This window comes from Rhea pennata, unplaced genomic scaffold (genome assembly GCF_028389875.1).
Source record: "Rhea pennata isolate bPtePen1 unplaced genomic scaffold, bPtePen1.pri scaffold_31, whole genome shotgun sequence".
In the NCBI taxonomy this organism is placed as follows: Eukaryota; Metazoa; Chordata; class Aves; order Rheiformes; family Rheidae; genus Rhea; species Rhea pennata.
In genome coordinates, this window is record NW_026907678.1 from 1,233,986 (window position 1) to 1,304,810 (window position 70,825).

Below are 70,825 nucleotides of genomic sequence, written 5' to 3' on the forward strand. Positions count from 1 at the left end.
CCAATGCAGGTGTGCAGATCTTCCTTGTTTTGTACTTCCAGAGGGTGTTGCTGGCAAGCGCCTCCTTTCCCGAGGATGTGTTCAGGCAAAACTGATCTGTGAGATGGAGTCGATGGGAGAGGAGAGGAGAAAGGTCCAGGCTGGAGTGCCTGGAATGAAGGGAGACTCCTGGAGAACTGGCTTTGTGTAACTCTGTGCTCCAGGATGAGTGTGAGGCAGCCATTTCCCTTGGCAGTGTTGTGTGTCCTTCCTGAGGGATCCATCCTCGGGAGGCAATTGCGAAGAGCTTCCTGAGAGATTATGCTCATGTGCCCCCTGGGCATAAGTCTTCTGACTCGGTGGGAAGAGTGTAGCAGCTTGTGGTGAGTGTGCCACCTAACATCTCCTTCTGGTTGCCAAGCTTTTAAATGAGCAAGACCTGGGCAAAGCCGCAAAGGAAGCTGTCCCCAAATCAGAAGAGCTTGCACAGCAAAAGAAGGGAGAAGGCAGCTCTGAGGGGCTGAAGAATATGAGAGGATGTATAAGGTGACTCTGCCTTTGAGACTTGTGAAGCAGGGGAAAAGTATGACAAGAAGTGCCGCGGGAGGAAGGTGGTGCTGTAGAAGGGGAGGGTTGGACAAGCTCTGTGAGCGGTGTGTTTGCATTGAGCATGGTTTTGTAAATCTAGGCTTTAATCTGAAGGATTCGGATTGACTCCTAAGCACACTGGTGTAAAAAATGAAGAAAGGAGGAAGTCTCTTGGCTCCTTTGGCAAAGGAATTGACCCATTGATATGGACTTGTTTGGAAAAAGCAGGCCTTGGAGTTGAATGTCATGTGATTGGCTGTCCAATCAGGAGATGCCTCCTGGTCTGCTGAGCAGTGTTTCCTCTGATCTCCGGTCCATCTGAAATGCCTCCTCCCTGTTTGCCTTGCAGCATGGTTGCTCCTTGAGGCAGAAGAGCATCAGAGAAAAATGGTGGCTTCTGCCCAGAGAAGCTCAAAACAAAGAGAAGAAAGATTTAAGAGCTGTCGGCCAAAACTACAGCTTCCTCTCCCTGCCTCGAGCAGAGAAGCAGAAAGAAGTGACCCAAGGGCTGGAGATGCCACAACAAGAGTAAGTTTATGCCACCTCCTTTTAAGGCCCAGGGGAGTGTAGCAGCATGTAGCACTGTGCTACAGGGTCACAGATTCTGAGCCCTGGGGTGGATGCAGCAGCCACTGCTTTCCCCTGTTTTGGGGGGTGCCCTGGGTCAGCCCCCAATGCTCTGTGTCTCTGTGCAGCCCCAGGGAGGGCCTGATGCTGGTGCTGCATTGGAGGGGGTGGAGATCTGCAGTGGCAGCATCTGTGCAGGATCTGGGGGCAGGCAGGGACAGGAAGGGATGCAGTCAGTGTGCGAGAGGGAATCTGTCCTTTGCACTGCAGCATCCTGCACAGGGTGAGTTAGCTGGCGTCTGCAAAGGCTGGAGGCATCTGAAGCCTGCCTGGCAGAATGGAGGAGGTTGGAGGCCAATGGAGAGTGGAGAATGGGCCAGAGCCTTTGCTCTGGTAAAGGTCTCCAAATTTGGGTGGCGTTTCCTCTCTGGTGAGCAGCAGGACCAGAGTGGGGCTGGGCTGCTGCCAGCAGCTGGGCCAGGCTGGGCGGTGGCAGCCCCACAGCATGGCCCAGCCCCTAGGCCCAAGATACCTTGGGGTTTGCACAGAGTCCCATCCACACTGGACCTGCCCTGGTCTTGGGGACCCTGTTGCACCCTGGGGTGCTGGTATTTCCTGCTGTGACATTGCCCTGGGCGTGACTTGCAGCACACAGCCAGAGGCATGGATGGAGCCCCCAGACTGTTAGAGCTTGGCAAGTGCCTGCCCCTGCGCAAGCTGGGGCTGGGTAGAGCCCTGCTCCACGATCCACCACAGGACACACAAAGCCTACATCTCTCATGCCGTGACTGTTTTGTAAGTGACACCCACCACACACCCCGAACAGCCCTCACAAGTGAAGAAACACACAGCTTGCGCCTCTTTGGCAGCTGCAGCCTGCTGTTTTGGAAAGAGCAAGCAAATACGGACTTCCAGAGATGTTTAACACCTCAGAGAAGGCTCTAGTGCTGCGTTTGCTCATGAGATAGTGGGTGGCCTAAACAGAGCAGCCTGCAGTGATTCACCCCCACCAACGGCGGCACCAGGAAAAAGGTTCCCCTTGCTCAGCGGACAGGAACAAGGCTTTGTTTTGCTTATGGGTATGTGGTCGTGTGAAATGACAGCTTCTCTACGGCCACCTGAAAGCAAGCCAAACCTTTGCGCTGTGTAGGGCAGTCCAAACTTCCAGAGCAAGTTGTGGGCTGCAGTGAACTGTGAGCAAGTGGGAAGGAAGTGTTTTCCTTGAAGTAGTATGCAGCTACTGAAGGTCGAAGTAGCTCCTGTTGCTTCCAAGTGTTACAGGAGGCTCCAATTCTGAAAATGAACGGCATTTGGGACTTGGGCTAAGGCCAGTGGGGCTGTGACAGGGCAGAGCCCCAGGCCACATGGAGCCCAAGGCCCCTGGAGCCAAAGGGAGCTGGGGACAAAGCCCCCTGGGGCTGTAGTAGTAAATACATATCCTGTGTGACAAGGGAGTCGATGTGCTTTGGCATATAGTTTGGTGTTCCCAGGGAGGGGAGGGAGGGGAGGGAAGGCCCACAGGATGTGAGGGATCCCTGGGCATTTGGTGCTGTCCCAGGGTGTCCCAGAAGACATGGCAGGAGAGGGACCCCAGGGGACATGGGGCTCCCAGAGGTGTCCCGGGGGGATATAAGGTTCCCATGGTGTCCTGGAGGAGATGGGAGAGAAGGGGAGTGTAGGGGTTTCCCGGGGTGCCCTGAGAGACACAGGGAGTCCCAGAGGGCTCCTGTGAGGGAGTCCCAGGTCTGGGGACAGAGATCAGAGGACATGTGTGGGCAGCAGAGGTGCCCCAGAGAATATTGTGGGAGTCCCAGGGCTGTCCCAGGGCACATGGGACTGGGTCCCAGAGAGGACAGCAGTGTCCAAGGCCTTTATTGGACTTGGCTCTAGGGGCACTCAAGGCTTTCCTTGCCCAGAGGGAGGCCTCAGGCACCCCAAGTCGGATCCTCAGCCCCGTGGCCTCTCCAGGGAGCCCAGGGAAGCCTCCAGCTGGTCTTGACCATGCTGAATGCCTGTGTGTCCCACCTGGCACAGCCCCTGAACCACCTGGGCCAACTCAGCTGCCGCTGCCTCCTGCAGTGGGGAGCCTGGGGACAAGGGGACACAGGTTACACCAAGAGAGCAGGGAGGAGGGGGACGAGGGAAAGGGGGAGACAAGGTTCAGGGCCTGGCACCAAGGAGACAGGGGCCATAAGGTGCTGACTGGGGCCAAGGAGGGCGTATGAGGGAACAGAGCTCAGGGCCTGGAGCTGGAGACATACAGGGGATACAGGGCGACAGAAGTCAGGGGTTAGGGCTTGTCTCCAGGGCTGGGGAGATGCTGGGCACACAGGGAGATGCGAGAGGTAGAGCAGAGCCCTGGCACAGGGGACAGGAGGGACACAGTACACAAAGGGAGGGGTCAGGGCCTGGCGCAAGGGACACAGTGGAGCCTGGGGATTTCCAGGGCCACCCACAGTCCCAGTCCCCCGATCCGAGGTTGACCACAGCCCTCCTCTAGGATGCGAGGCTGCCCTCCAGAGCCCTTGCAACATCTCATGACACCAAGGGCCCCCTTTGATGCCACCAGACCACAAAGCATTCCCTATGACCCTCCCCACAATGCCAAGGTTCCCCTTGGACAGCATTAGACCCCTGTGTGCCCAAATGAAACCTGGGTGCCTCCCATCAGCCTCCCCATCACCCTCCAGCCCTCCAAGATCCCAGGATGCCCCCAGGACCCCGTAGTCCCCCATGACTCCATGTTCCCCTCAGCCCCCTAAGGTACCAGGCCATCCCCCATGACCCTAAGCTGGGAGAGTCCACCTGTGTTGGGCTTCCCGGGGGTTTCCCCTCCTTCCTCCTGGGTGAAGGCAGGCTCAGGGCCTCCTAGGTAGACCAGGTTCAGGTCAAGGCAGACTTGCTGACAAGGACGTAAGCCGATGGGGACAGGGGCATGCTAAAATTCACATCACACATCTCACCGCACACCTACCTCTGACAGTGCCAAGGTCACCTGGGGCGCAAGGGCGTACACATAGAGCTTTGCATGTTGAAGGACCGTGTTCAGGATGTAGGCTGGCAGAGGGACCACCTGCTTTGGCCCAAACATGGCCACACTGGCTGGGGGGCACTGCAGAGATGGCATCAGAGGCAGGGGAAAGCAAAGGATGGGCAGGGGCTGGGCAGGCTGCAGGCAGTGTGCAAGGGGAGGGGAGCATACAAGGAGCCTGCAGGCATAGGGCAGAAGGAGAGCAGCATGCTGGTAGCGTGGAGGAAAGAGTCCAAGGAGTATGTGAGCAGTGTTTGGGTTCTGGTAAGTCTGTCGCAGGTAGGCAGAGAGTGTGCGGGAGCATAGAGCTGCATGGGGATAGTCCCAGGACCATGCAGGCAGTGATAAAGCATGCAGGGATTGCTGAGGCACTAAGCATGTGGGCTGCGTGCAAAGAGCACATGGGCCCCCTCTAAGTGTGCGGGGAGCATGTGAGGACCACGAACCCTGTGACAGTAAACCTCCAACAGGCATGCAAGCACTCATGCACAGTGTGGCACAGCAGCAGCTGACTGAAGCAGCTGTAGCACTCATCCTGGTCAGGCAGAGGGGTCTCTGAGGTCCCTGGAGGACCAACAGAGAGCACAGCTCTGTGCCAGCATTTCTCCTGCCCTTCTCCAGCCCTGCACTCACCTGCGTGTGTGGCAACGGTGTGATGTATGATGCACAGCAAGGCCGACAGCAGCCCTGGGGTGAGGCCCAGCTCTTGGCTCAGCTCTCAGCCCAGCTCCAGAGCCCCCTCATAAGCATCCAGGGGGATAAGGACAGGGGACCCTGGCAGAACCTCTGCCAGCACCCTGTAGGAAGAAGGACACCCTGGGAGGACATGACAGGGACACTGGGGCACAGGGACAGCCTGGGAGACATGATGGGACACCCTGGGGAGACACAAGGAGGACCCTGTGTGGAGGGGTGTATCCGTACTAGGTGATACTTGCTGGGAATGCTCTGTGTTGTAACTTTTTGGTGTCTGGAACAATACAGCTGTGTCAAGTGGAATACAAATAAGTAACCAACAAAGTCTTGGAAAACTGTGAGAAAAAACAGCAGGTGGTCACATATAGATTCTGTGGCTGGACCATGAGAAGCAGTCAACATGAAGGTCAGAAGTTGAAGACTAATGAAATAGCGACTCCCAAAGTCAATCTGGCCCCCAAAATAAGTCTGTATGCATGCGCAGTATCATAGGCCGGTTATGCAACCAAGGCAGAGTTGGGCTAGAATCCCTGCACTTGCTGGCCCCAGGTGCCGGGACTCACACCTTCCACAAATAACCATAAATACCGGAATTTTTCCGAAGGAGAGGGAGGCTGCTACACAACAGAGGACCACGTTGCCTACTTGGGTTCGCCTGAAAGGAATGTGCCTGCTGACTCTCTCTCATCATGCAGACGATCGGGATAAGCATTGGAGTGGTCCTTCTCGAGATTACCATTGGGTCGGTCTGTTTGTAAGTATCTACCAATAAACTGCTTGCTACTGAAGAGTGTTTGTCTGTGTGTGTGTGTTTGTGAGTTTGTGCTGACTTGCCATACTGGACGTTTGGCCCCTGGGAGTCTAAGTGGAACAAGCCTTTCCTCTTGTGCTAGGTTATAAGCATTTGGAAAAGGGACTGGTTTTGTTTGCGGACTTCTCTGTCCTGACCTTACTAGCCAGGCCCTGGAGCCTATGACTACGGTCTGCAAGGTTAGACAGAGATGAGAATTGACAAGAAATGTCCAGCTGTTCAGCTCATTTCCATTGTTTCGGAGGAGGCTTTTGACCAGAACACAGAAAATAATTTGGAAAGCCAGAACTATTCTGCAGTGCCACCTTGAGTGTTAGGGATTTCTTCATCAGTTCTTTACGTTTCTTTCTTGTTCTTTTCTCCTGGGGAGTATTCATGCAGGTTCTCCTAATGACAAGAAACATGAAGGATCAGTCACGAACAGGAAGACAATCTGACATGTGCACACTTGGTGCCTACACAGTAACTTTATGAAGGCTCCGCATATACACAAAAGATTAGCACACAGTTCCATTAGGCACAAAGCAAGCAAGGATCCCTGGATTCCTATCATCTAGCTTTACTTACTGTCATAAGAGACACATTCTACTTTAGGCCTGTACCTGTCAGTCTAACAGAGATGTGAAAAATGGATGCATGGATACAGAAAGCCTGTCCTTTGAAATTTAGCTCATGGCCTGCATTGCGTTAACATGCTGATTACGTGTTCAAACGCCTAGGACATGTTTAAAAAAAAGACACAAGACGTCCACAGAGATTCACAAAATCATACAATGGTTGAGCTTGGAAGGGATCTCTGCAGATCATCTAGTCCAACCCCCTGCTCAAGCAGGGTCACTTAGCACATGTTGCCCAGGAACTTGTCCAGATGGTTGTGACTCTCTCCAAGGAAGCAGACTCCACAGCCTCTCTGGGAAATCTGATCCACCGCTCAGTCACCTTCACAGCAAACAAATTTTCCCTCAAGTTCAGGTGGAACTTCTGGGTTGCTGTTTGTGCCCGTTGCCTCTTGTCTTATCACTGGACACCACTAGAAAGAGTCTGGCCCCATTCTCTCTACGACCTCCCTTCGGATACTTATACACAGTGATAAGATCCCCCACCAGCCTCCTCTTCTCCACGCTGAAGAGTCCCAGCTCGCTCATCCTTTCCTCACATGAGACATGCTCCAGTCCCTTCAGCATCTTAGAAGGCTTTGCATGGACTTCATCCAGTAACTCCCTGTCTCTCTTGTACCAGGAAGCCCAGAACTGCACACACTACTCCAGATGTGGCCTCAAACAACACAGCAACAGTACCTGCAAGGAGCAACCAGGAACAGAACAGCAACTTCATTCTGGCATGCAGGATTAACCACAAGAATTTCTGCTCTAAACCAGAGGTCAGGAAATGTGGAGGCTGCTGCAAATTCTTATCCAGATAACAAACAGAGTGCAACAGCTAATATGATCCCCAAGTAGAATCATGAAGAAAGGAATATTCTCCCTGCAGACACAGAAGTATTCCTACTGGCACTTGAGACATATCACATGAAATGCTATGGGTAATTGTGATCTCCTTTGAAGAAAAAAAAAAGTGAAATTGCAGCAAAAAAGGAACAAAGGCAGGCTAGGAAGATGCTCCAGAAATGAAGTGCCAATCATCCAAAAGCACACTAGGATAATTCCATCTGACAGAGCCAGACTAAGACAGAGGAAATAGGATTGTTCCATACAGGCAAAGTTCCTCTAGGGACACAGAACCAGTTATCCTCACAAACAGTGCTGCCACAAGAACAAATACCCATAAAGTTGCCAGCAGGAAATGCCATCGGGATTTGAAAAGGCTTCACATCCTTGAAAAGGAAATTCTGCATGTGGATTTCAATCAAGAAAATACTTCACAAGGGAACTTAAGTCTATTTATAAAATCAATGCTAGGATACCTTTGCCTGTGACAGCTGACTAAACTACAGCACCCAGGAGATTCTCTGGGAGGTGATGAGATGTCAAAGAAAAACAGGCAAACAGGAACCCAAACCTGAGTCACTGGGACAGGCACAGGAAGCTACGCAGTGCCCTGTTAGCCTCTAGTCTAACCCCACTGCCCAAGCACACATCATTCTTTTGTGCATGAGGACCCACAAGATTTAGTAACTGAGGAGCAAACCACAACAAATTAAAAGCTGCTTCTGCCTCTGCAATGGAAGGCATCAGGCAGTCTTCTTGCCTCTTTCAACCCCAGCCATCATTTGGATAAGTTCCAGAGTGAAAAATGAAGCCCCGAAACAGCTGTTTGTTTTTCACATTTTCCATACCTCTAGTACAGTCATACTTATCAGTTTGCAAGATATAATTAGACAGGAAATATAAAAGTTCTCTCAGACTGTGACACTCTTTGGAAGAAGACCTTACAGTGAAATTAGCACTCCTCTTTTGCTGTGTAAAACATATTACTTACAGAAAAAGAGTAAGAGAAATAAGTACTTACTCTCTCTGCATCACTGAACAGCCCAAGATCTTTCACCATCTTCATGTCATGCACTGGTTTGCATCAGAGCCCAAACACAGATACTTCCAAGAGCTGTGGTGGAGGGTCAGCAAAGACCTTGGAAAAGAAAACTCATAGACATAGTCAAGGGAGACTTTTCAATATACACTGCAGGAGAACAGCACTGCACTGCAGCAAACGTTACCTCATCCCTGAACCAGCAAAGGTTGCTTACTGTGTGCATGTCCTCAGGGGTGCCAGTGAGGCTGAAAGCACTGCTCATGATCTCCTCTGGCCTGCCTTCCTCCAATGTGCAGCAATCCCTCTGACCATGGCCTGAAAAAACACAGTTACAGCAGAAAGGGCTTACGAGGGAAAATACTGAGCACAGGAACCTTTGCACAGCAGTCAGCTGAAACAAGGCCCATTAAAAGCCTGACAAATTAGACCTTGGAAACAGCAACAGTGTTTCAGAGCAAAGGATCAGGGTCTTCCTCAGCTTGCTGCTCAAGTAGCAACAGTGGCCTGGTTCTCTGTTTCAGGAGGGCAAGGGTGTTTCAGACCACGCACACTTCAGCAGTAACAGAGGAAAGAGAGGAAGCTGACAGAAAACAGGAGGACTAGTAAGCATAAGCAAGCAGCTCAGGAATGAACACAAGAACAGCAAACGCCTCTTCTGCTACATTACACTGCAGCCTGCACAACCCTGAGGTTTCAGCCAACCACAGCAGGCATTCCCCACACCAAAGAACCTGAGACAGGAACCCAGAAGAACTTGAGGCTGATGAGCTTCAAGGGGAGCTGAGCTGACAACACAAGGCGGAACAGAGGACAACACTGGAGTCAGGCAATCGGAACACCGTGGCGTGCATTAGACTGGTTGCAGTACGGCTTTTGGCATCCAAGTGTGCTTAAGGCAGGCAAAGAGCCCATGGGCCTGTTAGGATAAAATAATACTCAGATCTGCAATAGCATCTCCCTCCTGGCTGAGGCTGGGTTCACAAAATACAATAAACAAACAAACAAACCCCTTTTCCTCAGACTGTAGCATGACCCTGCAGGCTTTAGTAAACCCTTGATTTCCTAGCCCTTTCCAAGCCAAGTGCTAGCAAGCAAGGTCAGACTGTCTGACTAGCAGACAGTGTGAAAAGTCTTCCTCCTGCATCAAAGTGCAAGAAGGATATTTTGTACATACAATTTGCCAAACAGCACATTCCTCCCTTTCCAAGCTTCCAAGGTCCTTTTTAGAGATGGCCCCTTTCAAACTGGGCCCCCATGTCCTACGGTTTCCACAGTTAAATAGAGGCCAGAGAAGTCCTAAGTTGGATGGATTTCAACAAGCATGCAGAAGCTCTGCAAAACCTCCCTGTATTGGTATTAAGCCGAGACTGAGATCCCTATTTCTCCCTTCCGTGGCTGAGCTGCTATTTTGAATGTCATCCTGATCAGAGATGAAAGTCTAAGAGATGTACCACGCATCTCACAACAAAAGTCAGAGAAGACAAAATACATGTTGCTGAGAGTCAGTAAGCCTGTGCAATGCACACCTTATGCTCTGGCTTTAAAATGTAGGTTTAACCAAGGGCCTGGGAGAAAGGAATAAGGACACAGGTGTCAAGGAACTGTAGAAACTAACAGAAGAAAATGGGCCCTCGCCTGGAAGTTGCCTGAAAAAGCTCTCCAGGCAAGGGTGCGTTCACATCCTTCTCCTTGGTCTAGGAAGGACAGTGCCCGTTTGGGGCCATCTTTTTCCTTTCCTCCTTAGCAACTGCAGGAAGAGAAGAAGCTACCAAAAGAGTGCTAGAGCTCTACATCTACATACCTCAGGGCTCAGGCCCTGCTCCTCTCACAGCCTTCTTCTTTCCTCATTATCACAGAGGAAAGACTGCTAAGGTTTTAAGTCAAAGCTGAAAATAAATCACAGGTGAACAATGAAAATTGAATGCTGCGCTGCCCCAGCACAGTACAACAGCAGCTCCTGCCCATCTGCTTTCCCCAACAGCTTCCCAAACACACACCCAGGGCGTTACAGCTTTCCACAAGGGGAGAACATCCCGGGGCAGAAGCAGCACAGGAAGCGGCTGCTCTGTTCCTCTCCCTCCTGCCCTGCTGCCTGGGGGTCACCAGTGCTGCAGCTCTCACAGCTCAGGGCTTCTCGGCACCCGTCAGGCCACAGTGCGGGCTGAAAACCCCTGCTGTGTCCCCGGGATGGTCACGGGCAGCAGCTGCCCCCAGCGCAGCACACAGATTTCTCTCCCATCCCATCCCTCCCCTCCCCTCCCCTCCCGCAGACTCGCCCAGGCCCCAGAGCAGAGCGGGGCCCTGCGGCAGCAGCGCCCGGCAGCAGCGTTTCACCACGCACCAGCACCGGCAGCCAGCGACACACAGGCCCCGCCCCCAGGGCCGGAAGTGACGCCTCCAACACCGCAGACCCTCCCAGCCCGCGCTCTCCCATTGGCTCCCGTGGGGCGTTGCCTCCCCAGGGCGGGACACCAGGGAGGGTCGGGAGGGAGGCGGCAGTGCGCGTGCGCGGTGCAGGGGCCAGGTGGGGAGGGGCGGGCAGGGCTGTGCGGCAGCAGCGGCTGCGGAAGGCCTGGCCCAGCCTGGGCCATGTCTGGTCCCCGGCATCCCCCGGCTCTTGCGCCCCTTCTGCTGGCGGAGCTGTGGCTGTTGTCTCTGCCTCCGAGGCCTAGCAGCAGACACCAGGGCCTCCTGGTCTGTCCCTTGCGCCCCGGGGACTCTGAGAGGTGTCACCCCGTGGTCCTGCACTCAGCATTGCGCACCCCCACCTGCACGCTGGCACCAGGAGGAGCCCTGGGCAACACAGGAGGGAAAGGCTCTCCCTTCCCAGGGACTCCATGGCCATGCCTGGCTTTTTTACTTGAAAAAACACAGGAAGGGTTTATATGGCACCAGAGCCCCCTGTACATTTCCTTTGCCTACCTGTACTCAGTGATCACAATTCTCTGCTCTAATCATCCCTCGGTGAGTCGTTGTTGCTAAAATGGCCCTCAGAGGGATCCACTCTATGAAATTTTGGGATCTGCTGCTGACTTGAATGTTTTGTTCACTCTCCACTCAATAGGTGCGATTCATGGACTCAGCACCAAGAACACCAAGAGGGTCAGCGAAATGCAAAAAGCCCTGGTGAACCACACCTCCCTATCATTTTCTTTGAGTCTTGTATGGCTAATTTAGGAGATTTCTGTTGTGTAGATGCAAGGTGGAGTCTTCAATAATATACAAATATTTCTGATTTTGAAAATTTTATTTTTATTATTGTTATTTCATCTTTCAGAATAAGCAACAGCAACATTCTCCAACGGATATTGATCCAGAGCGTCTCCTAATGAAGTCTGGACATACAGGAAAAGCAGTGTCCCAGAGGTCAGACACTGTATGGACAGTCTTCCATTTCATCTCCTCAACTCTGCCATTTCTCCCATCAAGTACCTGGGACTCAGGTCACTCCTGTTTCAAGCTACCTTTATTCCACTGGAATCTCCAACTGAATGTTACAGCTCATACGCTCCAATTCCCATCTGCTTTCCTTAATAGACACAGAAGGATGGCTCTTCTTAATTACAATGGGCTGACCCAGGGCACTCCCAAAACAGGGGAAAGCAGTGGCTGCTGCATCCACCCCAGGGCTCAGAATCTGTGACCCTGCAGCACAGTGCTACATGCTGCTACACTCCCCTGGGCCTTAAAAGGAGGTGGCATAAACTTACTCTTGTTGTGGCATCTCCAGCCCTTGGGTCACTTCTTTCTGCTTCTCTGCTCGAGGCAGGGAGAGGAAGCTGTAGTTTTGGCCGACAGCTCTTAAATCTTTCTTCTCTTTGTTTTGAGCTTCTCTGGGCAGAAGCCACCATTTTTCTCTGATGCTCTTCTGCCTCAAGGAGCAACCATGCTGCAAGGCAAACAGGGAGGAGGCATTTCAGATGGACCGCAGATCAGAGGAAACACCGCTCAGCAGACCAGGAGGCATCTCCTGATTGGACAGCCAATCACATGACATTCAACTCCAAGGCCTGCTTTTTCCAAACAAGTCCACATCAATGGCGCCATACCTCTGCCAATGGAGCCAAGAGACTTCTTCCTTTCTTCATTTTTTACACCAGTGTGCTTAGGAGTCAATCCGAATCCTTCAGATTAAAGCCTAGACTTACAAAACCATGTTCAATGCAAATACATCACCCACGGAGCTTGTCCAACCCTCCCCTTCTACAGCACCACCTTCCTCCCGTGGCACTTCTTGTCATACTTTCTCCCTGCTTCACAAGTCTCAAAGGCAGAGTCACCTTATACATCCTCTCTTACATCCCTCAGCCCCTCAGACCTGCCTTCTCCCTTCTTTTGCTGTGCAAGCTCTTCTGATTTGGGGACACCCTCCTTTGCGGCTTTGCCCAGGCCTTGCTCATTTAAAAGCTTGGCAACCAGGAGGAGATGTTAGGTGGCACACTCACCACAAGCTGCTACACACTTCCCACCGAGTCAGAAGACTTATGCCCAGGGAGCACATGAGCATAATCTCTCAGGAAGCTCTTCACAATTGCCTCCCGAGGATGGATCCCTCAGGAAGGACACGCAACACTGCCAAGGAAAATGGCTGCCTCACACTCATCCTGGAGCACAGAGTTACACAAAGCCAGTTCTCCAGGAGTCTCCCTTCATTCCAGGCACTCCAGCCTGGACCTTTCTCCTCTCCTCTCCCATCGACTCCATCTCACAGATCAGTTTTGCCAGAACATGTCCTCAGGAAAGGAGGCGCTTGCCAGCAACACCCTCTGGAAGTACAAAACAAGGAAGATCTGCACACCTTCATTGGTGGGACGGTTGCCACAAGGAACACGTGCTGTCCTGCTGATGCATTGGCTACTGCAGACTGAGCACAGACTCCTCCAACCTTGGAGTCCCCTTTTCCATGTGCTCCTTGGCCCTCGCACAGTCCTCACTGTGTCCAGCACTGTGCTTTCTTCTCCCTTCTTTCTCTGTGTCAGCTCTACCGATTTGGCAGCTCACTGTGCCTCAGCCTTGCCCACGCACTGCTCATCTGCGATCCTGAAAACCAAGACACAGAAATGAAACCTCCCACAGGAGTCTCTCCAAAAACTGACACATGCTGCCAATCCAGCCAGGAGACCTTGAGTCCTTGGCCACCTGATCACAACCTCTCAGCACTACTACAGGCAACAGGGCAAAAGGAAACAGCTCCCTCACACACATGCAAGAACACAGGGTGCACCCAAAGCCACTTCCAAGAGTCTCATCTCACTCCATGCACTCCAGCACACACCTTCATTCTCTTCTCTCCTGTTACCTCCCCCTCACTTGTTTGGAGTGGACAAGAGAGCCTCAGCAGAGGACCCACTCACCAGCAAGACCTTCTGGAAGTACAGGACAAGGAAGATCTTCTCAATCGCCTCTCTCAGATGGAGACCACAGGAAGGACAGGCAACCCTATCCATTCCTGGGTGACTGTAACCTGAGCTCACACTTCCAAGGAGGCCCTTGGACCTTTCCGATTCCCCATTTTGCTCCCCACCCCCCATCCCTTTCCTAAATCGACACATTGCACAAGGGCATTGCCTTGTCCCACTGCTTACCCAGGGCCACATTCTCAAAAGCATGACAGCTGTTACCTTACCTCTTTGGCCCCTCTGCTCCTCTGAGCTGCCTTCTCTTGCCTTCTTTTTCTGGGCAGGTACAACGGATTGGCTGGCAGCCTCTTGCTTGGCTTTGCTCAGGCACTGCTCATCTGCAAACCTGCAAATTAAAAGGACACAGAAATAAAGCCTCATGGGAGAGTCTTACCAAAAACTGCTGCACACTTCCCGGCACACCAAAGACGACTCACATCCTTGGAGCATGTGCTCATAACCTCCCAGCATTGATACAGACAACATCACCAGTGAAAGGGCTGCCTTGAACATGCCCAGGTGACACAAAGCCATGCCCACAAGAGTCTCACCTCACTCATAGAATCATAGAATCAGTAAGGTTGGAAGGGACCTCTGGAGATCATCTAGTCCAACCTCCCCACTCAGCGGGGTCACCAGAACATGCTAGACAGGGTTAAATCCAGGTGGGCCTTGAATATCTGCAGAGAAGGAGACTCCACAACCTCTCTGGGCAACCTGTTCCAGTGCTCTGTCATTCTCACAGGGAAGAAATTCCCCCTCACCTTCAGGTGGAACTTCCTGTGCTTCAATTTCTGCCCATTGCCTCTTGTCCCATCACACGGGGCAACTGAAAAGAGTTTGTCCCCATCCCCTTGACATCCTCCCTTCACGTACTTATACACATTGATAAGTTCTCCCCTCAGTCTTCTCTTCCCCAGGCTGAAGAGGCCCAGCTCTCACAGCCTTTACTCGTAGGGCAGGTGCTCCAGCCCTCTGATCATCTTCATAGTCCTACACTGGTCTCTGTCCAGCGTAGCTCCATGTGTCTCCTGTACTGGGGAGCCCACAACTGGACACAGTCCTCCAGATGAGGCCTCCCCAGGGCTGAGTAGAGGGGCAGGATCACCTCCCTCGACCTGCTGGCAACACTCTTCCTAATGCACCCCAGGAGACCATTGGCCTTCTTGGCCACAAGGGCGCATTGCTGGGTCATGGTCAACCTGTCATCCACCAGCTCTCCCAGGTTTTCTCTGCAGAGCTGCTCTCCAGAAGGTCAGCCCCCACCTTCTACTGGTGCCCATGGTTATTCCTCCCTAGGTGCAGGACTCCTTACTTGCCCTTGTTGAACTTCAGGAGGTTCCTCTCCGCCCAGCTCTCCAGCCTGTCCAGGTCTCTCTGAATGGCAGCACAGCCCTCTGCTGTGTCAGCCACTCCTCCCAGCTTGGTGTCATCAGGAAACTTGTTGAGGCGGCACTCTGTCCCCTCATCCAGGTCATTGATGAAAAAGTTGAACAGGATGGGAGCCAGTACTGAGCCCTGGGGGATTCCACTAGCCACAGGCCTCCAACTAGAATCCACGCCACCTCTGACGACCCTCTGAGCTCTGCTTTTCAGTGAGTTCTCAATCCACCTCACTCTCCACTCATCTAACCCACACTTGCTGAGCTTCTCTAGGAGGATGTTATGGGAGACAGTGTCAAAAGCCTTGCTGAAGTCAAGGTATACAATGTCCACTACTCTCCCCTCATCTACCCAGACAGTCAGTCCATCATAGAAGGCTATCAGGTTGGTTAAGTAGGATTTCCCCTTGGTGAATCCATGCTGGATACTCCTGATCACCTTCTTTTCCTCCAGATGTCTGGAGGTGACATCCAGAATGAGCTGTTCCATCCCCCTTTCTAAGGATGGAGGTGAGGCTGACTGGCCTATAGTTGCCTGGGTCCTCCTTCTTGCCCTTCTTGAAGACTGGAGTGACACTGGCTTTCTTCCAGTCCTCAGGCACCTCTCCAGTTCTCCAGGACATTTCCAAGATGATGCAGAGCAGCTAGGTGGCTTGGCAACAACATCTGCCAGCTCCCTCAGTTCCCGTGGGTGCCTCCCATCTGGGCCCATAGATCTGTGGATGTCCAGCATGCCCAGAAGGTCTCTAATCCTTTCCTCCTCGACCAAAGGAAAGTCTTCCCTTCTGTATCCGTACTATGTGATACTTGATGGGAATGGTCCGTGTTGTAACTTTTTTTATCTGTACCACCTGCTATTTGTGGGAATAGTCTAGTGCTGTAACTTTTTAGTGCCTAGAACAATACCGCTGTGTTAAGCGGGATACAAATAAGTAACGAACAAGGTCTTGGAAATCTGTGAGAAAGAACAGCGGTTGGTCACATATAGATTCTGTGGCTGGAAGCCACAAAATCACCATGAGAAGCAGTCAACATGAAGGTCAGAAGCTGAAGAATAGTGAAATAGCAACCCCCAAAGTCAAATGTGGCCCCCGAAATAAGTCTGCACACGTGTGCAGTATCATAGCCTGGTTATGCGACTGGGGCGGAGTTGGGCTAGACTCCCTGCACTCGCTGGCCCCAGGTGCCGGGACTCCCGCTTACCGCAATTAATCATAAATGCTGGAGTTTTCCGAAGGAGGGAGAGGCTGCTACACAACAGAGGACCACGTTGCCTCCTCGGGGATGCCCGAAAAGATTATGCCTGCCGACTCTCTCTCTCACCATGCAGACGATTGGGACAAGCATTGAGGTGGTCCTTCTCCAGATTACCATTGGCTCGGTGTGTTTGTAAGTATCTACTAATAAACTGCTTGCTACTGAAGAGTGTTTGTGTGCGTGTGCGTGTGTGTGTTTTTGCTGGCTTGCCAAACCTGATGTTTGGCCCCCGGGAATCTAACTAGAACATAAATTGGCGACGAGGATGGGATTCCCGGGGTTTGCAGCATAGTGAGATTGGTGAAGTGCACAGCTGCACTGAGGCCATGCCACCTGCATTGGTGGGACTCAGTCAGTGGAGCGCGCAGCTGTACCGAGGCCGCGCCACCTGCATTGGTGGGACTCGGTCAGTGGGGTGCACAGCTATACTGAGGCTGCGCCACCTGCATTGGTGGGATTCAGTCAGTGTGTTTTCTTGTATTTTGCCCGGGCTTGACATTTTGGTGTGTGCGTTGTGGACATAATATTGCTTTGGAGCAAGGCGCCTACTGCTTATCTTTGTCACCGTAGTCATTGCAAAGTATATCGTACCGAGCATAGGATTAGACTTGAGCCTGCTGGTTCAGGCTGTAGGAACAAAAGGGGGGAAAGGGCAGCCCCATTCCTTGAGCGTCCTGGGTGGACGCAAGAGCCATGGACTGCGCTATGTGATAAGTGAGAAACGTATATGGGTGCTTCTCTGGAGCCATGGACTGGGACAAGCCCCATGGAAGTGTTAAAAGTACAGGGAAAAATTTGTAGAACCCCCCCAACACATCAAAGACAAGGAGTGATTAAAGCATGCAAGGTGAATGGGGGGGAGCCTTCCTGTTTGCCTATAAGGTACTGGAGGGACAAGCTCATGAATTAGCTGAAAAGGTAGGACAGCTAGAACAACAGATGTAAGAGCAGAAAACTGCAAATCTCATGCAGCAACAAGCTTTGTTAACCATAACAAATCTGAAACTGAGCAGGGATTAGACCAAGCCTCAGGTCCAGACTGCCGTGTACTACAACATGACCTGCATCCCTTTGTCTTGTGCACTGTTTGGTGGTCAAAAACAAATTCACAACAGATTCGGGCATTCGTGGACACTGGGGTGGAGGTCACTATTATGCACATCAATCCTGATAAACACAAAGGGACACAGACCCCTGTATGGGGTCTGGGTGACCAATCAATTATGAGAAAAAATGACTTACTAAGAATGCAAATTGGTGATTGACTACCTCGCGAATACCGCATCATGATTGCTGCGGTAGATGAATATATAATAGGGATGGATATCTTGCGAGGCCAAACATTAGAAATAGATGGATCCCTCTGGGCATTTGGTACCACGCGGTGGCTGCACATCCGTGCTGTCCAGGTGGGAAAGGTCATGGAAGAAGCACAAATTCCAATTGCTACCACTGTTGTTAATCAACGACAGTATCGAATTCCAGGGGGTGATGAAGCTATTCAAGCCACAATTAACAACTTACTACAGGCAGGAGTAGTGCGATACGCACATTCTCCGTTCAATAGTCCTAACTGGCTGGTAAAGAAACCAGATGGCAGTTGCAGAATGACAGTGGACTATCGAGGTGTGAATGCAGTCACACCACCGCTATCCGCTGCTGTTCCTGAAGTGGCTGCCTTAATACAGCAGATCCACCAGCATGCTGGCACATGGTATGCAGTCACAGATGTGGCCAAAGCTTTCTTTACCATCTCCATTCCAAGGGAAACTCAGGAGCAGTTTGCCTTTACCTGGAATGGTAATCAGTATACTTTCACTGGATTGCCTCAAGGCTACAAACATAGTTCTACCTATTGTCATCAAGCCATCCACTGCACACTTGTGAAAACAGATGTACCTGCCCAGGTACAACTGTTGCAATACATTGATGCTATACTAATACAGGGGTTAACACATGAAGAAGTGCAAACAGTCCTGGACATGACTGTTTCGTGCTTACAGGAAGCTGGGTGGGAAGTCAATCCAAAGAAAATACAAGGCCCAGCACAGAGTGTCAAATATTTAGGCATCGTGTGGAACCAAGGGAAGCAGCAAATACCAGAGCAGGTTGTTGATACCATTCGGAACTGGTCTGTACCAGCTACCAAATGACAAGTACAACAGTTTGTAGGTGCAGTGGGTTTTTGGCGGGCTTATTTACCTGGTCTTGCCATCATCCTGAAGCCCCTGTATCAAGTTTCACAGAAACGGGCTCGTTTCCAGTGGGGTGACACTCAGCAACAGGCCTTTGACAAGGTAAAACATCTGATTCAGGAGTATCTTGAATTACATCCCTTAAGGGATGGTCCTCTGGAACTTCATGGAACACTTCAACAGGATGTGGCTCTATGGAGTCTTTGGCAGTTACAGGAAAATAGGCGACGGCCGCTTGGCTTTTGGTCTCGACGGTTGGTTGGAGCAGAGCAGCGTTATACCGTATTTGAGAAACAGTTGTTGGCTGTTTATTGGGCTCTGCTCCACACAGAAGCCAAGACCCTGAATCATGAAGTAATAGTCCGTATGGACAGCCCCGTGATTGCTTGGGCACTCGCACCCACCACTACGCATAAAATAGGACACACTCAGGAAGCTACCATTATTAAAATAAAGTGGTATTTGCAGGAGCGGGCGAAACCAGGGAGCAAAGGAGTACATCAATTACATGAAGCAATCAGTCAAGGGGTACAAGGAGAACCAGGAGATCCCATGAATTTAGTCAATTATCAAATTGGCAAATGGGCCAAACCTTATGACGAATTGTCTAACACACAGCGACAACAGGTGTGCTTCACTGATGGTAGTTGTACTGGAAAGGGATGCTGGCGTGCTGTAGCATTTAACCCTGCAAGTGATACTCAGTTGGTAATAGAAGGGCAGGAAGGTAGCAGTCAGTTAGCTGAACTGGTGGCCACGCGGCAAGCTATTGATGCTATGCCCATAAATCACATTTGTTACTTATACACTGACTCATGGGCAGTGGCACAAGGTCTGGTCAATTGGCTAGGTAAGTGGCAGCAAGACCAATGGCTTATTGGCACCAAAGAAGTGTGGGGAAAGCAGTATTGGGAATATATATGGCAGTTATTACAAGAACGAGATGTTCAGGTGTTTCACGTGGATGCCCACACTACAGAGTCCACAGAAACAGCAAAATGGAATGCGCATGTAGACCAATTGACTTGCATCCACCACCTCACTATCACAGCCCCTGAGGAAGAGGCGTTAGCAAAGCGGGCTCATGATAAAGCTGGCCACGCTGGGCGAGATGCTACCGTTGCATGGGGAAAAGCGCGGGGTCTGCTATTGAGCCAATCATTAGCACAGCAAGTCATTGATCAGTGCTCTGTTTGTCAGATGCTGAAGAAATGGAAAGTGTTATCTCAACCATTGGGACAGATCAAGCGAGGAACCACGGTGGGGGGAAGTCTGGCAACTTGATTATATGGGTCCACTGAAGAAACATCGATGACAGCGATATGCCTGTGTAGCAGTAGACACCTATTCTGGGCTGGCTGTCATCATTCCTAGCCGCTATAGTAATGCTTTTACAACTATTTGATGTTTGAATGCTATTAAGATGGCATTGAAATACAATGATATTGAAATACAATGATATTGAAATACAATCAGATCATGGTTCACATTTCAAAAATAAAGCAGTGCAGCAGTGGGCAGAAGAGTGGGGAATTACGTGGACATGGCGCCTCCCTTATCATCCCCAGGGAGCTGCCTTGGTAGAACGGATAAATGGACTGTGAGAGGAGCAGCTCTGGAGATTAGGAGGAGGCTCCTTTCAGGGTTGGGTAGACCACCTTCCAGAGGCTGTTCGTATCTTCCCAGTCTTGGTACCACCTGCTCCATGGGTTAATGTGTGTTATGTCCACAGCGTAACACCAAGTCAGCCACCATCAACTTGGTTTACAGCAGCTCGCGTCTGGTACCAACCCCCTTTACAGCCGGTACCATTTCCGGCGGAAATACTTGCAGCTGATGATTCTCATGCAGTAACCATTGTCATTCAGGGCGAGCAACAGTGGAAGCGAGCAGCAACTGAGCCCCTTAGGCGAAGAGAGTAGTCAGGGACAGAAGTATGTTGTCTTCCCCTCCCCCCTCTTATTTTCCCAGGTATGCCTGGACCGTACCTCAGCCACAACAGAATGTCTGGGTGACTCTAGCAAACGTCACGGGACAAGATCACCTGTGCTTAAGTACTGCTACTCCGCAGAACCCGTTCTCTACCTGCTTAGTTGGTGCACCATTGACGGCAGAAGAATTAACAGCCCTGTGTAACACCACACTCAGCAGCGGCCAGTCTCGTGGTACACAGTGGAACACCTCCTGGGATGGCTGGCTATTGCGAGCAGGTGTATCACCTGCGTTACCACCACAAGAACTGCAGTTTCTAGGGTCTTTGTCCACTACTTATTGTACTATGTTTAACTATACTGAGAAAAATCAGTCTGCAACCTGGTGGGTGAGCAGTACCAAGGCGATTTACCAAAATGCCACTGCTTCGTGTAACATCACTACTACCAAGCGGAAAATGTCCTTTAAAATGGCAAGTGTTCAGGCATTAGCTACATTAACTAAACTTGGCTGTTGGTTAAGTAAATTTAGTAACGCCACCAGTAGTGTTTTAGCAGGCTTGCTGGCTGATGTTGATTCCGTACGATAAGCTACATTGCAGAATCGTGCTGCCATTGATTTTCTATTGCTAGTCCATGGTCATGGCTGTCAAGATGTTAAAGGCATGTGTTGTATGAATTTAAGTGATCATTCACAATCCATTCATGCAAAGATTCAAGAGCTACAACACTTAACAAAGCAATTGCAAGTTAGCGATGAGTGGAATCCTTTTGGGACGTGGACATGGGGATGGCCTTGGCTACAGAAATTATTGCTTTTTTGCTGCTTACTATTTGTAATTTTCCTTTGTACTTCCTGTTGTATCCCTTGTATGCTATCGTTATTACGTTCTATTACGGACTCCTTTTTACAACACCACGTTGTTTGTGTGGTGGAATATAGACATGTTCCAACAACGGACCACGTGGTGGCATGTATCTGTACTACGTGATACTTGATGGGAATGGTCCGTGTTGCAACTTTTGTATCTGTACCACCTGCTGTTTGGTGAGAATAGTCTAGTGCTGTAACTTTTTAGTACCTAGAACAACACTGCTGTGTTAAGCTGGATACAAATAAGTAACTAACAAGGTCATGGAAATCTGTGAGAAAGAACAGCGGTTGGTCACATACAGATTCTGTGTCTTCCAGCCACAGAATCACCATGAGAAGCAGTCAACATGAAGGTCAGAAGCTGAAGAGTAGTAAAATAGCGACCCCCAAAGTCAAATGTGCCCCCCAAAATAAGTCTGCACGCGTGTGCAGTACAATAGCCCGATTATGCAGCCGGGGTGGAGTTGGGCTAGACTCCCTGCACTTGTTGGCCCCAGGTGCCGGGACTCCTACCTACCACAAGTAATCGTAAATGCCGGAGTTTTCCGAAGGAGGGAGAGTCTGCTACACAACAGAGGACCACGTTGCCTCCTCGGGGATGCCCGAAAAGATTGTGCCTGCCGACTCTCTCCCTCACCATGCAGACGATCGGGACAAGCATTGAGGTGGTCCTTCTCGAGATTACCATCGGGTCTGTCTGTTTGTAAGTATCTACTAATAAACTTTTTGCTACTGAATAGTGTTTGTGCGTGTGTGTGTGTGAGTTTGTGCTGGCTTGCCAAACCGGATATTTGGCCCCCCGGAATCTAACTAGAACAATCACCCAGCACCTACTCCTTGCCATCCCAGGCCATCACTTCCTCGCTCTTGCCTGAGTCACCCTCTCTAGCAAGTTCATCCTGGTTTCAGGCTCTCCTCTCCACCTTGCCAAGCAGCTTGAGCGTCAGCTCAGCACATGGCAACAGCCTCCTGCTAAAGAAAGCCTGACACCCTTGCCCCTGTTCTTCAGCACCTCCTCCAACTCCCAGAAGCCCAGGCCTGCCATGCAAGCAGCTGCTCCTCTCTCCTCTCCTCCTCCTACTCACGGGGCTCTTTCTCAGCCAGCAATCCCTCACCACAAAAGTGCAAGGACTGGTGTGGGCTGAGAGCAGCACTGCAGGCCGTGGACCATGCACAGCTGCAGCAGGCTTTTAGAGCCACCTCAGCTCCATGTGTCAACAGCCCCCAGCCTGGCACTCTGACCAGAGAAGATGGTGGGGCCATGCCAAGGGCACACTGATGTGTTTCAGAGGCCAGTGCCTGGGCCCTGATACTTGGTGCAGGGTGGTGGGAAAAGGGGCAGGGGAGGGCATGGTTGACTGTGAGCTCTGGGGGAGCGTTCTTTAGGGGAAAGGACCTTGAAGAGGCAGGAGGCTTAGGGAAGCTGAGAAGTGAGAAGAGATCCATGGAGAAGCCAAGGAAGAAGCAGCTCTGGGAATGTGGTGGTCTTTCTTTAAGGGCAGTTGCTGCTGGCCCCAGAGCCTGGGCAAGAGCCTCTGTATTGCTGAGCTGCAGCCCAGAGATGCAGGAGCTGCAGGACTCTGGTGCTGGCAGTGGGAGCTACAGGTGCTGCCATCCCCGTGGATCTGTGCTGGCTCCTTTCCTGCTGAGGCATGGGAAACCAAAGGTGGGCTCAGAGCATTGCACATTCTGCTCCCCTGGTGTGCTTGCAGAGGGGGGCACATAATTTTCAAGCAAGTCACACATGAAGTGTGAACTCCCTGAGCAGAGCAGGCAGCTAGGGTGTAAGGGGTCAGGGAAGGTCCTGGTCTCTGCAGGCACCTCCTGGTGCTTCTCAGCCCCAAGTGCTGGGCTGAGCAGTGAGGGCCATGGCCTGGGAGCTGTGGTGTCTGGGAAGGTAGCAATGACTGTGGGGGGGACAGAGAGCTGTAGGTGAGGGTCGGGGAAGGCACAAGGCAAGCACCTGCCTGTTGCCTGCCACCAAGGACTTTCCCAAGAGGTTGTGTGTTGGGCATAGCCAGCTCAGGAGTGCTTCCTGCAGCCGATCTCTGTGCAGCTTGCTGTGCTGGGACAGGCCCCATGCTCCCAGAAGGGCTCTCAATGTGGGCACATACCTGGCTGTGGCTCTGGTGTGTGCCTGAAGGAAGAGGAGGACTTCTCCTCCTCTTTGAGCCCAGAGGCTACCTCCATGGGTAGAGGAAGATCACCGAGCCATGTGCCATCAGGTGGCAATGCTCAGGATCCTGGTGGCCCAGGATGTTTGCAGGACAAAGATTTGTGGTGGAGGGCTGCTGCCAACGGCTGTGAGTCATTCAGAGTGATTCAGAGAGGTCTGGACATGCTGGAGAGTTGGGCAGAGAGCAACTTCATGAAGTTCAACAAGGGCAAATACAGGGTCCTGCACCTAGGGGGGGAATAACCCCAAGCAGCAGTACAAGCTGGGGGTTGACCTGCTGAAAAGCAGCTCTGCAGAGAAAGACCTGGGAAGGTTGGTAGACAAGTCAGCCACGAGCCAGCAATGTGCCTTTGGCCCATTGGCCACAAAGGCCAATGGTATCCTTCGGTGCATTAGGAAGGGTGTTGCCAGCAGGTCACATGCCCCTCTAACTCAGCCCTAGTGAGGCAACATGTCAATAACTGTGTCCAGTTCTGGGCTCCCCCGTACAAGAGAGACATGGAGCTACTGGAGAGAGTCCAGTGTAGGGCTATGAAGATGATTAGAGGACTGGAGCATCTGCCCTATGAGGAACAGCTGTGCGAGCTGGGCCTGTTTAGCCTGGGGGAGAGAAGACTGAGGGGGGAGCTTATCCATGTGTATAAGTACCTGAAGGGAGAGCGTCAAGGGGATGGGGACAAACTCTTTTCAGTTGTCCCATGTGACAGGACAAGAGGCTACAGGCACAAACTGAACCACAGGAAGTTCTGCCTGAATATGAAGAGGAATTTCTTTCCTAGGAGAGTGACAGAGCACTGGAAGAGGTTGCCCAGAGAGGCTGTGGAATCTCCTTCTCTGGAGATACTCAAAACCTGCCTGAATGTAATCCTGTCTAACATGTTCTAGGTGACTGCTTGAGCAGGGAGGTTGGACTAAGATCATCTCCAGAGGTCTCTTCCAACCTTACCCATTCTGTGATTCTGTGATCGCAGCTGCTCTCTGCTTCCATTCACACTCTGGCTTCACTTCATGGTCATCTGTGGTAGCCTGATGTCACCAAAACTTTTGCTGAGATTCATTCTTCTATTCAGATCTGCCCAAGACAGGTGCCATTTACCAACACGCTGGGAAACATGAAAAGCAGAGAAACCTCCATTTCTACTGTATTCCTGAAGTGTCTTTGTCCTGCTTTGTCACTGCTTCAAGATGAGAGAAAGAACCAGCAAGCACCTCACTGCGACCTCAAGCGGCCTGGGATGCAGTCTGCATTTAATGGCCTCCTGCTTACTTCCCCTCTGCATACGCACCCAGGACAGAGGGCATCCTTGTACAAGGAGGTCAGCAATCACAGCAGAAATTCATGGGACTTCCAAGAGCCCTGAAAAGCCCCCAGAGATCCCAGACACAAGGCAGGAATCCCAGGAGAGAGCCAGCACCCTTGGCCAGGCATTGTGATGGGAACATGGTGCAGCAGAAGAGACCTGGTCTTCAAAGGCAGCAGAAAATGCTTTCTCCAGCCCCATGCCCTCCTGCATCTCTCAGGCCTGGCACACACAGGGAGCAGGACAAGGAGTCCCCAGACTTTAGCACCTGGAAGATGCCCAATGATGCAATCACCTGGCCTCTGTAAGAAACCCTGACTCCAACAGCAAAATGCCCACAGCTAACCAGGCTCCAGGTAGGACTCCACAGCCCTGCCCAGACAGAGAACAGCCACTTGCCAGCAACATGCTTGTCTCACTCAGCTAGAGCCCACAAGTCCTCATGCCTCCACCCCCTCAAAGGGGCTGCCAAACCCAAGCAGAGCCCTGACACCACCCAAAAGCTCCCACTTCAAGTCTGACCTGCCCCCAACAGAGCCGCAGGAGCTCAGCTGGCAGAAGAGACCTTCATCTAGCACCAGGGTACCAAGAGACCCCAGAATGGCCTCAGTGCTCCAGCATCTTGGTACATCTCCAGCATAGCCCCTGCGATGCCCCATAGATACCCATTTCATTGCATCCAGGACAGATGGATGACTAACCCCCCTTAGGGTTTGACAGTCTCCAGAGCAGCATTTCTCCTCCTGAGCCTTGCTGCAGCAGCACAACTCCCCCTCCTAGACAAGCTCCTTTCCAGGAGGCCAAGAGAGGCTTTTGGTACTAGGTTTCATCACAGCCCGTTTGCAATCACAGTCAGGTGCAGCCCAGCAGAAGGGGGCTAAGGCACATGCAAGGGGGAATCAGGGACCAGCAAAGAGCCCTGGACACCCTTAAAGTGGCCCTGGAGACCTCCAGAACACCAAAGGACAAGGAGGAAAGCCTAGGGGGCTTCAAAGGAACCTTAGAGGCACAGAGGTGGGAGCAGAGACCCAGGAAGAAATAACTCCCTTTCGCACCCTTGCAGAACTCAAAATGTTCCTGAGAACTGCTCCAAGGCTCTTTGGAGATCTCTTGGGCTATTGCAGTCACTTCTAGAGTTGTTGCCAGGTGTCTGGGTCCTCTTTGGGCTCCCTGCAGCTGTTACCTCCAGAAATGGGGAGACAGTGTGGTGTGGGCGTGGAATGGCACCAACACACAGGCAAGTGCTTGCTTACAAATGCAGCGCTTGCATGTTCACACATCAGCACAGGGAGGGCTCACTCTGGCTGGCCGCACACAGGCACAGACACTCCAGTGTGAACCAGTTAAGGGACGTGACCGATGGCCTGCTGTACAGCTTTCCGATGATGGGTCGGGGGCTCTGACCCCTTCTAGTTTCTGCAGTTATGAGGGTAGTGGGGCATGGAGTCAGATATTTGACCCATGTGATCCAATTGCACAGGGAAACCTTGTACATTTGGGCAAAAGGCAAAGGGCTTGTTGTGCTTCATACGTACAATTCTGCAGCTCTTCTTCCTGCATGGGTCAGGTAGGCTGGTATTTGTGGGCTTTTCCTCCCTAGTTCTCACTCTTTCCAAGTCCTGTGGACAATCTTGTCATTTACTGTACCCTGCGAAGACTGTGAGAAGTCTGCGCAAAAAAAAATCAGCACCCATCTGAAATGTATTCAAAGAAATTATTTATTCTGTGATTAGCAAACAAAACTGCCTGGTAGTGGTTTGAAAGCATAGTGCATCTTCACGTGCTTTAGTGCATCTTTATGTGCGCTAGGACATTATGCATAAAGCAAGGTCCCCATTCCTAAGCTTGTCCAGAAACCAGGCCAGTGTCAGCCCCAAAATATCACTGACTGGTCTGGGAGGAAATCTTCCCCCCATACGCAAGTAATTCTATCTAGCGAGCAGAGGAGGCATGAGAGAAGTGCTATGGGAAGGATGTAGCTTCCCTCTAGGGAGCAACCACACCATCCCCTTGCGAAAGAGAACGTGACAAAGCATCACCCCCCATCCCTTCCTCTGAACCAACAGAAACATTCACAAGGTGTTGTCAGCATATTTCACTCTGACCATGCCAATGGCCTTGAGACCCCTGTCAAGGCTGTAGGCAGAAGGGGTCCTTGGCAAGCCAAGCTTTGGGAGCATCAGCTTCTGCGAGAAAGGCTTGACAGGAGCATTCAGAGGGTGGGGCTGGATCCACAGCTCCTTTGTGGTGCAGAAGGATGACTTTGCAGGAGGACTGTGGTGCAGCACCAGGTCTTTAATGGTGCAGTAAGTGTAGGATGTTGCAAGGTCAGGGCACAGCTGCACTTCCTTGATGGTACAGAAAGTGTGTTGCTGAGAGGGGCCAATGAGGCTGCGGAGGTGCATCACAGGACCTTCTGCTGACTGTGTCCTCCCCAGCAGTGGGGACTGCATCGTTTTCACATGCAGGGAGGACTTGTGCCAAGAGGGCCACCCCACCAGGCACAACCACACCAGGCAGCCCACCAGAGCCAGCACAGAAAGGAGCAGCAGAGCCAGGGAGGCCAGGTAGAGCACCCGGTGGAGCAAGCAGCAATGGTTCAGCACCCATCGGCCCCACTGTGGGCCCTCACCGACTGCCCGTGAGTGCAGCACAGGCACAGCTGGTGCCAGCATGGAGCAGGGACAAAGTGGGACCGGGACAGACTGTGGGAGGTGAGTGGTGCCCAGAAGGTGAGTGGAAAGCACTGACATGCTGCTGGAGATCACTGGCATGGTCAGTGGAGAAGATGAAGATTTGATGGGGGCAGAGGTGTCCGACGTGGGAGAGGAAGGTGCCATAGTAGAAGTGATGAAAACCATGCCGACAGAAACCGAGAAAGGGGTATGGGTGCTGGCAGCACCAGTGGTGAGAGTGGCTGGAGCAGAGGTGCTGGTGGCAGGAGGCCCGGTGGTCGTCGGGATGGCCAACGAGGGGGTTGAGAGGAGGGTGGTGGAGCTCCCAGGCATAGTAGGGGAGGTGGCAGGGCTGGCAGGCTGAATGGTGGCATGGGTGAGGGTAGTCAGAGCTGCTGGAGTGGCTGGCTCAGGGGCAGCGGTGCTGGGAGCTTGGGGGATTGCAACCCAAGTGCTTGGGATGAGTGTGGAGCTCCCAAAGCTACTGAGGGGAGCCCTCATGGTAGTGAGGGGAGGCTGGGTGATAGCTAAGGTGTGCATGCTGTGTTCTTCAGGGGTGGGAGGAGGAGGCCATCTTGGCAGTTGCCTCAGCAGTTACCTCCCCATTGCCATAGTAATCCTCTTCTTCCTCATCAGCATCCCCCATATTGCCACAGTCAGGCTTGAACCGCATGACTGGCTGTTGCAAGTGCTCCGGAGGGCTGTGGCACAGCACCTTCTCTGGGGCCACCTCCACCTTTGTCTTGTCCAGTCCACGTTCGGGATGGTAAACACTCACCTCATTCAGCCGGATCCAGCCTTGTAGGTACAGCAGACTGCAGTTGCAGTGCCAGGAGTTCTCAGTGAGGAAAACGTACGGAAAGTAGTGGTCCTCAGGGAAGAAGCCTGTGGGCAGGGTCTGGAAACGGTTGCCCGAGAGCCACAGGGTGTGGAGATTCTTCAGGTCCTGCAGCAGCTCCTTGGGCAGCTCCTCAAGGACATTGTCAGAGAGGTCCAAGTCCTTGAGGTCTCCCAATCCTGCAAAGGCCTGCGGCGGGAGAGTCCGCAGCTGGTTGCCTCACAGGTCCAGGTCCTGCAGCTTTGGCACGGCATGGAAAGCCCCTGAGGCCAGCATGTCCAGGCAGTTGTGAGCCAAGGCCAAGCGGGTGAGAGAGGGCAGACCTTCCAGGGTGGGCAAGGCCCTCAGGGAATTGCGAGACAGGATCAGTTCTTTCAGGGAAGGTAGCAGTGACCCCGTGTGCAGAGCCACCAGCCCATTTTCTGACAAGTCGAGGTCCTGCAGCACGGTGAGAGGCACGAAGGCAGCAGTGGAGACAGACTCCAGGCGGTTGGCATTGAGCAGCAGGATGCCTGTGTCCTTGGGCAGGGCTGAGGGCACTGTGCTGAGACCTTGCCCTGTGCAGTTGACCTCAAGGAGGTCCTTGATGCTGTTCATCTCTGAGGAGCAGGACTCAGCCCTGGCTAGGGGAAGCAGGGCCAGGAGAACAAGACGGACAAGAGCAGGGAGCTTCATGAGCTGGGAAGGAGAGACAAGACTCTTTTGCCCAGAGCAGCACAAGGGATGGCGCACCACCAAGGCTGAAGCACCACCAAGGATAAAGCACCCCGGGTGCCACCATGCTCCTGCCCATGCTGCCAGCAGGCATGACCACATCCCCCACGACCCCAACACCTCCACCAGCTTCACCCAAAGGAGAAGGATGTCCTCAACCATCTCCCCTCTCCCAGCACACATGCCCCTCATCACCTTGCCTTCACCGGTGGCTCAGCCAGGAGGCACCGTCCCAGCTCTTTCACTCTGCTGCTTCTTCACTGGAGGACGCGGCACAGCTCTGGGGGCAGCTGGCCCCCCATATCAGCAGGCGCAGCCACTGGGGCTGGGAGTTGCGGTTTCCTGGGAGGCCAAAGTGCCCTCCACATGCCGGTTCCACAATTCATTACTGCAACACGGTGGAGTAGTGGGGCCTCCCCCCGGGAGCAGCCCTTACATCATCCCTGCTCCCCATGAGATTTTTTTTTTTTTTTTTTTGTAATTCAAACCTAACTGGAGGAGGAGGAGTGAAAATTACTTAAAATATTCCATTCCACTCCAAGTAACGCTTCTATTTAGTCTTCAGCCTAGGTCACCCTTTCATTTACTTTTTCCTAACGGAAGTGAACTTCTCAGTTTGCTTCTGAACAAGATTTCCTGAAGTTTATTTAATTCTCCATCCATTGAAGGAAAAGTTTTGATGCATATTGCTGCCCTCCCCCTAACTTTTTTCAGCTAAAACCATTTCCTGAGTTTTGAGCTACATCTGTTGTGAGTTGTTGATTTCTAATGAGCCAGTTACGAGTTCCCAGAAACTCTATTTTCGACAGCCAAACAGATAAGAGTGTTTAGAGGAGCTAAATATCAGGGCTTTTGCTCAGGCTGCGACAAGTGGCAGGCAGCAGCAGAGGCCAAAGTCTTGGGGTCATTATTAAAAATAAATATTTTATTTCCCTATAATTCATCTATATAGTCACATATATACATATATATATATCATTTCTATACATAATTCACATATCTATATATCATTCTTATATATAAATATATATATGTACATATAGACTATTTTAATAGGTATTGCTTTATATATAAATAAATAGATAAACATATATCCAGGATTATGCATTCACATAAACGCTTTATCTGCAGAGCTCACAGAATCACAGAATCTGAAGGTTGGAAGGGACCTCTGGAAATCATCTAGTCCAACCTCCCTGCTCAAGTAGGGTGATCACCTAGAGCATGGTAGACAGGGTTGCATCCAGGTGGGTTTTGAATCTCTCCAGAGAAGGAGACTCCACAGCCTCTCTGGGCACCCGGTCCCGTGCTCTGTCACTCTCACAGGGAAGAAATTCCTCCTCATATTCAGGCAGAACTTCCTGTGATTCAGTTTGTGCCTGTAGCCTCTTGTCACAGCACTACTGAAAAGAGTTTGTCCCCATCCCCTTGACACTCTCCCTTCAGGTACTTATACACATTGATAAGATCGCCCCTCAGTCTTCTCTCCCCCAGGCTAAACAGGCCCAGCTCTCACAGCTGTTCCTCATAGGGCAGATGCTCCAGCCCTCTGATCTTCTTCGTAGCCCTACACTGGACTCTCTCCAGTAGCTCCATGTCTCTCTTGTATGGGGGAGCCAAGAACTGGACACAGTATTCGAGATGAGACCTCTACAGGGCTGAGCAGAGGGGCAGGATCACCTCCCTTGACCTGCTGGCAACACTCTTCCTAATGCACCCCAGGAGACCATTGGCCTTTGTGTGCCATTGCTGGCTCATGGTCAACTTGTCATCAGTCAGCTCTCCCAGGTCTTTCTCTGCAGAGCTCTCCAGAGCTCTCCAGAAGGTCAGCCCTCAGCTTGTACTGCTGCTTGGGGTTATTTCTGCCTAGGTGCAGGACTCTGCACTTGCCCTTGTTGAACCTCACGAGGTCCCTCTCTGCCCAGCTCTCCAGCCTGTCCAGGTCTCTCTGAATGGCAGCACAGCCCTCAGGTGTGTCAGCCAGTCCTCTCAGCTTGGTATCATCAGCAGACTTGCTGAGGAGGCACTCTGTCCCCTCATCCAGGTCATTGATGAAGAAGTTGAGCAGGATGGGAGCCAGTACTGAGCCGTGGGGGACTCCATTAGGCTGCAGGCCTACAGCTAGACGCCATGTCACTGATGACAACCCTCTGAGCTCTGCCTTTCAGCCAGTTCTCAATCCATCCCACTCTCCACTCGTCTAACCCACACTCCCTGAGCTTGCCTAGGTGGATCTTACTGGAGACAGTGTCAAAAGCCTTGCTGAAGTCAAGGGACACAATGTCCACTGCTCTCCTCTCATCTACCCAGCCAGTCAGTCCGTCGTAGAAGGCTATCAGATTGGTTAAGCAGGATTTCCCCTTAGTGAATCCATGCTGATGACTCCTGAAATGAGCTTTTCCATCCACCTTTCTAAGGATGGAGGTGAGGCTGAGCAGCCTATGGTTGCCTGGGTCCTCCTTCTTGCCCTTTTGGAAGACTGGAGTGACACTGGCTTTCTTCCAGTCCACAGGCACCTCTCCAGTTCTCCAGGACCTTTCCAAGATGATGGAGAGCGGCCAGGCAGCAACATCCGCCAGCTCCCTCCATACTCATGGGGGAAACCCATCCGGGCCCACGGATTTGTGGATGTCAAGCTTGCCCACAAGATCTCTAATCCTATCCTCTTCAACCAAAGGGAAGTCTTCCTTTCTCCAGGCTTTCTCTCTCATCTCCAGGCTCTGGGATTCTTGAGGGCTGCCCTTAGCAGTGAAGACTGAAGCCAAGGTGGCATTCAGTAATTCTGCCTTCTCTGTATCCCTTGTCACCAGGGCCCCCGCCCCATTCAGAAGCGGGCACACATTTTCCCCAGTCTTCCTGTTGCTACAAAGGTATTTGAAGAATCCCTTCTTGTTGTCCTTGACCTCCCTCGCCAGACTTAATTCCAAATGGGCCTTAGCCTTCTTGTTGCATCTGTACGTACTCTGAGAGCAGTCTTATAATCCTGTCAAGTAGCCTGTCCCCTCTTCCACATTGTATGTAGTTTCTTCTTCTGTTGGAGTTTTGCCAGGAAGTGATGTTTGAATACTAGTGACCTCTCCTGCACCGCCCTTCCTTCTAGGGCCTTAACCCATGAGATTCCTCCATGAGCTGAAGAAATCTTGATCAGTTTCAGGCAGGGCAGCATGTCCTCCTGCTGCCTCAAGCAGCGCTGGCATATTTTGCTTTCCTCTTTTGGACAGCCTGGTGTCAATATCCACCTGCTGAAAGCTAGTCTGAAGAGTGAATCTTGTTTATTTGAGCGATACTTGTTTGCCTCAGACATCTACAGGAGGAAACGGTAGTCACACCAGTTTTAGTGCTTGCTCTGTGAATAAACCATTATTAATTATTCTGATAGCAGCAGTCACATGTAGAGCATTTTCCAATATCCCAGTTTTCCTTAGGGATTGAGTGGTCATATCCTCAGGCTTTTCCTCTGGTATCAGATTACTCTTAGATTAGGACAAAGATTGCAGACTGACGCTGTTATACCTTGATCTCATGGCCTCTTGCCTTTCCTTGCAGGAATCAGTAAAACTACTTCCTCAAGTGGCTTTGTTTTTCTTACTTTCCCCTCTAAATGCATTGCAGTGTATTTGTGGATCCCCAAGACCTTCCTCATAAATGCTTGTGCCACTTCTTCCCAAACACCCCGCAGGGTGGCAACCCAAGAACTCAATAACTTCTGCCCAGGCAACCAGCTGCAGAGCTGGTGTAGACCATCAGCTGTGTAGGCAAATTGTCCTTGTCCTTCTGGCTTTGGGTGCTAGTTTGTTTCTTTTCCATATGATCCCCCCCAACTCCTTCAGCCTTGCACAGGATGGGGCAAACACACTGTCATCTCTCCTGGCAGCCAGAGCAAGGCCTGTCCAGCTCCAAGGAGCAGTGTGAAACCTCTTCCAAGGGACAGTCCCTGGGCAACCTTGCCAAGACCATGGGTCAGCCTGCAGCCCAGTGAAGGGATTGATTGCATGGACTCCTGATAGGTTCTGATCAGAAGACATTTATCCATATCAGAAGGCAAAATATATATATTAATACAGTAAGCACGAGTTGTGCACGTGACATACACAACGCAGTGATTGGGTGTACAGCGATAAGCATGCACTCCAGCTACTAAAGCGATTGGTTATGTCCCTTGATACAATTTTCTCACAAGCAGACACCATGGTTATCTGCTTGGCTCATATTCTGCATTCTTGTTCTGTGTTCCTCACAGCACACCTGCCTCTAGTCTCAGTTGAAGGACTGCTCGCCTAGCTCAGTGTCTAACAAACCCCACAGCCCAGCATGTCTCTGCCTGCAGAGATCACGTGTGGGGGGCCACTTTCACTGAAAACCTCTCCTTCTTTTTCACATTTTATTTCTGCACAAGCCCCAAAGGTGCTGTGGGGGCCAAGCTCACACTGCCTGTCCCCATGTCCATAGGCCTATTGCACTGTTCTGTGGGGCTTTGGAACTCTCAGTCACCAGTTTCTTTATAAGCCCCTGAGCGACCTCAGGCCTCGCACCTGATTTGGCATCAGCTACATTGTGCACTTGGTAAGGAATAAATGCAAGACGTGAGCCTCAAACTGTGTGGGAGCAGTACTCTCAAGTGCAGGTCAGACTTGGAGAGAAAGGCAAAAGGCCTGAAGGTACCTCTGAGCTATTTTCTTTGGTCTGCTCCCGATGTATGAAAACACGTCTTGCCTCAGAGGAAGCAGACATGTATATGGTCTCGTTGGAGGTGGCAGCTGCCGTTGGAGGTGGCAGCTCCCACTACAGCCAGGTCATCTGGAATTGCCAGAAAACAAGCCTCAAGTTTAGATGCCCTGCTTTATAGGAATTTACAGTTTCCCTAGCTCAGTTGGTTAGAGCACGGTGCTAGTAACGCCAAGGTTGGGGGTTCGATACCTGTATGGCCACTTGCTTGAGGATTGGACTAGATGATCTCTAGAACTCCTCTTCCAAACTTACCAATTCTATGATTGTATAATCCTTCAGCTTTATTTGAGTCCATGTGGGACCCTGAGCCTGCTGCAGGCTTCTCAGTGGGGTAGTCAAATGCGTCTTTTCCTCCTTCAGCCTGTGGGACCAAAGGTGGGCTCCTTCTCCAGACCATTAAACATCTACAGCACAAGAGTGAACTAGCCATCAGGGCTCGTGCGGGAGCCAGGGCCTGGGACAAGCACATCCATGGGCCAATCCCACCTCTGTGCCTTAGCTGTCTCCTTGGGGACAAGAGGAACCGTGTTCTCCAAAATGCTTACAACTGTCCACTGGCTGTAAAGGGAGTGAAGACAACTGCCTAAGGGGCAGGCATTAGTGCTAGACTCAAAGACAGACAAATCTCACTGTTGTAACTTTATTCAGTGCATTTACAAACTTCTCCCTGTTTAAGACATGCCATTCTTTTTAAGGAAGTGCTGTTCACACAGTAAAGTATGAGGGCGAAAGGCAACAGTCACAACCAGGGAAATTTTGACCAAGCATTGGCGATTCATTCTCCCCTTCCCCCACCTTGAAAGAAGTGCAGCCCCAGACAGAGGTCCAGCGAGGTGGTGGGATGTCCACCCTTGGAGATTCTGAAAATTCACCACCACCTAACCTGGCCCTGAAGTTAGTCCTATTCTGAGCAGGAGGTGGCAGCAGAGACCCCCCCCCAAGTTCCTTCCAACCTCAGTCCTTCTGTGAGTCTAGGAGGTACTGAGGTCTGATGAAAAAATAGGTCTTCTTTTCCTCCCTTCCCATTGTCAGGGCCACATTTTGAGCTGTGTCCCAGGACCCAGCCAGAACCACGGGTGGATTCTTATCCCGTTGAATGACACCAGTGGAAATGTGAAGATTGGAGTCTCCTCATCAACATTGAAAAATGCCACCCGTCCCTCTTCGTAATCCACAGATACCCGGATCCGTTTGAGCTCTTGGATCTCGAAAAATACAGTGTGTTCAGGGAAGGTGAAAGCTTGGAATTGACCTGCCCACTGCCCCACTGCCCAGATGCCCTCTTCTGGTTTAAACATAATATTCTCCTTCCTTTTCACATTTTCGCTGGAAACTCCCACTGTCCATCCTCCTCCATTCTCCACCTCCACCTCCCAGTAGTATCTCCCTGAAGTGAAGCCTTCACAGCCCAGCACACAGGATGAGAACTTAAACCTCTCAGGGTTGTCAGGGACATCCTGTGGCTTGCCAACTTGTTTCACACTGTTGCAGTCATCAGACAGGACAAGGTTGCAACGGGCCGTGTCTGGATCCAGAGTTACCTCCACTGTGAGAGAGAGGGAGTCAATGAGTCAGGGCAGAGCTCAGCCCTGGGAAGGGGGGGTCTTGATGGGGTGTTGCAAAAGGAAGAAGAAAAAGGCAGCAAGTAAAAGCTGGCTGGATTGGAGAAGCTGCACAAGGCCACAGAATTTGTACGAGGATCTGAACACGAAGTAGAGAGAACATGCTGAGCAGAGAGAGCAGTAGATCATCATCAGACCTGCAGCCTCAGGAAGTCCCCACATCTCTAAAGTGTAGCCAGCATTCCTCATTGAGGACCAGGAATCTGCAGACTTCCCTGAAAAGGGAGCGTGCAACTGTCCAATGAGGGTTACACTTCCTTCTGCAAACTGGGGATTGGTGAAAGCCTCTCTGGTCCCACCAGGGTCACTGTGGGAGGGGAACCAGCACAAAGGGTTTAAAGCAAGCAGGACGGTTCAGCATCCCGAACCCAGGAGTTTAACATGGAGAAAAGAGGAAAAACCAATACTGATGGGCCTACAGACACAGAGCATGCAAGAGGTGAGGAGGTTGGAGAAAACGAGAGGAGAACATGGAAAGGGAAGATAAATAGCCTCAAGTGGAAGTGCGGTCAGAAAAAGGGGCCATGCATGGCCCCTGCAGCCCTGTTCTGCTCTGGCTGCGAGGTCAGGAATGGGGAATGGGGAATGGCCTGTTGGATGCTCAGGGGCTGCAGACACCTTTTCTGGGCTGTGCCTACTCCAGAAACTACCTTCAGTGGCGGAGAGAAAACCGCTCATCTCCCATGCAGGAGACATGCTCTGTTTTCTGCTCTCCAGAGTATTTGGGGAATAGATTCAAATAGGCTGGAAAGACCGAACTTCTCCGAACGCGTATCTTCTCCATACTTGAAAAAGAAAAGCAAAGAAGAAAAGAAAAATCTCAGATGAGAAGTTATCTGAACACACTCATGGTATGAGGTTAGCTGTGGGTAATGACAACACCAGCAAGGAGCTTCAAAACTCGAATGTCTAAAGCTGTGGGACAGCTCCATCTATTTTGTATGAATTTGATTGTGCTGCCCGGATTCACACACATGTTTGGGGTCTCCACGTACTGCCTTTGAGAAGAAGTGAGGTTTTGCTAGCATGGCAGGATTACAGGGGATAGCTTAAAAACACCAGGAAAAATACAGTTCCTAAAATGAATTCAAGATTTTGCCTCCCACTTCAGGAATTCAGCGATGCCCCTCACCTTCTTCCCAGAAAAAATGTGTCTTTCATTGAGCCTCTTATGTTTATCAGGCATGAAAGCCTCTACCTATTTTATATCCTTACATTGCATCAGATTTTCTGTACTAAAAACTGAGGTACTATTTAATAAAACCTTTGTTTTTCTTTTTCTTTTTCTTTTTCTTTTTCTTTTTCTTTTTCTTTTTCTTTTTCTTTTTCTTTTTCTTTTTCTTTTTCTTTTTCTTTTTCTTTTTCTTTTTCTTTTTTTTCTTTTTCTTTTCCTTTTCCTTTTTCGTTTTTCCTTTTCTGTTTTTTTTTCTGTTTCTGTTTCTGTTTCTTTTTTCTTTTTTTTCTTCTCTTTCTCTTTCTATTTTCCTTCCCCCCTCTTTTTTTTTCCTCGGTACTATGGGTTTATCAAATGACCCCCTAGGCCTAATTGAAAGAAATGGCAACTCAGCCTCTATGGGAGAAAACAGAAGCAAAACCCGCGCCTAAACACAATACCCAGACAGGAGAATCACCCCGCTGGGAAGTGTCCTGTGTAGGAAGGAGAACGACACTTACCCAGTTCTGTGGCTTGTTTCTCTGAAAAGCAACAAAAACAAAATGGATCAGCACGGATGGGATGCAGACTGGGATGTGCCCCATTGGGCAAGGCAAAGCCCTTGGGGGTGCGGGAAGGGCTTCGATTTCCCAGCGTTTCCCGCCAAGACAGTGGCAGACTCAGCCCAAGCAGCATTTTGGACACTCTTTAATTTTTTGCTGCTTGGATTTGCTCTTCTCCTCTCCTCTCCTCTCCTTTTCAAGTCCAAAACACTTTTCAGTTCACTTAACACTTTCAAAGCAAGACACAGCAAAAAAGAACACGGAACAAAAAGAACCAGAGCCCCATATAGACTCAGTAAAAAATCATTTGCAAAAAAACGAAGAATTACTCACGGATTTCTGCATCGTTGGCCCCTAAAAAACAACCAGAAAAGTATACAAGTCAATATTTTGTTAACTGACACAGGTATTTCCTGGGGAACTGAGTTAAAGGGCTGTAAGGGTGAAGGTTGCTTTGGCAGAGGGGGCAAATTCACTGACTTATTGCAAGGCTGCTCCGAATTGCCGCATACAGACATCAGCTATGTTAAACCGCATTTATTTTCCCTGCTGGAAGCAATTCAGAAAGAGCTCAGATTTAATAGCTAGAGGGTTATTTCTTGGGAACTGCAGGATGGAAACAATAAAAAAAATCAATAACTCAATGCGCTTTTGTATTTTTTCAGTAATTCAGTAACTCAAGTGTTTGGGTTTTTTTCATTCATTTAATGAGAATGCAAACCAGCTTTCAATAGCATTTTTTATTTCTTATTATTTCTTACATTCATATTATATTCTTATTATATTTTCTTATTTTGGATTGCATTCAGAACACTCTGCAGTTTTCCATGAGCTGCTCCCCAAAAGCATTAGCTTTCCAAGACTATTTCACTACTGAAATTAATATGAGAGTGCTTAAAAAAAAAACATTGGCAGCCACTCAGGCAAAGGAGAGGGAATAAAAATATCTGAGGATTTTCCTGAAGAATTAAAGCCTGGAGGAGAAGGAGAGAGAGACTTACGCAGTTCCTCCAGCTGCGTCGCTGAAAAGCAAAACAAAAAAGAGCATGTTACCACTAAAACCAGTCATTTTTGCACGGGCACTCGCGGGGAGCATCATTGAGGGACCTTGCCAAAGCAAAGCTCGCCCTTCGGCAAATCGTCCACGGTTTTTCTTTCCCACAACAATTCTCCCCAATATCACAGTGTAATTTCATGTTTCCAAACAGCCATTGGCCTCCCAACCATCCTCCCCTCAAAAAACTGTGCCCTGTGGACCCGTTGTTTTTGCGGGAATGCTCCAATTTTTGCAAGCCGGGAGATAAAACTTACCGATTTTTCCCTCGAGCTTTCCTATGGCAGAAAAAAAGGAAATGTAAATTGGTTTTGTTTCTTTGATATATTTTTTTTAAATAATAGCCCCTTCCAAAGAACACTAACTTTCTAAATTGAAGCACTTGCAGCATGGAAAAGCCTCTGGAAATGCTTGGGTGGCTACAGGACACATGGACTTCATGCCGTTTTGGTAAAAAAATAAGGGATTCCCTTTATTCCTCTGTATTCTTTATGTGTTGTAGGGCAGCATGGGAAAACAGTGTTTCCTGACGGAAAGGAGAACGTTGCACTTTTATGCTCCAAGATGTGGGCACCGACACAAGGCTCCAGTGTCCTCCCAAACCCACCAATCCCTTAAAAACAGTGGCTGTTAAATATTATAAATCTTCCCAGCCAACCTTTCCCCCGGGGCCGCATTACCTTTAGTTTTAAATAGATAAAGGGTGATAATAAAGAGCACGATCAGAGTGACCACGACCAGGCTCAGGGCAATCTTCCATGGCTGGGCGTTTTGGAAAAAGGGATCTGTAAAAACCAAGCAGGAATGGGGTTATTTCTGTATCGGATGAGCCCACCTTGAATCGCAGCGAATCCCACTGTGGGCAGAAAATATCATTGCACTGTGTGACCTGAAGAGGCCAAGAAGCAACCCGCAAAAATAGCAATTTCATGCTCAGATGAGGCTGACAGTTTTGCCGCAGAAGTAGTCAGAGGTTTTGCAAAGGGAAAACGGATTTCTGACAGAATTATTCCTCACAAAATCATGTTTTCTTCTCCTTTTCAGATGGAAGGGGTGACTTATTTTGTGTTAGGCAGCATAGGAATAAAAAAAAAAAAAGTCCAAACTCTTGTTAAATTCTTTGGTTTAGCAGCAAAACTGCAGCGTGGAGTGATGTCACCTGGAGAGCAGCACTGGCTCTCTGGGGAAATGAATTTTCCCAATTTTGTTCATCGTAACAGCAAAAAAAGGAGCCGGATGCAGCTGAAAACCCATGCGGTACTGCAATGTGACTCGAAATCCTGTTATTTCATTTCCCCATTGGGTCTCCATTCCCGTATTTCCCTCCGAGGCAAAAAATAACGATCGTCCAAAATTTCTTTTTTCTTTAAATAGAAAAGGTGTGGCCATTCACGCCAAAGTGGCCGATCGGGATTTTGCAGTGGAGAAGACGGAGGCACGGGTTGGTTTGTCTTTGTTATTCAGTTCTAGTGTTATAAACGTTTGCATTTAACGTGGGTATCAATCGAAAATGCCTTAGGAAGTCTTTTTTCCTCTTAAAACCATAAGCAGAAATAGCTCTCATGAATATTGATGCTGATACCAAAACTGTGTTAGAATGTCTTTTTTTTAAACCCCTAATCCCAAACTTGAAGATACGACACGTGAATTTTGACAGTGACCTCGTGCAAGTACGACCACAAAGTCGCATTTATTCGCTTGTTTGGCACCAATTTGCATCGCACAGGGTGCAAACACTTAATTTATTTGTTTTCTCAGCAGAGCTTCCAGCACGTGGCTCCGTTGGGAACAGTGCTCTTGCTGGCTGCTTACCCGCCATAGAAAACTGGAGATACTGGGACCCGAACAGCAGCAGAAATGGGGATGCCTGCTACAGACCTGTCACCTTCAGATCCAGGACGGCTTCCTCATAGTCTGAATCAGCACGAATGAAGCAGGTGTATCTCCCTTCGTCAGACAGGCGGACACTGAAGATCTTCAGGGCCACGCTGCCCTTGTCAAGGCCATCCTGCAGCAGCTCAGTCCGCCCTTGGTACTGTGGCATCTGATCACCATGCTGGTCCATTCCTGCCTTGTATCGGTGCACGTAGGGTGAGAAGTGTCCCCGAAACCAGGTCACCTCCATGGCCCGGGCACTCTGCTCCGGCATGAGGTGGCAGGGCAGCACCACATCCTGTCCCAAGGTGGCCACCACAGAGTGTGCTGGTGCAATCACCCTGAATGGAGCTGGACAAAATGACCCAAAACCAATGGGAGAATCCCACATGGACTGGCTTGCTGATGTTCTTCAGAAAAGCAACGGATCTACCCATGCCTACATTTTGCCCTGCCTCTGCTCCAACGCTATGATCACATCAGATGCAATAAAGAGTTGAGGGACACGTTATTTCTGCTTTCAAGACTGTCCTGTCCTATAGTGGAAGGCCTTCACATCCTCAAGAGGATCTAACACCTCTTTGAGGGGGCACAAGCACTGCTCAGGCATAAGAGGATGGGGAAGGGAGGAGAAAGAAGGCGGCAGTGATGGGACGGGAGTGAGCTGGTTTTGAGTGGTCAGATGGAGAAAACAGACAACTTGGACACAAATAAAACTCAAACACCCCCAGCTATCCACATCTATTACTAGAAAAAATACAGAGCTCTAGGCAGCATTGAAAATTCTTTTATAAAACATGTAAAAATAAACTGGGCAGCTCATCTATATTATCACCCCATGAGGCCACCGAGCCTGTGCAAATGCCACACCAGCATGGCAAGAAGAACAAAAATGAGGATCTGGAGGGATGCTACTATTTTTTATGCCACTACTCTGTGCTTAACAGTCCTTTGGGAGCAGCTGAGAGGAAACGCTTGTGGCTAGAAGGAGTTTGCTGTGGACCAGCAGGACCATGGGGATCCCTACCTGATTGCAGCTGATGGACATGCAGAGCAAAAATGCAGACCAAACCAGGCAGAGAGTAGCTGGCCAGGAACGAAAGGACCATCCTGCTTGCGGGCAGGCAACCTGGAACCAGGAAAGCAGGGAGACAAGAAGAAAAGAGGGAGAACAGAGTGCTTATGAAAAAAGGATATTCGAAAGACAGAACATCATGGGGCACAATTTATGCTAAAAGGGGATAAAGGCTGGTTTTAGCTCTTTTTTTTTATACTGTCCAGCAAACAGTCATTTGATAGCTAAAGCTGCAATCAGTTTTCCACCATTGGCCTGACTTTGTTTTGCACACGTTACTTAACATGCAAAGGAGCCCAAGGGGCATAAAGACTTGTAGAAATTTCCCATGGGGAAGCAAAAGTTGAGCTCCAACATCTCGTCGAGTTCAACTAAAATGCAAGAGAAGAAACAGTGCTCATTTTAATAGGGATGCCTTATTTGTCTTATTCAGCCCTCAGAGCTAGGAAGGTGCTGTGAGAAAAAGCAGGTTGAGGGGGTTGGAGCAGCGAAAATTATGTGCTCTCATGGCTCGGACAGGAGGAAAATGCAGGCCTGGAATAACCAAGATGTTAATGCAACCCACTGTCAACAGGGGATAGCATGTTGATGTGAATCTCCTCTGAGTTTCATCTGTTAGCAAGTGGCACAACCGCTTTCAGCAGAGATTACAGGAAGCAATTTGAATTTGCAGCTCTTGGAGGAAGAGAAGTCACTTACCTAGCCGACCCTCCTGAGATGCTTCCGGGGCAGAAGCTGGAACTCCTCGGTCTCCAGCCGAGGTGTTGTGCTGCAAGCGACACCTCACCGTGTCAACCCCAGCAGCTAACAGGCTCGACTGCCCCTCTCCTACTCTAGCCAAGCATTTCCCTCCACAGAAAATGAGTAAAACCTTATGCCATCTCCTGGACTTCTGGTGCTTCCTTCACCGCAGCTTCCACACTGAAAGTGAAAGGAACTCAATATCACCGTGGTTTTGTCACTGCTTTTACCCCAGAAATGCTCTCTTCAAGCAAACTAGGCAGCCCTGATATCAGTGTAGTGCAGTCTCCTGCCTTGCCTTTCCCTGGGGCAGCTATGAGCTTTGCAAGTCCCGAAGTGAAAGAGCAGGGCAAGGACAGAGGTGAAGGAGCAGGGACTGTAAACTGCAGCTGGTGCATGAGTCAGGGGGACAAAGCACAGCAACAGTCTTCCCTGAGAAGTAATTTCCCACTGCCAACCGCATCTGGCTTTTGGGGGTGGTTTGTCCAGGAGAAGTGGCTTCGACATGACGTCTCTGCATTTTGCTAGCTGATCCTCGCTGGTCACTCAGCCCTTGGAAGCAGGATGGGATCCTGCACCCTTCCCTTATCCAGCCAGGAGGTTTCTGCTTCAGCATGAGCTCCGCGGACTCTGCTAACTTCCCGCCTGGGCATCCAAAGAGTTCTCTTGCCTGCACAAGGTGCCTCCAGCAATTGGCGCTCTGCCCTGTTCATGCAGTGCAGACTCCAGTTGTCCCTGAAGAGCACGCACAGAGGCAGCCTGTCCCAGGTCCTGCCTTCCCACATCCCTTCCCTGTCACCAGGTAGAAGAGCAGAATGTCCACAGGAGCCAGCTGTGGATTTTGGAGTGACTTCTTGGGGCAGAGTCATCTCCACTTGCTGGGTCCTTCCTGAGGAGCCAAGGTGAAGCCACTGGGCCTGTGAACAGCAGCCTGGAAAATGAGGAGGTTGGATGGAAAGGGCAGCATGAGCCCTCCCTGTGGATCAACCTGGGTGTCTCCCACTCTGCAAGCATCTCCACCAGCACCCCCCCAAGCCATTGACAGCATGAGAAATCCCAGCAGGCAGCAGCTTTAAGAGCCCAGACCTGTGCCCTTGCCCCACCACTTCAAGGGGAGTGCAGCTTTGGTGCCCCCTGTGTCAGCCCCAAGCATGGCCATGGCCATGGGAGTTTCTCCCTGAGGCCTGCTGATCTGCAGTTGGTGTCGCCGAGTGACATCCTGGCTGACTTGGGGTGGCTCCCGAGATGACCGACCCTGGCTAGGCTCCACGGTCTCTGCTGCGGGGAGAAACAGCTCTTCTCAGGGGCTCAGCAGGCTCTTATCGCCGACCTGCAGCTGGTCAGGTGGAGGCATGGAAACCCCATGGCATGGAAACCGCATCTCCACAAACACCCACACAGGGCCTGGCATGAATGCCGGGAGTGGAATGCCAAGACAGCTAAATGGAGACGTGCAGTGTAAGGATTACATGAGACCCCATGACTACATCAGACTGCGGGAGCTGTCACCGAAACAAAGACAGGACCCAACCAACAATCTCCTTTCCTAGAGTCATGCTGCAAGGGAATGTGGGATGTCTGAGAAGCACCTGAATGCCATGACTCTTCCATCATTCCCTCCACTTTTCTCATTATTCAGCACTGAGTCTTGCCATCCACTTCTAGCTGTGAACTCTGTTCATCAACGTCCTGTGGATTTTCTGCAAACATGCAGACACCTGAGTTGGCAATAGAAGAGGGGGAGTTGCAAGCTAATGAAGTGGAGGAGAGGAGTGAAAAAGGTGAGTTCCAAGGAGGGAAGAAGAGGGATGTTGTCCTCTGCTTAGGAGAAAGTTGCTGTGTCTGATGTGGAAGAGCTGTTATGGGTCAACACATTCATGGCTTGTCCCAACATGGGCTTGCCCTGAGGTTGAGATGCGGTGGTTGCATCATCTCGGCTGCGTACCTCTGTCGACTGCACACCAAAGACACCCAAGCTGCCTCCATGGCCCACTAGGAGAAACAGGAAATTTGCGAGCACAGATTGACATATAATTGAGCTGGTCTGTGTCCACACACACCAAGGAGCATTTAGGCGGCACCGATATTGGGGCAATGCAGTGTCAGGGATTTTCCCACGCCACGCTGGAGACGCCTGGGGGCAAACACAGGCCACCATATATCTCCCTTTCTCCAGGACTGGGGCTCCTAAGGGTCTTCTCCTCCTCTGTCCCTGGTGGATATCACCCTGGACAAAGGCACTGCCAACCCATTCCTGGTCCTGGCAGCAGATCGGCAAGGTTTGATGGAGATGTGTGGGCTTCGCTGCCTGACACCCTGGAGAGGTTCACCACGGAGCCTTGCGTGCTGGGCTGCCCAGGCTTCACCAGAGGGCAGCACGAGTGGAAGGTGGCAGTGGCTGATGGTGGGGTCTGGTGGGCCCCTGACGTGGCTGGAGGATCCCTCCAGAGGAAGGGCATCCTCCAGCTTTCCCCAAAGAGAAGATTTGGGCCATGGGGCAGTGGTTCCCGCAGTACTAAGCTTTCACCCACCTTGACTGGACCTCCCTGCACCTCCACCAGCTCCTCAGGACCATTCAGGGGTCCCTGGACTGTGCTGGTGGGCAGGTGGCCTTCACTGACACCAAGGACAGAGGCCTCATCTTCACTTTCTCCCTGCATCCATACCCTGGTGATACCCTGCACCCATGGCTCTACGTTGGAAGCAACTTGCGGCTCATGCTGTGTCCCTGACATGGTGGGACCGCCTGTGGCCACAGAGGCCACAACGGCTATGCTCTATAGCCGTTGAGATGGAGATACAGCTCCTGTATAGTTATTCTCTATAGCTATAGGCATATCTACAGGAATAGAGCTCCTCTACTGCTATAGGCATATATGAAGATACAGCTATTCCCTACAGCTCTAGGGACATATCTAGGGATATAGCTGCTCTACAGCTATTCCTTACAGCCCTAGGGATATAGGGAATATTCCCTACAACTATAGGGATAGGGATATAGCCATAGGAAACAGCTATGGAAACAGGGGAGTGTGAGCTCCTCTAAAGGCAGATGGAGCTCCTGATAACACTTCCGATCTTCTCCAAACCTCCAAGCAGCTCCCGGGCCACAAGAACTCCCAGAGCCCCAAGGAGGGCATCTGGGCAGTGCTGAAGATGGAGGCTATGTTTCGGGCTCTCCCCTTCTCCTGAACACACCCCACTGCCACACAGATGCATCCCCCGAAGGGTCTCTTTGTCCCTGGAATATGACAAGGGGCAGGTGGCCTTTTGTAATGCAGAGATTGGTGTCCCCACCTTCACTTCCCCACCGGTCTCCTTCAGGAGGGAGAAGATTCACCTTTGGCTCTGGGTGTGGGACAAAAACTGGCTCAGGTCGTGTCCCTGAAATGCCCCACAGAAGACCTCTGTGAATCTGGCCTTTGTCATTGTCTAGTCTCGCTGCTTCTCAAGGACATCTTTCTTGCAGACTTCCTCTTGACTCAGTTTGGTGATCCTGGAGAACTGGTGTTTTTGGACCGGTCTGTTGAACAACAGGCAGCTGGCAAGCATTGAGATGAAGCGTGAGAAATCCTCTCATCACCATTTCTGCCCACAAATGGGACTTAACTGGGCCACTTTGCAAGGTCATCTTTCTTGCAGTTGTGCCTTTCCCTCGCTACAAGTGTTAACGGGGTGAGCTGATAGCCAGTGCTGGGCCTTTCTTGCCTTGCTTCTTCTGGCTGTGGCACTTTGAGCTCTTTTCCTGCAGTATCTACGTCTGCGAAGGGTGCCAGCTGCTCCTGCTCCTAGTGGCAGCTTCTTTGGGTGCTGGTTGAAGAGGATAGCTCCAGATCACTTCCATCATTTCCATGTTTTTTTTTTTTTGGTTTCTTTTTTCCAAACTGTTTGTGCTGTGGTCACCAGAGTCTTTGTCAAGATGGGGAAGTTCTCCCAAATGTGCTTCCACTCTAGAGGAAAGGGGAGGCTCTGCTGCCTGGTGCCCGTGGAGGAGGCATCTGATGAGGGTTATTGAGCAGAGATGGCATCAAAGGGAGTGTCTAAAGGAGGTGTATTCATTTCCATGCACTGTTTTCCCTGGTGCATGTTGGGGTGTTCTGAGAGAAAACCAGAGTTTGAGTGCATCCTTCCTGGGGCAATTTGCCAAAGCCTTGAAGTCTCTGATGACCTGGGTCTCGCTGGATCTGCCAGCCCCCATCTGTACCCATCCCTGCTCACATGTTGAGGGGCTGTTATGGACCCATTGGAGAGCTTCCCACACCATCCACTGTGGTCACCATTGCCACACCATGCAGGTACCATGCAGGCACAGTGCTTTAGACCACATTTCCCCAGAAAGGATGAATTACTCCCCCGACAGTGTGAATTATTAGCACAGAAAAAGAGTTTCTTGATATCATGGGGGATGCTGCAAAGGGTCTGTCTTCTCTCCAGCAGCCTATCTTTGGATGGCCTGGAATAATCATGGAGATTTACTCCTCTACCTTTAGGAAACTTGCTTCTGAAATCTATAAATGTGGCCAAGGACAAGGCAGCTTGACACCAGTTTGGTGGGAGAAAGGGGGCGTCTGTGAGTCTGAACCCCAAGAGAAACGGCACCGTGGTCCTTCTCACGCAACAGCCACCCAACTTCAACACTTTCCCCTGTTTGGTCCCATTGCTGCTTCTTCACTACAGGTTTTTCTAATACTACCAGGCACAATCTCTCACTCTTTCTGCCTTGTTGCTCTTTTCTGTCTTTTTCTCATTTCTTTTGATTTAGCCAAGGAAACAGCATGCATTGGCTCAAGGTGGTTCGCTTGCATTATTGAAAATACCACCAAGAGAGGCTAGGAACCTTTTCTGCCCCAAAACATAGTTCTCCACTTTCATGACACAATTTTCCAATTTTGGACATTCCTCTGAAAGCCCACATAGCTGCTCCCATTCACCAAATGCGTTTGGTCGCCACTGAATAACCCCGGCCCTCAGCTCTGGGGTTTCTTCTGAAAATGCCGCAGGGGATGAGTGTGTGGTCTGGGGTCAGGCTGCTTTTGCTCTTAATTGTCATGTTTTATTTTATTTTGTTTTTCTTGGCAGCCTTACAAACGCCCCGGCTTTCTGTGGTTTTGCAGAAAAACCTGCCCAGAGAGGACAGCTGCCTGCACCCTCCACCCATTTATTATGCTCAAAATCTTGTTTCTGGGCAAAGAGAATGCACACCTGGCATATAGATATAGGCAAGAACTTAGTATAACCAAAATCTCAAAGGTCTTATTGCTAGTCCAGATCTAATCATAACAGGAAAAGAAGGAATAATGCAGTTTACATTCCACGTTATCTCATGCTTTCTTCCTCTTTTCCTGGGGTTGTGCTTGCACCTCGTCCTGCTCCTCGGGGTCCTGAGCTCAAGAGTTTCATTTTGGTGCCACTGGGGTGTTACAGCTCATTTTTCTATGTCTGCTAATGTTACAAATGTTATTTGCTTTAGCAAACATATTTACTTTTGCACCTGTGCTCATTCTTTTTTGGTCGGCAGTTCTTTGTTGCATCTGTATTTGTTATATACGGTGCTTTTTATGCGTGTTAGGTGCTATTTCTTTGCTCTCTTTGTTACTCCTAAACCACCTTTGCCCAATTTTGTGTTTCTTTAACTGCCCGTGGGTGAGGTGCTCGTAGTGACGTGGTTGCCAGTGCCAAGGCAGTGTCCCCTCATTACAGTGCCATGTCTGGGCTTTTCCATGTCACTACTTTGCAAGGCCTCTGCTACGGCGCCAGGCTCCGCTTCCGTGCTCGAGTGATAAAACCAGGGTGTTCGCACACCAAGATAAGTAAAAATAAAGCAAATCAGCCACTGCCAGCTGGTCTCTTAGCAAAATTGCTGCCACCATTCAGCCAGGTGGAGCAAAGCAAGGAAGGATCTGTCCGAGCTGCTGAGCTGCTGGATGTGGTTCTAATCTCCCCTCATGCAGCTGGGCTGGAAAGTGCCGCAGAAACATCCCTGCCCACTTGATCACTTTAATCTTTATTTTTCATCTGCAGCAAGTGCTGAAGAGGCAAAACCATTTCTTTTGTGGTAACTACGACTTGCTGTCAGATGATGCCATCATACTGGTGCCTGCTGGTCTATAGTGGTGCATACCAATCTCTGGTGGTGCATAGCAGACCAAAGCAGTCTCCACTGGGGCATACTGGTCTATACTGTGGCATACTGGTCTATAGTGTTGCAGAGTATCCTGTAGTGTTCTATACTGGTCCACACTGGTGCCTGGGGGCAGAGATGGAGGTGTTTTGGGTACAGAGGGGGGGTGGTGCTTTGTCCCCAGACCCCTCAAATCCTCCCAGGCCCCCCCCCAATTTGAGGAACCCCCTCCCAAAACCTCCCAACCACCCAATTCCCTCATGGCCCCTCCATATTCAGGGAATCACTCCCAAAACACCCCCAAGTCTGCCCCCCCACCAGATACAGGGAAACCATCCTAACCACCCTCCCTCCGCAAATCCTGCCAAGTCCCACACAAGTTTGGGGAAACCTCTCCAAAAAAGGGACACAGAGGACCTGGGGGATACAAGGACAATGGGGGACACAAGGGATATGGAGGACCTGGGGGACAAGGGGAACAGCAAGGGATATGGGATATGCAGGGACATAGCACTGGGCTTGGGTGTCCCAGGTCCCCTGGGGACACATGGCTGGGGCCAAGGACACATAGGCACAGCACAGGACCAGGGGCTGATGCCTGGGGGTCCCCGGGTTGCCACAGTCTTGTGTCCCCTGCACTCACATGTCCCTCTGACCTGGCACAGTGACAGCACTCACTGGAGCTGCAGAAGCTCCTGGAGGAGGAGGGTGAGTGTCACCACAGCCCAGTGTCACCATGTCCCCAGGCCACCACATCCCTGAGTCACCGGAGCCCCAAGCTGTTGTGTCCCCATGCCATCTTGTGCCCATGTCACTGCATCCCCATATCACTGCATCGCTGTGCCACCATGTCCCTGTGCCTCTGCATCTCCATGTCAGCATGTGCCCAGGCCACCCTCTTTCCAAAGCCATGTCACTGCAACCCGGTGTCCCTCGATGTCTCCATGGTGCACATGCATGGTGCTGGTGGTAGCGGCGTACGCCTGCATGGCCCCGTGGGGACAGTCATCCTGCCATGTCCCCATGTCCCCGTGCTGTGTCCTTGCACATCCTCTCTTGTCCCTTCGCCATGACTCCACATGTCCCCATGGTATATCCATGCTTGTCCTTGCATGTCGCCCTGTGTCCCCATGCGATGACCCCCTCCGTGCACCCTTTGGTGCTTCCTGTAACCCCCCCCACCACGGTGTCCCCCAGTGCTGTGACACTGGCTGGTGCCCTCCCCACCCCCGGTGCCATGGACACTTCTCTGGTGCCGGAGATCATCGGCAGGGGCAGGGATCTTGGGGGCAGTGCAACAGGGGTGCCAGGGCCCCTGGGGGACTGGTACTGAGGTGCTCTAGGGGGGGATGGTGGTGGAGCTGCATGCCTGGGTCCCTTGGGGGGGCACTTGGGTTCAAGGCTGGGGTGTCTGGCCACCTGGGTACCCCTACGGGTGGCACCCGGATGCTTGGATCCCTTGGGAGACAGATGCTGGCATGCCCTGAGGGGAGGGGGGCCACGTGTACACCTAGGTCCATGAGGTGGGGGTTGCAGACACCAGAGTCCCTTTGGAGGGGGGAATGGCTGGCTGCTGGGGTCCCCTGAGGTGGAATGAAGTGTTTGGCTGTTGGGGGTCCCAGTGACATGGCATTGGGCTGCTGGGGTGCCCGTGGTGATGGCAGTGCTGGAGGATGTGCTGGATGTGCTGGAGCTGCTGCTGGGGGAGAAGCTGCCCACATTGAGGTTCTTCTCTAAGAGCTGACTCTGGCACAGTTTCACCAGCTCGACACGATGCAGGACCACCCCCACCCCCGCCCCCGGTTATCTCCTGTCCCCTCCACCCCCGTCCTCTATGTTCCCCATGTCCTCCATGACCCTCCTTGTCCCCCCATGTCCATAAATGTCCTCCCATGAGCCTCCGTTTCCCTCCATGTGCCGCAGCCCATTCTTGGCAAGTCCGGGAAGGAACACACACACATCAATGTGATGCAAGTTCAATCCAATCCTTTATTATTCTGCCTATCTAGCTTATATAACCTTTCCAGCAAGCTCATGCATCCACACGCCTCACAAAGCATTTCTATTGGTTGTCTAGCATTGTCCACGTGCATCTGCTCAGTTTTGAATAGGCTGCTGCATTGACTCCCTTCCCAGGTGCACATACTTCTGCTTATCTTGGTTTCTCACTCTTCTTGCCTTCAAGGAGTTCTTCTTCGGTGACCTTGAACAGCCTGTTGCTTATTTCAGCTCTTCATACTCCTGTAAAATAGCCAGGGCCCCGACACAGGGACCCAACATCCATGTCTCCCCATGTCCTCTGTGTTCCCCCTCATCCTCCATGTCCTCTATGTCTTTCTATGTCTTCCCATGTCCTCCCGTGACCCTCCATGTACCCCACGACCCTTCATGTCCCTCCATGTCCCCCCATGTCCTCCACGTTCCCTCATATCTTCCATGACCCTCCATGTCCTTCCATATCCTCATGTCCCCTCCATATCATAGAATCATAGAATCACAGAATCAGTAGGGTTGGGAGGGACCTCTGAAGATCATCTAGTCCAATCTCCCCACTCAGCAGGGTCACCTAGAGCGTGGTAGACAGGGTTGCATCCAGGTGGGCCTTGAATACCTCCAGCGGAGGAGACTCCACAACCCCTCTACACCCTCCTTTCAGATACTTATACACGTTGAGAAGATCGCCCCTCAATCTTCTCTTCCCCAGGCTAAACAGGCCCAGCTCTTGCAGCTGTTCCTCAGCTGTCCAGCCCAGAGCTGGACACAGTACTCGAGATGAGGCCTCCCCAGGGCTGAGTAGAGGGGCAGGATCACCTCCCTTGACCTGCTGGCAACACTCTTCCCAATGCAGCCCAGGAGACCATTGGACTTCTTGGCCACAAGGGCACATTGCTGGCTCATGGTAAACCTGGCATCCACCAGCTCTCCCAGGTCCTTCTCTGCAGAGCTGCTCTCCACAAGGTCAGTCTTATAGTTAGATTCCCGGGGCCAAATATCCGGTTTGGCAAGCCAGCACAAACTCACACACACACACACACACACACACACAAAGATTCTTCAGTAGCAAGCAGTTTATTAGTAGATACTTACAAACAGACTGACCTGATGGTAATCTCGAGAAGGACCACCTCAGTGCTTGTCCCGATCATCTACATGGTGAGAGGGAAAGTCGGCAGGCACAATCTTTTCGGGCATCCCCGAGGAGGCAACGTGGTCCTCTGTTGTGTAGCAGCCTCTCCCTCCTTCGGAAAACTCCGGCATTTATGACAACTTGTGGTAGGCGGGAGTCCCGGCACCTGGGGCCAACAAGTGTGGGGAGTCTAGCCCAACTCCACCCCGGCTGCATAACCGGGCTATGGTACTGAGCACACGTGCAGACTTATTTTGGGGGGCACATTTGACTTTGGGGGTCGCTATTTCACTACTCTTCAGCTTCTGACCTTCATGTGGACTGCTTCTCATGGTGATTCTGTGGCTGGAAGCCACAGAATCTATATGTGAAACAACCGCTGTTCTTTCTCACAGATTTGACAACCTTGTTAGTTACTTGTTTGTATCCCGCTTAACACAGCGGTATTGTTCTAGGCACTAAAAGGTTACAGCACTAGACTATTCTCACCAAATAGCAGGTGGTACAGACAAAAAAAGTTACAACATGGACCATTCCCATCAAGTATCGTGTAGTACGGATACAGTCAGCCCCCAGCTTGTACTCATACCTGGTGTTATTTCTGCCTAGATGCAGCACTCTGCACTTGCACTTGTTGAACCTCAGGAGGTTCCTCTCTGCCCAGCTCTCCAGCCTGTCCAGGTCTCTCTGAATGGCAGCACAGCCCTCAGGTGGGTCAGCCACTCCTCCCAGCTTGGTATCATCAGCAGACTTGCTGAGGAGGCACTCTGTCCCTTCATCCAGGTCATTGATTAAGAAGTTGAACAGAATGGGAGCCAGTCCTGAGCCCTGGGGGATGCCACTAGCCACAGGCCTACAACTAGACTCCCCGCCACCAATGACGACCCTCTGAGCTCTGCCTTTCAGCCAGTTCTCAATCCACCTCACTCTCCGCTCGTCTAACCCACGCTTCCTGAGCTTGCCTAGGTGGATGTTATGGGAGACAGTGTCAAAAACCTTGCTGAAGTCAAGGGACACAACATCCACTGCTCTGCCCTCATCTATCCAGCCAGTCAATATATTGTAGAAGGCTATCAGGCTGGTTAAGAAGGATTTCCCCTTAGAGAATCCATACTGACTACTCCTGAAATGAGCTGTTCCATCCACCTTTCTAAGGATGGAGGTGAGGTTGAACAGCCTATGGTTGCCTGGGTCCTCCTTCTTGCCATTTTGGAAGACTGGAGTGACACTGGCTTTCTTCCAGTCCCCAGGCACCTCTCCAGTTCTCCAGGACCTTTCCCAGATGACGGAGAGCGGCCAGGCAGCAACATCCGCCAGCTCCCTCCATACTCATGGGGGAAACCCATCTGGGCCCACGGATTTGTGGATGTCAAGCTTGCCCACAAGATCTCTAATCCTGTCCTCCTCAACCAAAGGAAAGTCTTCCTTTCTCCAGGCTTTCTCTCTCATCTCCAGGTTCTGGGATTCTTGAGGGCTGCCCTTAGCAGTGAAGCCTGAAGCCAAGAAGGCATTCAGTAATTCTGCCTTCCCTGTATCCCTTGTCACCAGCGCCCCCCACCCCATTTAGAAGTGGGCACATTTTCCCCAGTCTTCCTCTTGCTGCAAATGTATTTGAAGAATCCCTTCTTGTTGTCCTTGACCTCCCTTGCCAGACTTAATTCCAAATGGGCCTTAGCCTTCCTTGTCGCATCTGTACGTGCTCTGAGAGCAGTCTTATAATCCTGTCAAGTAGCCTGTCCCCTCTTCCACATTCTGTGTAGTTTCTTCTTCTGTTGGAGCTTTGCCAGGAAGTGATGTTTGAATACTAGCGACCTCTCCTGCACCGCCCTTCCTTCTAGGGCCTTAACCCATGAGATTCCTCCATGAGCTGAAGAAATCTTGATCAGTTTCAGGCAGGGCAACATGTCCTCCTGCTGCCTCAAGCAGCGCTGGCATATTTTGCTTTCCTCTTTTGGACAGCCTGGTGTCAACATCCACCTGCTGAAAGCTAGTCTGAAGAATGAGTCTCGTTTATTCAAGTGATATTTGTGTGACTCTGTCATCTACAGGAGGGAGTGTAGTCACACCAGTGTCAATGAGTGCTTGCTCTGTGAATTAACCATTATTATTAGTTAGTAATTATCAGGAATTATTCTGATAGCAGCAGTCACATGCAGAGCATTTTCCACAATTTCCAATATCACATTTTTCCTTTGGGATTGAGTGGCCGCATCCTCAGGCTTTTCCTCTTTTACCCTGGTATCAGATTACTCTTAGATTAGGTCAAAGATTGCAAGCTAGTTGTCTTCCACCTTGCTATCTCGACCTCTTGCCTTTCCTTGCAGGAATCAGTAAAACTACTTCCTCAGGTAGCTTTGTTTTTCTTACTTTCCCCTCTAAATGCATTGCAGTGTGTTCATGGATCCCCAAGACCTTCCTCATAAATGCTTGTGCCACTTCTTCCCAAACACCCCGCAGGGCGGCAACCCAAGAACTCAATAACTTCTGCCCAGGCAATCAACTGCAGAGCTGGTGTAGACCATCAGCTGTGTAGGCAAAGGTTTGTCCTTCTCCTGCTGGCTTTGGGTGCTAGTTTGTCTCTCTTCCATATGATGCCCCCCAAGTCCTTCGGCCTTGCATAGGATGGGGCAAACACACCGTCATCTCTCCTGGCAGCCAGAGCAAGGCCTGTGCAGCTCCAAGGAGGAGTGTGAGACCTCTTCCAAGGGACAGCCCCTGGGCAACCTTGCCAATACCATGGGTCAGCCTGCAGCCCAGCATGTCTCTACCTGCAGAAATCATGTGTGGGAGCCACTTTCACTGAAAACTTCTCTTTCAGATTTTATTTCTGCACAAGCGCCAAAGGTGCTGTGTGGGCCTTAGGAGGTGCATGGGGAATGGTGTGGGAGAAGTGAGGACAAGGTGCTGAGTAAACCAAGTAGGGAAGAGATGGGCTGACCTCAGCCAAGGGATGGCCCTGTCTGGATGGGGAAGTTGCGTCCCTCTTTCTTGACTTAGGGAGGCCTGGAGTTCTCCATTCTGTGTCCCATCCTGACACTCAGCATCTCACCAACAGTGAGACAGGACTCCAGGAAAGAAGAAGGGCGACCGTGAGGTGACAGTGCCCAAGGAGCACAGGAATATGCAGCTGCGTCACTCCTGGCTCGAGGAGCCCAGAGCCTCTTCTGCAGCCCTGAGAGTGGGCACCACATCTTCCCCTTCCCACTAGTCTCTTTTAGGGACACAATCCTGGCAGTGAGGGCCAAGCTCACACTGCCTGTCCCCATGTCCATAGGCCTATTGCACTGTTCTGTGGGGCTTTGGAACTTTCAGTCACCAGTTTCTTCATAAGCCCCTGAGCGACCTCAGGCCTCGCACCTGATTTGGCATCTGCTACATTGTGTGCTTGGTAAGGAATAAACCCAAGACGCGAGCCTCAAACTGTGTGGGAGCAGTACTCTCAAGTGCTAGTCAGACTTGGAGAGAAAGGCAAAAGGCCTGAAGGCACCTCTGAGCAAGTTTCTTTGGTCTCCTCTCGATGTATGAAAACGTGTCTTGCGTCAGAGGAAGCAGGTATCTATATGCTCCCGTTGGAGGTGGCAGCTTCCACTACAGCCAAGTCATCTGGAACTGCCAGAAAAAAAACCCTCAAGTTTAGATGCCCTGCTTCATGGGAATTTGAAGTTTCCTTCGCTCAGTTGGTTAGAGTACGGTACCAATTCTCTGATTCTACGATTGTATAATTCTTCAGCTTTATTTCAGCCCATGTGGGACCCTGAGCCTGCTACAGGCTTCTCAGTGGTGTAGTCAAATGCGTCTTTTCCTCCCTCAGGCTGAGGGACCAAAGGTGGGCTCCTTCTCCAGACCATTAAACATCTACAGCACAAGAGTGAACTAGCCATCAGGACTCGGGCTGTAGCCAGGGCCCGGGACAAGCACATCCATGGGCACATCCCACCTCTGTGCCTTAGCTGTCTCCTTGGGGACAAGAGGAATCATGTTCCCCAAAATACCTACAACTGTCCACTGGCTGTAAAGGGAGTGAAGACAACTGCCTAAGGGGCAGGCGTTAGTGCTAGACTCAAAGACAGACAAATCTCACTGTTGTAACTTTATTCAGTACATTTACAAACTTCTCCCTGTTTAAGACATGCCATTCTTTTTAAGGTATTGCTGTTCACACAGTAAAGTATGAGGGCGAAAGGCAACAGTCACAACCAGGGAAATTTTGACCAAGCATTGGCGATTCATTCTCCCCTTCCCCCACCTTGAAAGAAGTGCAGCCCCAGACAGAGGTCCAGCGAGGTGGTGGGATGTCCACCCTTGGAGATTCTGAAAATTCACCACCACCTAACCTGGCCCTGAAGTTAGTCCTATTCTGAGCAGGAGGTGGCAGCAGAGACCTCCACAAGTTCCTTCCAACCTCAGTCCTTCTGTGAGTCTAGGAGGTACTGAGGTCTGATGAAAAAATAGGTCTTCTTTTCCTCCCTTCCCATTGTCAGGGCCACATTTTGAGCTGTGTCCCAGGACCCAGCCAGAATCATTGAATGAAACCAGTAGAAATGTGAAGATTGGAGTCTCCTCATGAACACTGAAAAATGCCACCTGTCCCTCTTCATAATCCAAGGATACCCGGATCCATTTGAGACCCTGGATCTCGGAAAATACAGTGCGTTCAGGGAAGGTGAAAGCTTGGAATTGACTTGCCCACTGCCCCACTGCCCAGATGCCCTCTTCCGGTTTAAACGTAATAATGTTCTTCCTTCTCACATCTTCTCTGGGAACCCCCACTGCCCATCCTCCTGCATTCTCCACCTCCACCTCCCAGTAGTATCTCCCTGAAGTGAAGCCTTCATGGCCCAGTACGGAGCACAAGGGCATAAACCTCTCAGGGATGTCAGGGACATCCTGTGGCTTGTCGACTCATTTCACACTTCTGCTATCGTCAGACAGGACAAGGTAGCAATGGGCCATATCTGGATCCAGAGTTACCTTCACTGTGGGAGAGAGGGAGTCAGTGAGTCAGGGGCAGAACTCAGCCCTGGGAAAGGTTTCATGGGGGTTGCAAAAGAAAGAAGAAAAAGGCAGCAAGTAAAAGCTGGCTGGATTGGAGAAGCTGCACAAGGCTACAGAATTTGTATGAGGATCTGAACACGAAGTAGAGAGAACATGCTGAGCAGAGAGAGCAGTAGATCATCATCAGACCTGCAGCCTCAGGAAGTCCCCACATCTCTAAAGTGTAGCCAGCATTCCTCATTGAGGACCAGGACTCTGCTGACTTCCCTAAAACGGGAGCATGCAACTGTCCAACCAGAGTTACATTTTCTCCTGCAAACTGGGGATTGGTGAAAGCCTCTCTGGTCCCACCAGGGTCACTGTGGGAGAGGAACCAGCACAAAGGGTTTAAAGCAAGCAGGACGGTTCAGCATCCCAAACCCAAGAGTTTAACGTGGAGAAAAGAGGAAAAACCAATACTGATGCGTCTACAGAAACAGAGCATGCAAGAGGTGAGGAGGCTGGAGAAAACGAGAGGAGAACATGGAAAGGGAAGATAAATAGCCTCAAGTGGAAGTGCGGTCAGAAAAAGGGGCCATGCATGGCCCCTGCAGCCCTGTTCTGCTCTGGCTGCGAGGTCAGGAATGGGGAATGGGGAATGGCCTGTTGGATGCTCAGGGGCTGCAGACACCTTTTCTGGGCTGTGCCTGCTCCAGAAACTACCTTCAGTGGCGGAGAGAAAACCGCTCATCTCCCATGCAGGAGACATGCTCTGTTTTCTGCTCTCCAGAGTATTTGGGGAATAGATTCAAATAGGCTGGAAAGACCGAACTTTCATTACCTTCTTCTATAGGCATCGCATGTCTTCTCCATACTTGAAAAAGAAAAGCAAAGAAGAAAAGAAAAATCTCAGATGAGAAGTTATCTGAATACGCTTGTGGTATGAGGTTAGCTGTGGGTAATGACAAACCAGCAAGGAGCTTCAAAACTTGAATGTCTAAAGCTGTGGGACAGCTCCATCTATTTTGTATAAATTTGATTGCACTGCCCGGATTCACACAAGTGTTTAGGGCCTGCACGTACTGCCTTTGAGAAGAAGTGAATTTTTGCTAGCATGGCAGGATTACAGGGGATAGCTGAAAAACACCAGGAAAAATACAGTTCCTAAAATGAATTCGAGATTTTGCTTCTGACTTCAGGGATTCAGTGATGCCCCTCATCTTTTCCCGGAAAAAAATTGTGTCTTTCATTGAGCCTCTTATGTTTATCAGGCATGGAAGCATCTACCTATTTTATATCCTTACATTGCATCAGATGTTCTGTACTAAAAACTGAGGTACTATTTAATAAAACCTTTCCTTTTCCTTTTCCTTTTCCTTTTCCTTTTCCTTTTCCTTTTCCTTTTCCTTTTCCTTTTCCTTTTCCTTTTCCTTTTCCTTTTCCTTTTCCTTTTCTTCTTTTCATTCTCACAGGGAAGAATTTCCCCCTCACCTTCAGGCGGAACTTCCTGTGCTTCAATTTCTGCCGATTGCCTTTTGTTGTGTCACACAGGACAACTGAAAAGATTTTGTCCCCGTCCCCTTGACACTCTCCCTTCAGGTACTTATACACATTGAGAAGATCCCCAGGTCTCTCTGAATGGCAGCACAGCCCTCAGGTGGGTCAGCCACTCCTCCCAGCTTGATACCACCAGCGAACTTGCTGAGGAGGCACTCTGTCCCCTCATCCAGGTCACTGATGAAGAAGCTGAACAGGATGGGAGCCAGTCCTGAGCCCTGGGGGACGCCACTAGGCCACAGGTCTCCCACTAGACTCCACGTCACCAATGACGACCCTCTGAGCTCTGCCTTTCAGCCAGTTCTCAATCCACCTCACTCTCCACTCGTCTAACCCAAACTTGCTGAGCTTCTCTAGGAGGATGTTATGGGAGACAGTGTCAAAAGCCTTGCTGAAGTCAAGGGACACAACGTGCACTGCTCTGCCCTCATCTACCCAGCCAGTCAGTCCATCACAGAAGGCTATTATCAGATTGGTTAAGCAGGATTTCCCCTTGGTGAATCCATGCTGGCTACTCTGATCACCTTCTTTTCCTCCATCTGTCTGGAGATGACATCCAGAATGAGCTGTTCCATGCCCTTTGCAGGGATGGAGGTGAGGCTGTCTGGCCTATAGTTGCCTGGGTCCTCCTTCTTGCCCTTCTTGAAGACTGGGGTGACATTGGCTTTCTTCCAGTCCTCAGGCACCTCTCCAGTTCTCCAGGACCTTTCCAAGATGATGGAGAGCAGCTTGGCAACAACATCTGCCAGCTCCCTCAGTACCCGTGGATGCATCCCATCTGGGCCCATGGATTTGTGGATGTCTAGCCTGCCCAGAAGGTCTCTAATCCTTTCCTCCTCAACCAAAGGAAAGTCTTCCCTTCTCCAGACTTTCTCCCTCATGTCCAGGCTGCAGGATTAATGAGGGCTGCCCTTAGCAGTGAAGACTGAAGCAAAGCAGGCATTCAGTAATTCTGCCTTCTCTGTATCCCTTGTCACCCGGGCCCATGCCCCATTCAGTAGTGGGCCTACATTTTCCCTAGTTCTCCTCTTGCTGCTGATATATTTGAAGAAGCCCTTCCTGTTGTCCTTGACATCCCTTGCAAGGCTCAACTCCAAATGGGCCTTAGCCTTCCTCACAGCATCTCTACATACTCTGACTGCATTTATATAATTCTCCCAAGTAGTCTGTCCCCTCTTGCACATTCTGTGTATTTTCTTCTTCTGTCTGAATTTGGCCAAGAGCTCCTTGCTCACCTATGCAAGGTCTCCTGCCCCTTTTGCTGTACTTCTTACTCATAGGGATGCACCGCTCTTGAGCTTGGAGAAAACCTCAAGCACCCAATGTGGGGCTTGAACCCATGACCCTGAGATTAAGAGTCTCATGCTCTGCCAACTGAGCTAGCCAGGCCACCTATTTGATGCTCTCCGGCTTGTGCCTTGGTCTCCTCTCCTGTCCCCTCCACATCAACCGGTCTTCATTAAAGGAAGATGTCCACAGGAAACGATGCCCTTGACAGCAAGGCGCTCCTCTCGAATGACAAAATGGCAAAGCTCTTCACACCTGCACCACTTGGACGGTTTGCACAGGAAGGACATGCTGGCCTGCTCATGCATGGGCCTCTGTGGACAGAGCATTGACTCCTCTAGCCTTCCAGTCTGCTTTCCTATGAGGTTTTTGGCCCTCTCACACTCCTCATCTTCTTCGGCCTTCCCTTTCTGAAGGACCCTGTTGCTCCCTGGCGTCTTCTGGGGTCATTCTTTTCTCAGATCTGCATTCTGAAATGGGGGCCAGCTGGGACAGCCTGGCCACTGGAAAGGGTCTCTCTGGCATGGGAGACACACAGGCCTATGAGGGGAAGACATACAGAGTAACATGGCCCCCTATAATTGCTCTGTGTGGCGTTACAGTACCTTTTCTTTCAGCCTGCTCAGCAAAGGCCTTTCCTCAAGCTGCATCTTTATGCACAAACCCAGAAACAAGAAGGTGACAGTGCTTTCTGTAAAGAGCAACACGGCCCCTGGCAGCCTCCACCAAGCAGCTGGAAAGAGGGAGAGCAGAGAGCTACTGTCAGCTCTCCTCTTTGACAAAGCAGAACACAGCACATGTTGGCAATATAGCTTAGGAGCTATATATATGTGTGTATATATATATATATATATATAGCTATATATATATATATATATACATATATATATATAGCTTTGGCACAAGAGCCTCCAGTCAGAGGGCTTGTCAAGATCTGTTGGTGAGTCACCTTTCCAGGGATGTTTCTCAGGGGGAAAAAACAAACACATGCAGGAAAGAGTCACATTTAGAGCTTGGAGGCTGTCTTTTTCGTCTCTCCCGCAGGAAAGGGAAGGAGCAGAAGAAGCTGGATGGGAGAAAAGTGGTACCTAACTTCCTCTCTCACACACTGCGGGAAGGGAAAGGACCATGGACTTCACTGAGAAACCTGCATTTGGCAGAGTTATTCCCCACTAGCTTCACGAGGAGACCAACCCTGGCAGCTACACCCTGTCTCTAGCCAATAGTGACAGGTCAGGCCATCCCCAGGAAATTTGCTCCTCGCGCACAATCAAGCTGCTCGGCCCTCATTGGGGTTAGAGAGAGGACGAGGAAACAACACAATCCCAAGCTCTAGCAATACCGGAGGAGCAAGAGAAAGTCATGCCATGCTTGAAGTCAACTAGCTCAACACCATCCCACCCGGTCTAAACCAAGCAGACACAGGCATCATCCAGCACCACCATCACCATCCCCACAAGCACCTGTGCATCAGGGGGCTGCAGAGCTGACATTTTAATGGACCTCCAACTAGAAGCCCTCCACTGACCCCACCAGAGGGCTGTAGCTGAAATGAAGCCACGAGAAGGGCCTTGGAGAAGGGCATCCTCCCATCCGCTATGGGAAGGCGTCTCCTGTGTTAGAGCCTGTCCCCTCCTGCTCCACAGGCACAAGCAGGTCCAGGCGGAAGAAACCAGGGGTAGTGGCTGGCCTTCCTCACAAGAAGCCAAGCTCATTCGAAGGAATTACATGGTTTTGCAAAGTAAACGATCCAGCTCTAACACGGGCATTTCCAACAGCCTCTCTCGAGCCCAGCAGGAGCACCAGGACACCTTAGTCTTCTTCAGACATCACTCCTGGCCCTTCAGATGTGCTACGCAAAGCTTCCCCCTCTCCCTGGCACACTGGCCATCACAGTACTCACAGATCTGCCACTCAAGAGCGCAACTCAACACAAACACCTCACACAGCACAAGTCACAACAACAAGAGCAGCTCTCTGCCAGCCCAAAAACTAGAACTGCTCGCACATCCACACTTAAGGAGCACCTGCCGCTTCCTGAAGAAAGACAAGCTGGGGGAAGCCGTTAGCAACCTTGGGGCCAGAGGCAGGGAACGTAGGGGCAAGCGCACATACACTCTTGTGCCTTGTCTGCTCTGACAAGCTCCCAGCCCTGCTATTTCTCACTTTTCCTCCTGCCTCACTCAAAGCAGCAGCCCCGTTTTGCAGATTTCAAGGTGCAATCACAGCATGTCCTGGACAGCTTCAGCAAGAGAATGCAGCTTGGCATTTGCTGTTGCCAACTCAGCTGTACCTTTTAGAAAGCGGCTCCTGATGGGGAAAAGGCAAAGGAGGGAGAGGCCAGCATACTTCACACCTTCTCACAAGGTGTCAGCTCCCACCCAGGTATCCAGGGCCTTTCTGAGCAATACTCTTACAACACAGCAAAAGCTTCATTTAACGACAGCTCTAACAGCATTCATTATATTGGTATCCTGATGTTAGCTACCACGGAAGAACCTTCTCTGAAATGGTGCCAGTCTCCCTGTCACGAGGCCAGGCATCTCCAGCTGCAGGAAGGGAATGCGGGCATTCAGGCCACCACCGATCCCTCGGGCCCCTTTCCACCTTTGGGGCATCTTTCCTCTTTAAAGACGATGGATTCATCTGCCACTGGTCCCTCACTGGCCCAGGGCTTGCAAAGCTACAATCCTTCCACTCACAAAAGACACCTGCTATGATAAAACAGTGGCTGTGGGGTGTTTGCGCCCAGCCCTGCCCCAGCCCTGGCCCAGCCCAGGAGGCGAGAGCAGTCGACGGGGCCCGGCCCCTGTGGTGCTCCTCCTCAGCGCTCCTGCAGGCCCAGCCACCCCAGAGTCAAGGCCCTGGGCTCGGGGGCCCCCGACCCGCATGCCCCGAGCCCAGCAGCCACCCTCTGCCCATGCCAAGCTGGGGCCTTGCCAGGGCTGACACGGCACCTTGGGACCTGCCATGCGGAGCATGGGATCTATCAGATCCTAGCTTGGTTTTGGTCCTTGTTTTGTCTCCTGGTAAAATACCCATTTCCAGAGAAAAGAGACAGTAAAATTCTGAGTAAAATGCTGACAATATGAATGCCAATTCCTATTTCCTTATGCCTCAGCTCCCTGGCACAACTAGGGCGAAGGAGCCCTTCCGGAGGTGGCTGTGCAGATTTTGCATTAATTTCAGCAGCGGCATCTACCTGCAAAGGACACAATGTCCCAAGGTGCTTAGAGAAACCTATTTTCTGCATTTGTGCTCCTCGTCCTCCTGACTACAGCGCCGGAGGGAAAAGGATGTGGCATGAAAAATGTACTCCCTTGTTGATTGGCTCAGGCCTGACATTGGTTTTACATTTGTTGTACTAGTGTGGCCAGACGCCTGAACACCAGTGTGAGAAAACTGATGAAATGCTCCACTTTGCAGTACATTCCTCGGCACTTACAAGTCAGGCAAAGCAGGGGAAGGTGCTGGCTGCCGGCAGGTATTGCCAGCACTGGCTGCCTGGTCACTGCCCAGGCTGCTTTGATGACTTTAGCACTGGAATGAGCGGACAAGGGCAGGTGACAGGCTGGGCTGAGGCTGCTCAAGTAGTTCTAGCTGTCGGGACAAGTAAAAGGCATTTTTACCCAAGGAGTGGACGAGCAGTGCTGAGCCTGAACCTTTTGCCTCTGAGAAGGGAGCGGTAAAAGGGGAGCTGCTTTGAAAACAGGAGCAGAGCAGGAGCCTTTGTGAAGGCAGTTTGGATGAAGGTAACTGAGCAAAACCTGCCGGGAGAGGAGATTTCTGCAGCATTTTTGGGCCTTATGTTGGTAGTGTAGAGGAAAGCACGGGAATGAGGTCACCAGTGCATTGCAGACCTGCTGCTTTCAGAGCCTCCTCGCACTAGCTCTAAACCCTTTACTTGGGGTGTGCTGGCAGAGCTGGTTCGTGCAGCTGGAAGGCTTTGTTTTTACGCCTTCTTAGCACCGGTGAAGTTCTTGCGTGGGCAGCCTTCCCTGGCTTGTAGGCAATGGAGAAGAGAGCAGTATTTCCTGCAGCCAGGGGTGACTTTTAAATGAGTCGGGACTCTCCAACTAGGGGACAGTGGCAGGGGGGCGGGTGGCCCAGCAACACAGAGCAGCAGGAGCCGGCGGAGAAAGCAATTCCCGAGCCGTCCTCGGGCACCGCAGAGCCAAGCCCAGCACCCGCCGCCCCTGCGGCCAGGGCTGGGGAAGATGGCGGCGAGGCCCCGCCCCCGCCCGGCCCTCCCCGCCCCCAGCCCTTTGTGACGTCCCGAGCGCCATTGTGGGGTCAGGCGCAGCTGCATGGTGCGAGCGCGGCCTGGGCAGTGTCTGGTGCTGGTGCTGGGGCTGATGCTGGTGCTGCTGGTGGTTCTGGTGCTGGTGCTGCTGGTGCTACTGGTGCTATTAGTTCCGGTGCTGGTGCTGCTGGTGCTGCTGGTGCTGCTGGCGCTGCTAGCGCTGCCGGCGCTTTTCCCACCCGTCCTCAGCTCTCCCCGCGGCGAGGTGGTGCAGTGTCCCGCCCCACCGCAGGATGGAGAAGATTCGCTGGCTCCTGCGGAGGAGGAAGGAGCCGCCAGCGTCCAGCGTCCCCGGGAGCGTCAGCAGCGCTGAGCTGCGGGCGGAGGGCCTGGGCCAGCTGCGCGCTGGCAGAGCAGTTCTCCCGGCAGGGGAACGTGCTCCCGGCAGCGCCGCAGGAGAGTCGGGGCCCGGCGCCCCACAGCAGGCAGGAGCCGCGGGATTTCTGCCGAGGGCGGCTGCTGCGGAGGCAGGAGGTGGGAGCCTCGGCCGCCGGCGGGGCCGGGGGGAAGCGCTGCCGCCTTTGCTGGCGGCGAGGTGTCCTGCTGCAGCTTTGTGGGGTGGCCCCGGGGAACGAGGGCCCTGGGCACGTGTGTGGGGGCCGGGACGTGCATCTGGGGGCTGTGAGGGCCCCCAGGGGGAGCGGGGGGTGACACAGCACTGCGGGGCTGCAGCTGGCTGTGCTCTGCTTCTGCTGGTGCAAACCCAGTCCCCAAGGCCGCAGGTCGGTGTCCGAGCCGCCTTGCTGCAGCGAGGCAGCGCCAGGGGAGCAGCTGCCTCCAGGACGGCTCTGGAGCGCGGTTGTGCCTTTGCCTGTATTTTTGGGGGAGTAGGGGGAGGAAGACTGCTGAACATAGAAGTACAGTCGGTGTCAATGACTAGAGCAGGCAGTAGGTGGTGTGGGGCAGGGACTTGGGGAAGGTTATGCTGTGTCTTTGGAGTGTCTTTCTTGGAGGTTTTCCTCTTCCCTCTGGATCCTTTTGTCCCCTGGTGCGGACTCTCCTCAGAGATGGCATGGGTGTGTTGAGAGGGAACTTGATAGCTTCTTGGGAAGCTTCTTGAAGGAAATTCTGTAGTTGCTGGATGGCACGTGCAAAGCATAGCCCCTGCCTCTGGTTCCCTCTGAGAGGCAGCAGGAAGAGGCTTTGAAGTCCTTGGGGGAGGAGGAACTTGGAAGAGCTTTGGGGAGACCAGAAAGGAGGCCCGTGTTCTTTTCGTGGTCTCCTCCACTGGCCCCTGCTTCCTTGGCCTTGTTTCTAACTGGCTTGTTAGAAGGTTTCTAAGCCTTTAGAGCAAATGGGCATTTGGAGGAATTTGGATCATGCTTATTTTAGTGTCTGTGGGCTTCTCCGAACATTGCCTTTTTCAGCCAACCAGGCAGGTGTTGTGTAGGCTGTGAGTGCTTGCTGGCTTGCGTTGCACACCTTGCAGTGATTTGCTTGGTACGTGAGTAAGGAATATGCACTAGAGGAAATGGCTGAGGAAGAAAGCAGCTGCATGTTAAATGTGCTTGCTGAGCGGCTCTCTTTCAAATTGGATGAGTTTGGGGGGTGGGTCTGTGTTAGCATTCAGATTTTTCTCTTCTGCGTGATGATTCTGGAAGCCGTCTAGGCATCAGGAAGTTGTATTAGCTCACACTGCTCACCACAAGATGTGGTTTTAATACAGATGGGTACTCCGAGTCAGCCATTCTTCCTAAGTCTTGGTCAAATGGAGAAGAAGCCCTCCAGGACGGCAGGGAAAGCTGTGGGAGGCAGGTATGTAAACCCACCTATTTTAATGGAATTTAGAGCTGGTGGCCTGTACCAATGTAAAATACCACTGTGCAACTGGTAATGGTGAAAGAGGAGTTGTGCAGGTGAGAACTGTATTCGAATCTGAAGTGCAGCTGGCTACAGTCTTTGTATGGATCTAGGGAATGCTTGCCATTCTCTCCTGTTTTCCGAGGATTTGCTTAAGTTTGGTCCCATTTCCTTCCTTACGTTTGAACAGACAAATGAGAGCAAAGAGAGACTGGAGGCACAGGTGGGCTCCTGCGCTTCCCAGCAGATCTCCACTCAAGTTGAGGCCCTTGAAAGTCGTCAGACAGCAGAAGATGAGGCTGAGCAGAGGTTTCAGACGGCATGTGCCCAGTGTCTTAGTTTGCAAGACAAGCTCAATCAGGAGCTCTCTGATTTGCAGGAAACCAGCAAGAGCTTGTCTCAGCAGCTGAGTGAAGCTGAAAGTCGAGCTACTGGCCTAGAGAAAGAAGTTCAGCAACTGAAGCAATCTCTGAGGATAAAAACGTCATTCTTGGAAGTGACAAGGAGGGCACTACGTCAAGCCCAGTGTCAGGCCGTTGAACGTGGCCGTGCTCTAGAGCATGAAAAAGATCAAGTCTGCAAACACGTTGTGGAAGAGGAGTCTCTGCGGGCCCAGCTGGCCCAGTTGCAAAGCGAGAATCTCCTGCTGCGTCGGCAGCTGGGAGATCTGCACAATCAGACCACCCAAGAGAAGCTCGTGAGTGCTGTCCAGGCGGCACTGCATAACACGCTCAGTAAAAGCAGCAAAGAGGCAGAAGAGGAAGTTTACCTGCTGCAGGCCAGAAACAAGGAGTTGAATGCCAAGTGCATTCAGTTGAGAGACCAAGTCTTGATGCACGAGACAGAGAGAGTAGAAAGAGAGGTAAGATGCACACTGGCAAGGAATGCCTTTACATAGGACTGTTCTTGAAAATATTTTACCCTTCTGAAATTCACTGGGTATAATTATGTGCATGGGAATACATTCTTCTGGTTTGTCCTGTGTTTCCTGGGATTTTCCTGGGAAGGTTTTGGCAAGCAGGATATCCCTGCTTGGATCTGAGCAGAGAGCACACAGCATCATGAGGGTCTCAGCTCTTACCAGGATCAGGTGATTCTTCTGTGCTGGCTTTTTCATCTCTTAATCCCTGTAGTGCCCTGTAGAGTGGCTTTGTTTTGTCTGTCCATGGCACCGACCCCAGCACAACAAGTGATTTAAAACGAGAACCACCCTGCAGGGAAAAGTTGAGGAATGGAGACACAGGAAGGAAGTGCAGTGCTGTGGGAAGGAGGCAAGAGAATATTTCAGAAAATAGTGAGGATGGGCAGAGAGAGAGGAGGGGAGGGAGGAGAAGGTGCATGGAGATGAGTGGGAAAGAAGGAAAGGAGGAGGCCCAAGGGGAGAAGAGTGACCGAGGAGGAGTCGCTGAGTGCTGATCAAAGAAAAGAGTAGTTTCCTTTCCTGTTCCTAAAGGGAAGGAATGCCTTCAGCATGAAGTGTTAGTGCAATTGAGAAGTCTGAATGTTGTCCAGGGGCTACTTTATGTATGTATTTCTGGGGGTTCAAGAAGGTCCCCAGCTGTGAGAGACCGTCTTCTGATGGACAAGATTTCAGACCTTTGTAGCTCATTCTGGAAACCCTCCTAAGTACATGACCTAGTGAATGGAAGTAAAAATGCAGATTTCACATTCTTACCTTTTCCTTTGTGCCTGGGTAACAATCCATTGTTAGAGAACGGTCCGGCAGCTGCAGCGAGAACTTAGTGAGGCTCTCATGAAGCAGCGGCTGTCGGAAACTTCCCTGAGAGTTTCTACTGGGGTGTGCATTGACCTGAAGGCAGAAAGAGCGCACTTGCAAGAGGACTTGGGCAGGATGAAAGCCAAGGTATGTCAACTGTGTAAAGCTAGCAATATCACACAAACATCTGGTCTGGGTTGCAGTAAGAGGTGATGTCGTGCTTCAGACAGTGTGAGCAAGAGCTCTTGGGTTTAGGCTCTTGAGTGGAACTGCAGTGAGCTGTGGCATGGTTTGTGAAGTCTTGCTGGAGACTTGAGGAAGGATGGGAGCTGAAGCAAGCCTGTCAGAACTCATGGGAAAGATGTACTCTTCAGGGAGCCGCTTTCAGGGCTGAGGAGCCTGACTGAAGAAGAGCCCTTGTGCTTTTCAGCCCAAGCACGTGGCTGAAACACTGCTAGTTTGGAGTCTGTGCCGTTCACATGAGCTGTGGCGTGGTTTGTGAAGTCTTGCCAGAGACTTGAGGAAGGATGGGAGCTGAAGCAAGCCTGTCAGAACTCGTGGGAAAGATGTACTTCCTTTAAGGCAGCAGGCTGGCTTGTGCTCGGTTGAAGTACCAAGTCCATGGGCCTGAGCTATAATCCTGACTGTTAGGCTGGATGGCTTTTTTTTTTTCCCCCTCCACCGAATGGAGACTTTCTAGAGCTCTCTGATGAACTGTGCTTGTTTTCCCCCTGTGCACAGGTTGCTGAACTGTCCCAGCAGCTGGCGATGGAATCCACAAACTCTCTGCAGCGAGAAGCTAGAAATCAGGAGCTGCAAGGAGAAGTGGTCTGCCTCCAGCACTGCTTGCAGCGTAATATGGTGGATCACTGCAAAATAGAGCAGTATCAAAGAGAGACTGCAGAAAGAGCCCGACAAGAGTTAAGGCAAAAAGTGGAAGAGCTCAGTCACTTTTTGCAGGTAAACTTCTTCACCATTTGCGCCTGCAGTCCACAGTACATTCCATTGCTGTTGTTGTCTTTTAGGTATCTTGCTGTAGGTGTCTAGTTCTCTTTTGTTGCCTTTTTGTGGGGGGACAGAGGGAGAAGAGGGCTGGGCTGTTGTATGGCAGCTGTAGAGCTGAAACTGGCTGTGTGAAAATGCTCCCGGAAGTGTTGTGTTATACGGATGTATGGGAAAAAGATGTACTCTTCGATTGCCTTCCAGGAGCACCTGCTGATCCTTCAGTTCTATAAGCCTGTGCAAGGCAGGCTTTGGGTTGTCAGTCTGCAGAGGGAATTGCCATTTTGCCTTTTTGTCCTCAGGATGCATTGTGAGGAGTTGGCATTCGTGGGCATCGTGATCCCCTTGGCCTCTGTATTGAGTAGCGGGAGAAGTCAAGGGGAAAGGCAAAGCATGGAGAGGGGGACAGACTCTTTATCCCTCCAGGAGGTGGTTGAATCACAAAGGGATGTGTTTGTCCCCTCCTGGTTGTTACTGCTGAGAGTCTGCGGGGCCAGACGCACCAGACGTGCTGTGTCATTCTCCGGACCAGAGTGTTCAGAGAACAACTCCCTAAGGTTCCTCCCCTCCTGAGGGAAGGGCAAAACCAAACAAATAGAGAACCAAGTCAAACGCGTTGGGTGGTTTCAGGTTTGTGCCTTGATTGTTGCTGGTCGTGAGGAAGCAGGCAACCAGATGCCCTGGTTGAGTAAGGCTGTTTTTCAAACCGGGGATGTGAAATGGGGTTGTGGGGTAGCATTGTTTCTTCCTTTCTGTTCCTTGAAGTTACGTGTTCTGCTTCAGACACAGGCAGCCACTCAAGGCAGATTAGAGGAAATAAATGCCAATAACGCAGCCGTGAGAAACCAGCTGGAGCGGCGAATTGGCGATCTCGAATCGGAAGTGGCAAGACTACAAAATGCGCAGCAAGACAGTGCTCTGCAAGTAGCATTCGCTCAGGGAGAAATGAAACGGTATGAAAAACTCTCTCGGGTGAATACGGAAATGAGAAAGTACCTAGCAAAGAAACTGGCAAGGTAAGTTTATTTTTTGTCGAGTTTTGTTTTTAGTGAGTAATGAAGTATTACCTTATTTTAAGCTCTGATTTTGTGTCCAAAATGCCTGCTTGAGGTCTGGTCAGCAGGACACATGCAAGTATAAGGCAGCATGCTTAAGAAAAGAGTGAGATCCCTGCTGTGATGGAGGACTGTTTGGAGGACTGTTCTCATTTGTCTTTACTGTCTTGGAAGAAATGACGAGATGCATGCCTCTACAGAGTATTTTTGAAGTTCGTGTTGTTTGAACGACTCTGCTTTTTGTCAGCTCTGTAATCCCCTGCTCTTGCTGTCTGGGTGGTGGAAAAGAGGGCGTTCATTTCTGAAGCTGTTGGGTTCGACCTAGCAACACATAGAAATGCGCTTGGAAAGGGCTGGAGAACAGTCCATGAGACTGTGAGGCAAAAATAATCCATTTGGCTTTTCATTGTAGCAGTGCCTCTTAAGTGTGAGTTTAGTTTGTGTGGAAGGAGACGGCCCTGACTTCTTGTACAGATGGCTAGGTTCCCGGAAGAGTCATATAAGTAGGTAATATGGATTGCTTTGAAGATCGAATCCTGAGAAGGCCTAAACTTTGGTAACTCAGTAGTCTATGTTCAGAAGTCTGCTAAGACAGTGTAAGACTTGGAGGCTAATCCTGAAAGTATGAAGAAGGGCAGATCTTGAGTGCTTCTGGCTTTTTCACAGAGCTCAGGAGATGCTAGCAGAAGCCAACGCTCGATGCCCTGGTGTGCAGTGGAGAAGCAACTCCTTGATGGCAAGGCCAAGGCGATGCCTTCCGGTTGAGAACCAGAGTGTGAGCTTATCTGGCTCGTGGCAGAAGCCAAGCTGCTCATCCAAGCCACTCGCCAGCTGTCCAAGGCTAGAGCGAAGCAAGACAGGTCTGGGGGAGGTCTTGGCAGCAGCTGGAGAGAAGACTCCCCGGCAGCAGCTGGAGAGAAGACTCCCCGCCTGCACCCATCTGCAACACCAGTCCCCCCAGAGAGGCAAAGTCGGAGAAACCCGTGAATAAATGTGTGCTCTGCCAGTGCAGTTGAGCTGAGCTGCCTGTTTGATTCTCCTGGGGGCTGGGTATTGGTGGGATCACTTGGGGCTGGCACGCGGCCCATGTCATGGGCTTTGCAGGGCTGACTTTAAGGATTTTGTGGCTGCTGTAGTAACCCTGAGCAGCCTGGCCTTTGGTCTGGCCTGCTTGACCTGACGGGCTGCTGCTTTCAGTAGCTGGGAGCGGTGGGACAAGACTGATTCTGCCGGGCAGGTGGTGGTGGGTCTGGCCAGCTCCGACCGTGTGCTGGAGGGTGTCAGGGGAGGTGGGAGGGGCAGCAGCACAGCCCCATGGCCCCGGGGCCAGAGTGGCAAGCGTGATGCCCGCAGCCCTCCCAGGGGCAGAAACACTCTGCCAGCCTTGGCATGAGCTCCCGCTGCCAGGCGTGGCCTGGGTGCTGTATGAGCTGCCTGATCTAGAACAAATTCCTTGGTTTGATATTCTCCTAGCATTAGATGGCAATAGTGGAACCATTTTTAGCAAAAGTAACACAGAAAATTTGTGCAACACTGCAAATAGAACACAAGTTGCACTGTGCCTATCGTGCCATTCCAGTGGGGCTGTAGAAAGGAAAAACTCTGATTTGATCACCAAAATGGCCAGAAGGAGAGGCCTGAACTGGCCAGATGTGTTACCTCTTGTGTAAAAACCTCTAAGAAATCCGATGACCAGGAAATGGGTTGTCAACTCCCAAAACCTAGACGGGCAGCCCCATGCGGCTGCCTTGCCCAATGCCCTTAACTCCCGTGCAGGCAGCCTTTCCGTTGGCAGCTGACACCCTTCTGAATCGGTGTCAGGCATTAATGATCTATGCCAGGTCTTTTCCTCACACCGGGGAGGGAAGGCTGACCTGAGCCCACCTCTGAGGTCTGTCACTGCTTGGAACCAGGAGACTGGGTCTGCATGAAGGGACAGCAGTGAAACACACACTCCAGCTGTGCTGCAGAGGACCTCATCCCATGCTGTTGCTTCCCAACACCGTGGTCGAGTGTAAGGGCTGTCCTGCTGGGTCCGCACTTCCCGCTGGAAAAAGATCACAGCACAGGCAGACCAGCGCAGACAACTCCTGCTGCCACCGGAGAGCTACCTGGCCCAGCTGAACTTCCTTCCTCCAAGCGCCAACAGAAGCATCATCTACGGCCC

General features: G+C 51.1%; 1 protein-coding gene and 1 pseudogene across 1 annotated transcript; both read right to left on the reverse strand.

Annotated features, from left to right (window-relative positions):
- Positions 1-26,427: 26,427 nt before the first annotated feature.
- Positions 26,428-29,168, reverse strand: LOC134154446 (platelet glycoprotein Ib alpha chain-like; annotated as a pseudogene).
- Positions 29,169-34,660: 5,492 nt separating this feature from the next.
- Positions 34,661-48,574, reverse strand: LOC134154443 (butyrophilin subfamily 1 member A1-like). The gene is made up of 8 exons (XM_062601149.1): positions 48,493-48,574; positions 47,837-47,962; positions 44,247-44,461; positions 41,674-41,743; positions 39,903-40,250; positions 38,705-38,809; positions 37,972-37,992; positions 34,661-35,178 (listed from the first exon to the last, which is right to left on the reverse strand). The coding sequence occupies exons 1-8, from the start codon at positions 48,572-48,574 to the stop codon at positions 34,661-34,663; spliced, it is 1,485 nt and encodes a 494-aa protein (XP_062457133.1).
- Positions 48,575-70,825: the final 22,251 nt, after the last annotated feature.

Coding starts and splice junctions, on each gene's coding strand:
- LOC134154443 (XM_062601149.1), bottom strand. CDS start 48,574: ATGGTGACACTGGGCTGTGGTGACACTCACCCTCCTCCTCCAGGAGCT. Junction 41,744..44,246: donor TGCAGGGAGGTCCAGTCAAG/GTGGGTGAAAGC, acceptor TGTCGCTTGCAG/CACAACACCTCGGCTGGAGA. Junction 38,810..39,902: donor CCTGGATCTGAAGGTGACAG/GTCTGTAGCAGG, acceptor TGGTTTTTACAG/ATCCCTTTTTCCAAAACGCC.